This window comes from Crassostrea angulata, chromosome 2 (assembly GCF_025612915.1).
Source record: "Crassostrea angulata isolate pt1a10 chromosome 2, ASM2561291v2, whole genome shotgun sequence".
Taxonomy (NCBI): domain Eukaryota; kingdom Metazoa; phylum Mollusca; class Bivalvia; order Ostreida; family Ostreidae; genus Magallana; species Magallana angulata.
In genome coordinates this window covers 13,622,002-13,694,090 of record NC_069112.1, presented here as the reverse complement: position 1 = coordinate 13,694,090, position 72,089 = coordinate 13,622,002, and the positions used below count along the sequence as shown (strand labels likewise).

Sequence of the window (72,089 nt, the reverse complement as noted above, 5' to 3'; positions counted from 1 at the left end):
CTTTAGTTTCCTAATTTTAGGGGCCATCCCCTTTTTTGATATTAAATAAAAGGTCAATTGAATCTCAACACCTTTGTTAAACAACTGTTTAGAAATTCGTTACCGTTCTTGAGATATATGGGAAAAAACGTTTAAGGGGCTGATCCCTTAACTCCTTATAGGGGCAATTTAACGAAATTTTGAAAATTGCATCTTATTAAGTACATCTTTTTGAGTATCTTTTCTTCTTTACTGCATTTCAAAATATATTTCCTTTCTGAGGTATTTGTGATCAACATTCTATAATTTTGGCCCCTAAAAAACCCTTTGATGTAACACATGATAAAATCATTACATTGCTTGGATACATAACTGTAAGATAAACATATTTGCTTCTATAACCGTTCACAAAATATCCCTCAGTAAAGGGCTACAGATTAAAGACTTTAGAGGCCTTTGGTCCCCTAATTTAAGGGGCCAGCCCCTTTTTCTTGGTATCAAATAAAAGGTCATTTTATTCTACACAAATTTTGTTCAACAAGTGTTTAAAATATCGTTACCGTTTTGGAGATATATGAGAAAGAAGGTTTTAGGGGCCGGTCCCTTAACTCCTTTTAGGGGCCGTTTAACGAAATTTTGACGGTTGCATTTTGTTGAGAACATCATTTTGAACAACTTTCTTTCTGTACTGCATTACAAAATATTTTTCCTTTCTGAGAAATGGGTGATCAAAACTTTTGACTTTTGGCCCCTAAAACCCCTTATTTACGTAACACATGATAAAATCATTACATTACTTGAATACATAACTTTAAAATAAACACATTTGCTTCTACATCATTTCACAAAATATCTCTCAGGAAAGGGCTACAGATTAAAGACTTTAGAGGCCTTTGGTCCCCTAATTTAAGGGGCCAGCCCCTTTTTCTTGGTATCAAATAAAATTTCATTTAATTCTACACATATTTTGTTCAACAAGTGTTTCAAATATCGTTACCGTTTTGGAGATATATGAGAAAGAAGGTTTTAGGGGCCGGTCCCTTAACTCCTTTTAGGGGCCGTTTAACGAAATTTTGAAGGTTGCATTTTGTTGAGAACATCATTTGAAACAACTTTTCTTCTGTATTGCATTACAAAATATTTTTCCTTTCTGAGATATGGGTGATCAAAATTTTGGACTTTTGGCCCTTCAAAACCCTTAATTACGTAACATATGATAAAATCAATACATTACTTGGATACATAACCGTAAGATAAACATATTTGCTTCTATAACATTTCACAAAAAATTTCTCAATAAAGGGCTACAGATAAAAGACTTTAGAGGCCTTTGGTCCCCTAATTTGAGGGGCCAGCCCCTTTTTCTTGATATCAAATGAAAGGTCCTGTAAATAGTAACCTTTCTTACATTACATGTCTTAACAAAATATTTTTCAGAAAAGAGATAAACAAAGAAAACAAGAAAAAAATACGACATTTTTTTTAAACTCAATTTTCGGGTCCAGGCGAGCTTCGGCGCCTTTCAATCCAGTTCAAAATGAAAATAAAATTGCAAATCTACAATCTTTTGTCTACCATTCCATGAAAGTTTGAACTCAATATCTGTTATAGTTTAGGAGAAGTTAGAGTAACAAGCAACCCCTCTAAAAATCGCTAAAACTTCAATATCTCAAAAACGGAAGTGACGTCATCAATATAATTAAAGAGCTATAAGATTTCGATCACTATCTATCTTATCTGAAAGTTTCATGACAATCGGTTGAGCCGTTTCTGAGAAATCGCGTGCACAAAATTTGTAAGAAAAAAAAAAAAAATAATAATAATAATAATAGGGAAAAAGAAACCGAACGAAAACAATAAGGTCTTCCGTTGGAAACGGAAGACCTTAATAAGAAACAGTACGAAAACAATAAGGTCTTCCGCTGGAAACGGAAGACCTTAATAATAATAGGGAAAAAGAAACCGAACGAAAACAATAAGGTCTTCCGCTGGAAACGGAAGACCTTAATAAAAAACAGTACGAAAACTATAAGGTTTTCCGTTATACAAAAATTACTTTACAATGGCTACTGTAATTGCAAACATTTCCACCAAGAAATGTGTGAATACTTATTAGTTGGGGTGCTATCTGATTAACATTAATATGGCCCACTCATCCTAATTTTATGCGACCTTCTAAATGTAAATCAAAGTACCGAAGTACTGACGGGAGTTGATTTTATCGATGTTTATTCGTTTTAAAATCAACGATATGTAACTTTGCTTGGCAAGTAGTTTATAATCTGTCTTTGAATCACGCACATTTTTATATTATGAATTCTCGGACTTTTCCGACAAGAGTTTTGAGAAAACCCCGGTATGAATCGTGTTGTGTAATGATTAAAGATATAATTGATTCCATTAAACTATGTATAAGTAATCGAAATATTCAAAAAATTGTATGGATCCAAGCAATAATGAACTCTAGTCTCGTTCAACCAAATTAGTCTAGTTCAACCAGATGCTCTGTCTCCGTTAATCTCCAACAAGAAAGATAATGTGTACACCAGGTCACGTGATAGCTTGACGACGCGACCTCTAAATACAGAATAACTCTCTGCTTGTCGGAGAATTACGGAGACAGCCGATGGTTGAACGATACTTTATTGAAATCTGGCGTAGGAATACATACGACTGCCAAAAATATCTAAATTGTTCGTACTATTTAACATCTGAGTATTTTCAAGGTATTCATTAATAAATTTCTTAAAAACCAATGCTTCAAGATACATTACATCGAATTTATCGATTATTTTCAAGAACTAAATCTTGTCAGCGGTGATGATTTTTGATTAGCGCCAAACACTGTGCCAGAGTAACTGCATAGGAGAGTTCATTAAAACCAACTCCCAAATATATAACGTATTTGTGTGAAATATGAAATATCTAAACCCATATTTTTAAATTCAGCACGAGTAGTTTAAGTCCCTAACCTTTGTTTTTAGTCCCTTGCAGGGTAATTCCATGATGTTTTTAGATAAATTGTACATTTTTAAGGGAAATAAATAAATTTCGGTTCTTTAGTGTTCTGGAAACCATTTCTGCAGCAAAAACAATACTTAAAAGAATTTAAAAACAAAATAATCAGCAAATTGAATTCCTGAAACTTAATCATTTTTTCTGATCATTGCCATCATAAGTTGATGCTTTTAAAAAAAAACCACGTCCAAATTGATTCTTGAAATACAAAAAGATTGTGAAAATTTAATTTGGAGTACACTTGATGTTTGGCTGATATATGTATAGCCTTGATCAGAATATAATTGTAGTACAAATATACTTCAGGCATACCTGACTTAAACTTTTTATTTCCCTCACTAAAACAAGTATAACTATTGTACTTGAAGTTTAAGTAAAATATACTTTATGAATAAGTTGTAAAAGTCACTTCCGTAAGGGTTGTACTGTTCATCCCTACCAGGCATGGGGTAATCGTAATCGAGTAATCGTAATCGATTGTAATGATTACTCTTTTTCAAGTAATCGACAGTAATCTGTAATCGAAGAGATTTTCGATTACTTGTAATCGTAATTTAATCGATTACAGCTAAAAAGTTCAGTGTAATTATAATTACTTTTTCGATTACTTTCGATTACTCTTTACATAAACATATTGTGAAGCACTTATTGTATGAAAAAATACTCTTCAAGTGTTTTTTATAATACAATTCATTGAATAAAATTGTTTATATTCATTTTTATGATTTTCCAGTTTGGTTCGCATGTCATTGAGTACATAATCAGATAATCACTTTACTATGTGTTTCATACTTCTTTGCAGAACTTTATTATTATCAACATAGTGTGGCTCCGAAAAACCACTAAGCTACTGACAATTATCAGAGAGAGAGAGAGTTACATTTTGTGTCTATTTTGCCAGAGAAAGAAACAAAAGGGTGTGTAAGTGTCACTAAGTGTGTTTGTCCTTGTCAGGTGAGGAATCCACAAAGCAGTTAATGAGGTGTGACCACCCTTATCATGTTTAGATAACAATTAAAATAGCCCCAACAAGGATCAATTTTAAAAATCAAAACAATTTCAAGCTCCGAACACAATTCGTTCAAATCATGAAGCAAGGCTGCCTAAAAGTTCTTTGCATATTTCCGATGATATTTTTAAAAATTGTAAAATTTCAATCAATTAAATTCAATTCTCATATTTCCAATAACAATAACCGAATAATTATGATGGCTAAAGGTGCAAGATCAAGATTTCATCTAAACTTGTTAACCCCCCAAGAATAAAAAAAACATGTTTACATGACAGAGCTCTATAAAATTGCTTATAATCTGACATTTGAATAAGCAGTGGAAATTATAAAATGTTATTTTATGAAGATTGAAATATGAAGTCTCAAATTTTCAAATCGTTCATAATGAAAATACCCCTTTAACTCTATAACCAAATTAACTTGAAGAGTTTTTATATGATATATTCAGAACAGGTACCATGCACATTTTAATGAATTTTTTTCTAAAGTATTCGATTAATAATCGATTACATGTTATAAAGTAATCGATTACAATCGATTACTGGACAAAAATGAGTGTAATCGATTAATAATCAATTACACAAAATTCCCCTATGTAATCAATTATTAATCGATTACTTTTTTGAGTAATTGTGCCCATGCCTGATCCCTACATATTCCCAATACTGCCCAGTTAGGTAATTTTGGCAGGTAGGGAGATTATACCTAAGAAATTTGGCATGCAGCATGATGGTTTGCTTAAAATGGGATTGATGATCGCACAGTTTAAAGATGTGGGTTCCTACAAAAACTTAATGATTATTTTTTTTTTTAGGTAAAAATGGGCTGATGATGTGTTTTTATCTAATGACCTTGATATCAGACTCTGATAAACCTAGTTTAGAAAAACCATGTTGCCATTTCGACTACCTTGCAGGCAAAGTTTATTAGCCCAAAAAGTGACTGCATTTCCTTGAATTCTCTTTTAATTGCTTGTACAACATATTTTAGTGTGAAATTAAACTCGTTTAATTTTTCAGTGGGGAGTAACATAGTCATGTTATCCGAGTCTTACTCCATGACACAAGTACATGAGCAGGATCTATGGTTTTCGCATGGGCAATTTTTTAAAAATCATCAGGCTATGAATATTAACATTGTTTTGAGAATATGCCTGAGTAAGCCAATGTAAATGCAAACTTTTCAAACAAAACACAGTTATGAACAACATTTGTTAAAATCTAAACCCAACCAGATAAAAATCACCTTGAAATACAAAAAGTAATCTAAAAGCCGACTAAATGTATGTTCTTTGCTGATACTGCCCCCTACTTGCTTGAGCTATTCTCTGCTTGGTCCACATTACTATGCTGTATTGGGCATGCTGTAGGATCATTAAGGTCAATAATAGACAACAGTTCTGAGTAAGAAGTTGGATCTCCCCATATTTTTGGAGTACAAGCCCTAGCAACTTGTAGGTTTGAAATTGGTGGGAAATCAAAAATCAGCCACTTATTACAGAGCTACTTCTTTACGATTTTCTTTTTGTATTAATACGTAAGCGAGGGGGGTTGTTGGACCGAATTAATCTATGACCAATACAATAAAACAATAAGAAAGCACGTGACAACGAAAACAGCTATTCATGTATCCAACATGTGTTTACATAACTTTTGTAAATTAATAAATATTGGTCCAAAGAACACAATGAACCGTTATTTCGTAAATCTAGCAAGCATCTCCCCATTTGCTACATGACTGTCTGTACCTGCATCTACGAGGTAGGTGAGGTTGGTCTCTATTAAAATGACAGTAGTTGCTTTAAATGCTAAGGACAAAACTAGTGGTTGTAAATCATCTGTTGTCGATATAGCAGTTTTTCCCTACAAGATATATTCAGCATCTAAACTGCTGATTAATATTGTTCTATGAAGCTTGTATTTGATATTTTACCAATTGTTTTAACTGGTTGCAGCAAGTCCTATACCCCACAGATATTTAAGTAATTTCTTGGCTTTTGTTGGAAATGTTTTCAACATAATATTTAAGAAAATATAAAACTTCGAAGGACATTTGTCATTATCTAAATTGGCAGAGAATCGTGACAACTGTTAGTTAGGATGATACACGAAATGCAACTCACCACCGTTACAACTGGACAGTTTTGTTAAAAGGTGTGGTGCGACGATCTCTGTTGTTACATTTTGTACCAGTGGGGTTGAAGGCATTTTAGACAGACTCTTGTCCAAATCCAGCAGTTTGCTTGGTCGTGGTGTATCAGGGTAGCTGTGGCTGCTTCGCTTCCTACTGCCTTTTCCTCTAATTGGTTGTTCCATACTCTCAATTCTTTTCCCAGAGGCACCAAGCTTATCCCTGGACTTTACAGGCAGCAATTTTGACAACGTTTAATCGCTGATGGCGATAGATGTTATAACCGTCTTCCAAGGAAGAGTTGAAATAATAATATCTCAGGGTTGTGCAATTCCTTTCATTTGTGATTGGTTGAAAATACATGATGTGAAAATTTACATTTATTTCATTGGTTGAAATACTATTCGGCGCAAGTGAGATAATTTTCTTGACTTGCTCACTTTATTTTTGTTTGTGAAGTTTATTAAAAGATTACATGTCCTTTTATCATTATTAAAATATTCTAACTATGTAATAGTTTTTAGCTTAGCAAAAGTTATACAACGTTTAAGGATTGTCAATTCATGGGAAAAACAATTACGATTTTCTATGACATTGAAGTGGCTAATTCTGGTCTATTGTATTGTCATTCATTTTCACAATTCACATTACATGATTTGTTACCATATGTGTTAAACAGAGGCTCTGGATTACTCCAGATCAAATAATAATATTGTTATAAAAATGTCTTTACCAGTTACCCTCGTTACGTCCCCCATACGAACTTTGAAGAGCATTTGTCTTCTTCTTTTTATTTGGGGTCGACCAAGTACATTTTAAAGGGAGGGGGATGCCATCAAAAGGGTGTTGGGTCTTACATAAAATTATATGGGGAAAATCCGATTCTTGAGAAATTTTAATCATTTCAGAATAAAACAAGAACAACTTTCATATAGCACTATATAGAAAAGCCAGGGACGGTCTCAAATTTTCTGAAAAATTGGCTTTTTTCACAGCTCCAGCACCACCCTCCAGTCCCGAGCAACTGCCATAAACTACCATATGATTGGTAGCCTAATGTATACCCATGCAAATTATCACCAATTGATGGGGGTCAATCACTTCTTTTCGACTAACATTTCGTGTTCTGAACTCACCCTACTTTTCAAGCACAAAACCAAAAGTGAAAATCTTGACCACAGTTTCGCATTTTCATTCCATATCTAATGAAAAGTGCTACCAGTATTAAAGTGTCATATATCAATGGAATTGACATGAGCTCCTCTATCAACAAAATGAATGTAATAAATATTCTAGCAATTTATACCCCTCAAATAACCAGCCAAACCTCAGATTCTCCCTTTATTTAAAAATTTCCGGGTCTTTCGTTCGAAACTATCCCCTACCACCACAGAAATGAAGTTGAAGTAGTTATTGTCAAGTCGTACATACATTTCTGTCTAAAATTGTTATTTTAACGATATAATAAAAAGTAATCATCTAAAAGACTTGAAAAGTACAGGGTTCGTTCTTTTACCATGCCAAATAAGTGTATGAAGTTTAACAAATATCCGTTCAAGGGTTTTCTTTCAAAATGCTTCCACGCTGAAGACACACACACATGCAAATCAGCGATGCTTTATCCCAATCCCTTCGCAACAAGTTGCGCGAGGAGATAAATATCCAGTAAATTTTTTGTCTAATTTCTTTGTAACAATATTTTTCTCTTTAAGATTCAACTGATGATAACCCGTTTGATGTCGACTTTGATCAAAACGATGAACGTTCCTTTTACCTAACGTTGCTACTGTTTATTTTGTTATGATATTAAAGTGTATTTAATAACTTAGCTTAACATGTAGTATATTACACAACAAATACACATTTCCCACACACATGTGGTGAATGTCCTATCCAACAAGCATTTCTCACACATGTGAATGAATGTCTTTGCCAATGCACATTTACTACAATCATGTAGTGAGTTACCTTGTCATTATACACTTACTTCACACGTAGTGAATTTCCTTGTCTATAAATTTATCTCACATATGTAGTAAGTTTCCTTTTCAATATACATTGATCACACACAGGTAAAAAAAACCACAGGTTATCAGTTATCAATCATTACCTTGCAATACAACTTCTATACGCATATTTACTTTCAGATATGGAGAGTAAATTACAATATCAATATGTTAAGTAAAGAGGTAGGTTATGTATAGTGGGATCGAGTTTAAGAAATCCAGATTATATTTACGTAGTAATTTAAGAACAAAAATGGTACACAAGATTCTTTTTGAGACATCATTAACTTGAGAAGATAGAAGTTCTAGCTACCAAGAGTAACTTTTTATATAAAAGGGAGATTTCTTGCGCATAACATGATTTGATTTTCATTGCAATACACAATTTAAAACATATTCAGTGAGTTTCATTGCAAATGTTTATTTATAAAACAATCATTTTGTTTTATGTGTTGACTACATATTACATGTAAGATAAAAAAAAAAAAGCTTTAAGTGATAATATTTCAAATGAGATTTTAAAAGATGTTTTTGTTATTAAATCTTTAACAAAATTATCTCAATTCAATTTTTTTTAAAAGAAAGCAGAAAAACCGAGACTGAGAACAAATTACAAGGAGCTAGAAACATTAGGACAGAGATCGAGAGCAAGGGATTACAAGTTAGAAACAGAGTTAGATATTGATGACAAGGGATCAAGAGTTAGGAACGAGATAGAGGTAAAATGCAAGGAAACACCAGGAGACAAAGATTAAGAGCAGGTGATCGGTAGTTAGAAACCAAGAGGTAGACAATCTGGTAGAACATTAACCTTGCATCAATTACAATTGTTACAGACATAAATTAAAGTACAAAACAGCTTTAGATGTTTATATACTTAGTTATAATGTAGTCAGTCATTGTTATAAAGTAGAAAGCCATTGTTAATATCGTTAATTGATGCATGCTATGATACTCCTCACGCTTTATGGGAAGATAAGAAACCGATAAATGTTTTCATACATACAATGTGTGCCTAACTGTAAAACCTTGAATAAATCAAGATTATCTTTGTTTTCCTCTTTAGGAGAACAGCAATAAGAAAATTAGTACATGTATTAAGAGCACTAGGTAAGTAACTAAGTTTTGACATCTTATTAAATAGAACATCTGTACTTTTGCATTACAGTTACATTAATTCTAAATCTTTTAAGTTGTTATACAATTTTCAGTTAATGTTGTTATAATATGATCAGTTACGTACGAAATATCGGATGTTTGTGTTTCTAGTTTGTGGCAATAAATCATGGAAGTTAAACACATGGTTTTCCATTTATTTGTGTACCATAAATAATTACAGAAATGTTAGAACACCTGTCTCATGATGATCTTGCTTATATAGCTGAGAGCAATGATTATAATATTTGCATAACGATTATTTCCCATCTCAACTGAATCAAGTATATTCCTTGATCATAATCTATTGCTGTATTTTCTTACACAAATTTTACTTAATTTTGTATAATGTAGAACACAAACACTTACATGTTTTCTTCTTTTTCACAAAAAACGCTGAACTTAAAACAAACACAAAACAAAAACAGATATACACGAGGTTTAGATTGTATTTAAATCAACTTATCTGTTGTACCCTTTAAAGCTCATGCTTAATACAGTTATTTACATGATGCATGTATATCAGGTTAATTTCAATGTTATGTATGTTTTACTGTGGTTTCATCGATGTTCGTTGAATACCAATTTTCGTGGATTTCGTTTTAAGTCGATCCATGAAATTATGAGTTCACTGAAATGCAATTTCTATTAATAAGTTGTATTGATGGGGTCATTGGCCACGAATTTACATATCCTTTGACTTTAGCCACGAAATGGATACCCTTGAATATTAATGAAACCACAGTATATAGTTTTTGTAAATGATTCTAATGAAGTCACTAAAAGTACACATATCAATGACAGTGAAGATTAGCAATCAAGAGTCAAGAGTTTCCAATGTTACAGGGGACAGAGAAGGAAATACATTTTATGAATCGACAAAGACTTTACAATAACAAAAGCGACATGTCTTATTTTTCTATGAAAAGATTAGGGCAAGATATTTGTCACTAAAGCACCATGAGGAACCTAAGGTAGCCAAAGTTCTTATATTGTCCCAAAATAAAGTAAAGAACGAAAACCCTTTTGGAGAGAAAATTGCCAACTTTCCATCGCAATTACTCTGTTATTGATAAATGAAAAGGTATAATCATTCCAAAATACAGGAAAATGACATTTCTACATCCGAAACCAAAGCCTATGTGCCGTATTTAATACTCTATAAGATTTTTCAAACGAACAAAACTTAAATGATAAAAAAATACAATTAGCAGCTTATAAATCTACTGGTTTAGAATGTAGCACACGAGCAGGAAAATAAGATTTTTATCCAGAACTCGCATAGGTGTGTTTCGCACAAGTCATTCTATTTAATCGTCGACGCAGTGGAGAAGGGGTAGAATGACCGTGTCATTGTATTGGTGGATTCCCTGAAAAGGTTTGTTTATATATCATAGTGTTATTATCTGTGTATTACACCCCCCACCCCCTCCCGAGTTTCGCAGGCTGTTTATTGATGTGTCTTTTGTTTAATATAGAAACACTATGAGAGGTACTTTTTATTTAATTGCATATTTTTATTTCAAGATCTTGTCAAAATTCCAGAGTTGTTTTCCCAATTAAAGTGGAAAGTAATATATTTTTTTTGCATCAAATATTTCAAATATATGTCGGGTGCTCACTGTCCAACCTGTCAACGTTGAAATCCAATACACCTAGACATTCTGGCCTCAAACTTGCATTTTATTACCAAATTTTTTTTATAATGTGTTTAAAATAAGACACTGTATATTATATACACTGCAAGTTTCATAATCTGACGGTTTTTTTGTTAAAGTTCTTTGAGTAATGCGAGATATTACACATTGTACGTACACAGTAATTGCCTCTTGACTAAGTCACATAGATGTGCTGTAAGGACAAAGGTTACGGTCGTTTTAGAGAGTAGTTAATTACACTTTCTAGCTTGTAGATTAGTAACTAGTGGGTTAAAGGGACATAGTCACGATTTTGGTCAATCTTATTTTTCCGATTTTTAACCGGGTTTTTCAACAGAAAATCCGGTTATTAAAATGGTGAACATGACGGGCGGGTGGGAGGCCGGGCGGCTGCCAAAAGGGTACCCTCAATGTACAGATAACTCCTCCTACAGTTTTCAATATAAGAAGTTGTTCTTTTGCAGATCAATTGGACATATATCAGAGGTGTGCATATTGCTAGGATTTTGATTTCCGATAATTTATGAACAAAATACCAGCTTTTGAACTTAGTTATTTTTGGCAAAATATTGTATATAATGGTACCCTCATTGTACGGATAACTCCTCTTACAGTTTTCAACAAAGGAAATTGTTCTTTTGCAGATCAATTGTACATATCTCAGAGGTGTGCATATTGCTAGGATTTTGATTTCAGATTATTTATGAAAAAATAACAGCTTTTGAATTTAGTCATTTTTTGGCAAAATATTGCATATAAGGTACCCTCATTTTATAGATAACTCTTCCTACAGTTCTCCAGATAGGAAGTTGTTCTTTTGCAGATCAACTGTACATATATCAGAGGTGTGCATATTGCAAGGATTTTGATTTCAGATAATTTATGAAAAAAATACCACCTTTTGAACTTAGACATTTTTGGTGCAAAATATTGCATATAGGGTACCCTCATTGTACGGATAACTTTTCCTACAGTTCTCAAGATAGGAAGTTGTTCTTTTGCAGATCAACTGTACATATATAAGAGGTGTGCATATTGCAAGGATTTTGATTTCCAATTATTTGTGAAAAAGTAACAGCTTTTTAACTTAGACATTTTTGGCAAAACATTGCATATAGGGTACCCTCATTGTATGGATAACTCCTCTGACAGTTTTTAACATAGGAAGTTGTTCTTTTGCAGATCAATTGTACATATATCAGAGATGTGCATATTGCAAGGATTTTTATTTCAGATTATTTATGAAAAAATACTAGCTTTTGAACTTAGTTATTTTTGGCCAAATATTGCATATAAAGTACCCTCATTGCACGGATAACTCCTCTTACAGTTTTAAACAAAAGAAATTGTTCTTTTGCAGATCAATTTTACATATATGAGGGGTGTGCATATTGCTAGGATTTTGATTTCAGATTATTTATGAAAGATAATAACAGCTTTTGAACTTAGTCATTTTTTTGCAAAATATTGCATATAGGGTACCCTCATTGTACGGATAACTCCTCTTACAGTTTTCAACACAGGAAATTGTTCTTTTGCAGATCAATTATACATATATCAGAGGTGTGCATATTGCTAGGATTAGATTTCCGAATAATTATGAAAGAAAATAACAGCTTTTGAACTTAGTCATTTTTGGCAAAATATTGCATATAAGGTACCCTCGTGGTACGGATAACATCTCCTACAGTTCTCAAGATAGGAAGTTGTTTTTTTGCAGATCAACTGTACATATATCAGAGGTGTGTATATTTCAAGAATTTTGATTTCTGATAATTTATGAAAAAAATACCAACTTTTAAACTTAGTTATTTTTGGCAAAATATTGCATATAATGGTACCCTCATTGTACGGATAACTCCTCTTACAGTTTTCAACACAGCAAGTTGTTCTTTTGCAGATCAATTGTACATATATCAGAGGTGTGCATATTGCAAGGATTTTGATTTCCAATTATTTATAAAAGAAAATAACAGCTTTTGAACTTAGTTTTTTGGGGGCAAAATATTGCATATAATGGTACCCTCATTGTACGGATAAGTCCTCTTACAGTTTTCAACACAGAAAGTTGTTCTTTTGTAGATCAAGTGTACATATATCAGAGGTGTGCATATTGCAAGGATTTTTATTTCAGATTATTTATGAAAAAAAAAACAGCTTTTGAACTTAGTCATTTTTGGCAAAATATTGCATATAATGGTACCCTCATTGTACGGATAACATTTCTTACAGTTCTCAAGATAGAAAGTTGTTTTTTTTGCAGATCAATTGTACATATATCAGAGGTGTGCATATTGCTGGGATTTTGATTTCCGGTTATTTATGAAAAAAACCAAGCTTTTGAACTTAGTCATTTTTTGGCAAAATATTGCATATATGGTACCCTCATTGTACGGATAACTCCTCCTATATTTCTCAAGATAGGAAGTTGTTCTTTGAAGCATTATTTGGGTATAAGTATTGTAGAGGGGAAGGGGATAAACTAGCAAAAATAGCAAGCGACTTCGTTTTTCATTGGATATATATCTCCAGATTAACCAATCAAATGCTTTGAAAAACTAATCTAAACAAAAAAAGGGCTAATACCTAATACATGTAACAACAAGCATTCTGAGAGAATTGCATACGCAATACACGTCCCCTTCCGGTTTGTATGTTTCTAAGAAAGCTTCGAACCATCTATTTCAAAACTATTATAAACGAGATGTTATTCTTTTTTCAGAGATAAAAGAACAGAGGAAATTCAAACTACATAGTTGATATAGAAATTTGATTTTAAAAATTGGTAAAAAAATACTCTTTATTTTATCTCCAGTAATTTCGCCAAGTCCATGAAGTATTTGCTGGTAGAAATTTGTGAAAACAATGCACTGTTATGCAGAATATCATTTCTTACCGTCGTTTGTACCCTGAATCAACAGACCAACCCGAAAACGAACCCGATTGACATAATACAAAAAACCCTGTCGATTGAATTTACAACACAATGCTTGACTCTATTTTACAAAACTTATTTGTTTGTTAGAAACAATTAAATGAATGGTCCAAGTAATATTATTACTGACTACATACTTTCCTCGTATATTCAATACACCCGATAACGAACCCGAACATTAAAAAATGGAATATAACAAATTAACTTTCTCAAAAATATGTGAACCAGACGCTACAAAAGTGTAAACTTGATTTGTAGTTTGACATGTTGAAGCTGTTCAGCAAATTTCATATTGTTCCTTAAATGCATGAAGAAATAAAGAGTGGAAAACTGTGGTGCGAGAGGCAGACGTACTGACTGACGTAGAGGAAAGCTATAGTCCCTTCCGGTGAAACAGGTAGGGGACTAGTAAGGGACAGCTCTTTAACAATGATCAAGGACGATTTCAAAATAAAAATAATTATTTAAAACAAATAATATATAACACAAAAGCATTAATCACTGCTGTTTCTGTAAATTATATATAATTTTGAGAGTATATCATATGTGTATTGATAAAAAAATATGTCAACTACGCATACTGTACGCTTAACGCATTAGAATAAAATATCGAGTATATTTTGCTTATCTGCCAGCATTAGCATAATTTGTTCACCCTGCGCTTGAGACATTGCCGGTGTTGGGCTGTATCAGTCAACGTTTGCAGGGGTTCAGCACGTTCATGTGAACCGACAGTTCCTGTAAACCTTTTCATTAATGTCACCTCTACAAATCTCAACAAATATCAATTAAAGATTGCAACCAATGCATTGTTCCCAAATGAAAATAGCAGGTACACATTATTATTAAGAACTAACATATACTTGAATAAATAATAAGATTATTGTGTTGGTTCGTCCGTATATTGTCTGCATGTCCACCACGAAGGGTCCAACGTCCGATGTAGAAATTAATATATATAGAAAGACAACTAAATGTTTAAAAATCTTGTTCTCTTAAATCATACTACAATGCTTCACTTAGTAAAATTTATTACTATTCAAGCATCCTAAGATAGTGTAGATTTTAAATTAAATTTAAAAAAACCTTTGACATCGGACAAGTGTTGGATCCAAAAAAGCGAAATAAAAACACGATTAAGTAGTTCTGATCAAAGCCCTGTCGGGGCCTCAGACACCACAGGTAAGATAACAGGTGAAAATGACCTTCATTCAATTCTCGAAAGCCTTCAGGAAATAAAACAAGGAATGGTAAGAAAGACTGATATATGCGTTGTGGTCAAAAATATATTATCTGAGGAAAAAGGTGATTTCGTCAAAGCAATCAAAGATGAAATAAAAAAAGAATTAAAGACTGAACTGAAAACAGACCTAAAATGTGAGATAGAAAAATTTACACACAGTAATATCGACGAAAAACTGAAGCAAACCACTACTGATAAGAACGACAAATTTGATGCTCTCGATATGGACCTCACTGATATAAGGAAGAAAATCGCAAAAGAAAAAGAGAACTACAGAAAATGAGTGAAGAACGTAAAATAGCAACAAAAAATGCCAAACAAGCCATTTCAACGGCAAATTTTAACCAACAATACTCCCAAAAATGCCACATCAAAATACTGGGTTGGAAAGAAAAATCAAAGGAAGACCTCAAGCAGGAGTTCTGTGCAGTCCTAAAACAAAGGATGAGAGTCGATGTAAACCCGCACGACATTCTCGCAATCCACAGAGTCCCAGAAAATAGGAACGGTATACCCCGCCAGATCATCGTGAGGATGATAAGTCCGGAAAGTAAAACACTTATCATGAAACATCGCAAACAGATGAAATAGGAGTTCTTGATGGTGGACCACATTACTCAGCAGATCGCTATTCTCATACAGAAACTCAAAGAACATGAACTTGTGCATTTCGCCTGGTACTTTAACGGCAAAGTGTTTGCAATCGACAAGAACGATCGTCATTACACATTTGATATATTTGATGATATAAACACAAACATTCGAGCGTGATATCCACGGTAGTAGTGTCGCATAAACGCATCGGGATCGAATCTGTAGCAGCTGAAGCTCGGACTCGGGATCGATGTCCCGTTTATTCCAGAAGCTTGCTACTTTGACATTTTTTTTTTGCTTGGTATGTATGTGTGGAAGTCGTGTGAACCTTGCTGGTAAATTATATATATATATATATATATATATATATATATATATATATATATATATATATATATATATATATATATATATATATATATATATATATATATATATAAATTTCCTTTTGCTTATAAGCAAATTATTTCACTTAAAGTGTTTTGTCCTTTCTCACTCTCACTTAGAAAAAAAAATATTTTCACGATTTCTCATATTTATCTGTTTGAATGTATATAGTGTGAAACAAAAATGCAGCGATTCCAATAGAAATGTAGTAGGTTAAAAAGCTGTGAAGGTCATGAATTATAATATATATTAAAAACAATTAAAGACGTTTTTCTGACATAGCTTGAAAGGTGACCATTGTGTTAATTTCAATGTGTTGACATGTTCATGTCTCTATCATTTCTCGTACTTTGAGATTATTAGCTACAATAAAAGCCGGAGAAATACTGCTGAAAATGTTACAAACTTACAGTAATAATTAACTTAAAAGTAAGCAAACTTTTTTTGAAAAGATATACTTTTATACACTTGAAATGTGCGTTGCACTGTTTAACCTTCATACATAAGCAGCTTCATTTGGTTTATGATGATTGTAATTTCAAAAGCATTTTTTTTTGTTACGGCACGTTGTTTTTTTTTTAATTCATGCATCAATGTCTGAAAATGACTTCTTCTTTTCATAGTTCATATTTTTTTTTCCAAAGATCAATACTGTTATGTTATTACTGCTACTAATTTCTGATGCCAGTCACTGTCTATGGTAACCTCTACATGTGGGATGATGATTGATCTTGACTACGCCTGGCTTAATGGTGCATAGGTATAAAAGCTTGAGAAACTATCGAAATATTTTCTCTCAACTTAGAGGACCTCATCTTGCTGGGAGGGTGAACATCAATATGCATATGGCCAACATTCCCAAGTAATAAACACCTATGTGCCCAACATGCACAAATTTTACAGTTATTGCATCCTATGCATTTTTAAAATCTTATTTTTTTTTCATTCGTTTTATTGCCAAAAACATAATTTTTCAATTCCAATGCAAAAGACATTATTAATTATTTTGTATTTGTGATTATTTAACAAACTTTTAATTTATGCTTAGTGATTTTTATACAAAAGTGTTGTGTGTATTATTTACCACAAAATTGGATTTACAACGTACTGACTGAAAAAAAAGAAAAGAAATGTCAACCTATATAAAAGATAAAAATATCTCCTATGTCAATTAATGCATATTGTGCTGCGTTTTTTTTTTTCTAAATTTTGCTTTGCTTTAACTTGTTATGATTAGTATATATTTGCACATTTAATGTAAAAAAAATGAATAAACACACTTTTCTTATGAATGTATACTGGAGAAAACATTTTTTGTTATAAATATTGCTTTATGATGTGTTTCAGAAGGTGAACATTCATCCTTGAGTTGACAATTCTAATAAAGTACGAAAAAGTGTTGTTAATTGAAATAAAAAACCCTAAAATAAAATATTAAACTTGATCAAAACAATCTATATTATTCACAACATGAATATTTTATTGCAATAATCGTGTCAACAAAGAAACCTTCACTCTGACAAAAAGGAGACCAGAAATGGTTTTTGTTCTTTATTTAGTTCAAATAAGGATTTGAATTGCAAGTATAAATGATAAAAACAAAATTATGAACATACCGTAAGATAGCTATACTTCATTCATCATTTTAATTGTAACGGCATTAATTAAAGCTCATGATAAGGAATTAAATGTTATAACATTTGCTTGAATTACTGTAAACTACATAGAAAATCCACGGAACAATTAATGTTAATTTATCCTCCATATAAGCACTTGTTCCTCTTACTTAACATTAAAAACATGTTGATTTTCTTTTAATATTTACCTTTTCTTGGCAAATTGTACAATTTTTAATTGAAGTTCCTCTAAAACTTTATCGATTTTGCAAACAAATTTTATTTGACTTATCTCAAAACCACCAATGAGTATTCCTAGGGGTTTTAATGATTCATCCGCTCTAACCAAAAAAACCCCCGAACCAGAATCTCCCTTCTTGGAAAAAACACCTGATTCGTCTTGCGAAATACTGTAACAATCATACATTTCCCTTCCGTTTTTTTTAAATGAACCGCTTGTATTAGAAATGTAACCTGTTGTTTCGCCGGTTGCTCTTCCAGTTTTCTTTGCCATATATTTATTTGGTTTGAAATCGATAAGGTCTTCTTCTTCGTTGACAACCATCAGTTCTTTGATATCTAAAATTAGGGTAAATATATACTATTAAGTGGAACTTGTGAAGTTGCAGACAAAAACATTAGAATTCTTAGTGTTTGATTCATTAGCTAAATATATTGAAGTCATAAAATTGTATAAAGGTGTCTCATTTCTCAATTCTGATGAATCAAGAGTGTTTTGAGAAGTATATAATTGTAATCTGTACTCTATACTCTAAAAAAATTACAAAAAGTGGATAAGTATTCACTAATCTCGCGCATGGAATTTGACTTTGTTGTACCTTAAATGCAATTTTATCCCGATTAGTATTTATTGTCACTTTCAGCTTATAAAGCAAAACTATTTATTCAAACAATTTTGAAGTATGCACAATAATCACTTTGAAGTGTGAAATTGCGAAAAAAAAATAGCATGAGGCTGCATACTTTTTTATGACATTTTTGCACATTAAATGGACAAATTCTTTTCTAAATACAATTTGATTAAATAAAAAGCTTTTTAAACACTAAAAATTTTAAACATTTATTAGGTTCGCCGAGATTTGTTCTTAGCATGATTTTGACTTAATAAGACATAGGATCATTGATGTCAAATTAAAGATAGAGGGCATCAAAGGTTTTTTATTTATTTGTTTTATGGGGAGGGGGCAAACTTTGGCTAAATCATTTAGACTTTTCCTCTGTATTGGTTTTACTTTATAAAATGTAGCGATATGACGAACAATGTTCTAAATCAAAAAGAAAATAATACTAGTAGACTAATTGTTCTCGAACAATTAGAGGTCTTTCCACCTCATTGTGTTTTATGTTTAAAATAGGATTGCTTCAATAGAAAAAAAAGTATTTTTTAATCTGCTTTACTTCAGAAAAAAGTGTCAAAAGATTAAGCAATTTTTTATTGATTGACCTTGACCTTTGACCTTTATGTCATTTTGATCGGACAAAGTAGACGCTTCAATACCAAGTGGTCCGATGTATCTATGATTATTGATTCAAAAGTTATTTGTGTTTTTTCTATTGCTCGAAACTTTCAGGGGCAATAACTGCATGAAAGGGACTTTGGACCCTTTCGGTATGAATAGATTGAAGAAGCGTCTAAGTGTACTGAATACATTAGTAAAAGTTTCAAGTCTCTATCTCTAACGGTCAATGAGGAGTAGCGATAATAAGCATTTTGTACAATAGGGGCAATTACTCTAGAATTGTTTAACGATAAGGGTCAAAGGATAATATTTTGAAATGTCTTATGATGTCCTACTACATCCATGAAAAAGTTTTTCTCTACCACACTAAACAAAAGAGATATATAAACTCATTAATTAGGATATTTCCAAATGACCTTGACCTTTGAACTTTCTGTCATTTTGTTCGGCCAAGGTAGACGCTTCCATCCCAAGTGGTCCGAAGTCTCTATGACAAATAATAAAAAAGTTGGAAGTGATTTTATAGAAATTATAACACTTTCAGGGGCAATAACTACTAGAAGGGGGGCTCAGATCCTTTCAGTATGAATGGATTGAAGAACCCTCTAAGTGTACTGAAGACATTCGTAAAAGTTCCAAGTCTCTATCTCTTATGGTTTCAGAGGAGTAGCGATAACAAGCTTTTCGTACAAAAGGGCAATAACTTTGTAAGTTCTGGGAGTTATCAAGCAAAGGGTCATTTGGTACCATAACTTTTAATGGCCAAAAACTTAAAGAAAAAATTATTTCAATATCTCTTGAAATAAAAAAGCTGTCCCTGGAAAAAAAGAGAAGAAAAATAATAATAATAATAAAAAACATAAGAAATACAAAAGGTCTTTCACCTGAAAGGTGGAAAGACCTAATTAAACAGAATCAGAGCAAACATGAACATCTAGAAAAATTAGAGATAGGATCAGGTGTCATGGAGGAGTAATCATCATCTCCTGACCGGCCACACCCCCGTTTGCTTGCTGTCTTAATCAAGAAAATGTGAAAATCTGTAGACAATTCAGTGATTGATAATAGCCTACATGTAACAATAAGTATGAAAAACGGCAGTCAGCATACGTTCTAGCGGAAGATTATTTTTGCTGACAAGGTCGTTGTATCGACATAGAACTTACGAAACGATGACTTTAATTGAGACTGTTAATAATATTGTTTTATCACCTTTTTGGCAGTAGCTTACCTCGTTTTAGAAATTGTTAATATTTAGAGCATTCCCTTGCTTATCGAATCAACTGAGAGACAAAACTCCATATGCAGGTATATTGCTACATATGTTAAGAAGGTTGACAACAGAAAAATTAAAGTCATCATGTTTATAACTATTGGGTATTGTTTTTTTTTTTGTTGTTTTTTTTTTTTTGTTTTTGTTTTGTTTTTTACAAAAAAACACATGTCTTTCCTTCTCCCCAAGAATTGTAATATGGGGCAAATTTAAAAAGTTAAAAAGAATGATGTCAGCTATATGTTATATAGCATCCATATATGATAAAAGTCATTATTGTAAGGAATATTGTCATGATAATTGACCCAAAAATCTAAAAAGGTCAAAGTCAGAAAGTTGGGTTTGGTTCACTTTTTCGCTAGATCATCTAACTGTTTTGAGTTCAAAGTCTCTCTGTCAAAGAATTTTTAAGTTATGGTCTGGAAAACAAAAATGATTTTTTGTCTTAATTTTGGTAGGTTCCATTTAGGTAACTTACTATCTATATGTGATACAAGTTTACAATCTGTATGGTTAAGGAATCTAATGTTTTGATTCATACAATATTTTTAAGAAAATGAATCAACTTGAGACAAAAGATTGGTCAAGGTCAAAATTTATGGTGTTGTGCACTTTTACTCAATACCATCTACCTATGCTCCAAGTTTGAAGTCTTAATGTCAAATGGTATTCAAGTTACAACCCAGACAACATTGTATTATTTTTTTTAATTTGGGCTTCAGTAAAACAAGGTCAAAGTCAAATATTAATCAATAGAACACCTCAGTGTATTATTATTGTTCTTCTTTTAAAGTTTAAAGTCCTTCTGTCAAAGTATATTTAGGAGTTGAAATATGACTTTTTTTCCAATTTGACCTTGAAATAAAAAAATAGGGTTAAGGTCAAACATTTTGGTAATGTTCAACTTGGTTATATACCATCTATCTATGATACAAGTTAAAATTATGTATGTTGTAGGAGTCATATGTTATGGTCCGGACAATATTTTTTTTTAAACGCTTGACCTTGAAAAAAAATAAGTCAAGGTCAAAAATGTTGGTGGCGTACACTCCTTCTCAATACCATCTACCTTAATTCCAAGTCTTCATGTTAAAGGGTATTCAAGTTACAACCCAGACAAAATTTTATTATCTTTTCTTAATTTGACATAGAGTAAAACAATGTACAGGTCAAATATTAATTAATAGTACACCTCAGTGTATTATTAGTGTTCTTTTTTTTAAGTTTGAGGTTCAGCTTGGTTATATACCATCTATCTAGGATATAAGTTTTAAGTCTGTATGTTGCAGGGGTCTTGTGTTATGGTCTGGACAATATTTTTTATAACACACTTGACCTTGAAGAACAAAATAATTCAAGGTCAAAAATGTTGGTGGCGTGCACTCCTTCTCAATACCATCTACCTATATTCCAAGTTTGAAGTCTAAATGTCAAAGGGTATTTAAGTTACGGCCTGGACAAATTTGGATGAAGAAGAATAAGAAAGACAATATGTCTCCCCTTGGAAAGGGGAGACATAATAAAGTTTTGGTGACGGGTAACTATTAATATAAATGTATATTTCTAGTAAAATATCTAAATGTGGAACAGATGATGACTCGGATCATGTGGTATCTTTTATTTAATTTCACTGAGATATATCGGGTCGACGTAAGAATAGAACTAATACTTGTTAACAAATAATATCTTTCGATATCTTAATGTCGAGTTAAAGACCACAACGAGTCATTTATGCTAAACGTCTGTCACATACTCTCAAGATTTATTTATTTTTACATGTAACACAGCATATATTCCAATTTAAAATAAAATGTTGAAAATGTGTATAATAAATAAACTGTAATGAACGGAAAAGTTTATTGATTTTTCATTAAACTTGCTTCAGTTCCGTCATTTTTGTCGGAAAAAAACCTTCCACAGAAAAACAAGTTCCCTATAAACTTGGCTTTTTGATGAATTCAAATGATTTTATCTTTATTAATGACTTGTAATATTGAATTAAGAATCTCTGTGGTAATCAAATATTTGTTTATGCATTTTAATGACAATGAAACCAAAACGTGACGAGTGATATACCTCACACAAAGCACAATGTTTCTATTGTTATTCAAAACAACCCTACATCCACCTTCCCCTGGAGCAGACAGAAACTCTCCTTTTTAGCTTTTAAATTAAACAAGATATCTGTGAGCCAATGCTCACTAGTGATATCCCCGCTCTGACGTGAATATGCAAAATAAGCAAAGTCGACATTTAACAGAAAGCTGGCATCCGATTGGTACAGAAATATACCCAGCAATATGGCATGCCTAAACAAATAGTGTATTAAAATTTCAAGCATCTGCGAAAAATAGCTGCTGAGAAATCTGAGAGGAAAATTTGTTTGAAAATTTTGGCTAAAATAAACAAATTCGTCATTTAACAGGAAGTTGACGTCCGATTGGTACAAAAATAGATCCCACGACATGACATGCCTTGAAAAACACTGTGTACAAATTTCAAGCATCTGCGATAAATAGTTGCTGAGATAAATGCGACAGAAATTTTTGTTACAGACGGACAGACAGACAAGGGTAAAACAGTATATCCCCTCTCCTTCGGAGCGGGGGTATAAACAAACCTTTAAAAGCTATAATGTGTTACCCACTTTCCCTGTTCCAGTTTTTGAATATTTAACCTTCTTTGCATAATAAAAAGTTGTATGAGTAATTGTACAATTTTAAACAAAAGCAAGGTTGTAGTTAATCAGATAATTGTATACTTTTTCAAACATTACTTAATACAAAACCACAGTGCGATGATACATCTTTCTGTTTCGACCACTGTCTACATAACACAAGGATTATAAGTACACCGCGCCTGATCTTAGATTTTAAAGTAGTCCGAGTATCGCACTACGTCATAATACGGATTTTACAATATTGGATCGACTTTTACAAAGCGTTTTTGATACCCGGTATTGATTTTGCTCTACATCGCTGTTGTAAACAATGGCAATAATAAGCAATTAGAACGGTAATATATGTATTCAATGAGAGATAGAAATGATTAATGTTGAGAAACTCGATTCTGTTAAAGTAAAATGAAAAACGAAGTTTCTGATTAACCAGGATCTCAGGTATGCTTATATCTTCTTTGTTTTGACCCCCCCCCCCCGAATTTTTCTTTTTCTTTTACTAAAACCGGTTTAAATTAAGAGACAGAAGCAATTTCGAATTTAATCAATAGTCAATTAATTAATGTTTAAATGATATCTAACATTGTTGACAGATCTAGGCAGAAAACTGTAGCAAAATGTGATTTTTACGGATTTTTTCGTCAGGGTCTACTTGGTTTAGAGCTTATAGCGTGAAAAGCAATCCGTCAACATATAATTTTTTTTACCAAATCTTTTTTCTAAAATGTCAATCTATAGAATAAACACCATGAATTTAAGTTTGAGTCCATAAAATAGTAAAAAAATTACCAAACGCGATACTAGCATTGCATTTTTTGTATTTTATTTTGATACATCAGGTCCATTAAGCGTACTTACTTACAAAAATGTGCGCAAAATTATTGATGAAAATGGCTCAAATAAATATGTATACTCTATTTTGTATGTTCAGATCTAATTTTCCCAAAATTGGAAATTATTTTTAGGAAAAACGGAAGACCTTATAGTTTTCGTACGATTTCTTATTATTAAGGTCTTCCGTTTCCAGCGGAAGACCTTATTGTATTATTATTTATTATTAAGGTCTTCCGTTTCCAACGGAAGACCTTATTGTTTTCGTACTGTTTCTTATTATTTTTTATTAGGGTCTTCCGTTTTCAACGGAAGACCCTCTTGTTATTCTATTGATTCTTTCTATTATTATTAGGGTCTTCCGTTTTCAACGGAAGAGCCTCTTGTTATTCTTTGGTTTCTTTTTAGGGTCTTCCGTTTCCAACGGAAGACCCTCTTGTTATTCTATTGTTTCTTTTTATTATTAGGGTCTTCCGTTTCCAACTGAAGACCCTCTTGTTATTCTATTGTTTCTTTTTAGGGTCTTCCGTTTCCAACGGAAGACCCTCTTGTTATTCTATTGTTTCTTTTTATTATTAGGGTCTTCCGTCTTCAGCGGAAGACCCTTCTATTATTGTAATGTTTCTTTTTCAGGTTTTTTTTTTTCTTTTTCTTTTCTTTACAATTTTTGTGCAGAAGATTTCTCGGAGATGGGTGGTCCGATTTTTGTCAAATTTTCAGCATCGTTCTATTATTATATAAACTTGATACGCTTTTTTTTATTTTGTAAAAATCACTTCCGGTTCGGACTTATCCGCCATTTTGTCATTTTTTAAAAAGTTCTTGTCCACGTATCTCCTCAAAAACGAGCAAAGATAGAAAGCTGAATTTTTCAGGTATGATAGAGGACATGAACGTCTAGCCTCACGAGGAAAATCATTGTCCGGAAATTCCGAGTACGGAAGCTAGCTGGGGTCAAATTATAGGACACGTTTTTGACGAAAACGTCTTGTCCACGCATCTCCTCAAAAACGTCCAAAGATAAAAAGCTGAAATTTTCAGGAATGATAGAGGACATGAACGTCTAGCCTCACGAGGAAAATCATTGTCCGGAAATTCCGAGTACGGAAGCTAGCTGGGGTCAAAATATAGGACACGTTTTTGACGAAAACGTTTTGTCCACGCATCTCCTCAAAAACGTCCAAAGATAGAAAGCTGAAATTTTCAGGAATGATAGAGGACATGATCGTCTAGCCTCCCGAGGAAAATCATTGCCTGGAAATTCCGAGTACGGAACCTAGCCGGGGTCAAGATATAGAACACACTTTCGATGAGTTTTCATTGTCCACACATCTATTTTAAAGCGAGAAAAAGATAGAAAGCTAAAAATTTCAGGAATGATAGAGGACATGATAGTCTAGCATCACGAGAAAAATCATTGTCTGGAAATTCCGAGTAGGGAAGCTAAATTTTAAAACTCATATTAAATGTGTTATAATGACCTCAAACTAATTTTAAAACATAATATCTAAGTTGCACTTTAATTCTACGTCTAATAAAATCTTTTTCCAATTGATGGGATGAAATTTAAATTTTTTGAAAATTTTAAATTTAATTAAATCGTAATAAAATGACCTCAGACTAATTTTAAAACATAATATTTAAGTTGCACTTACAATTTTGTGTCCAATGAAATTTTTCTGGAATTAATTGGATGAAATTTAATTTTTTTTAAAAATTAAAATTTAATTAAATCGTGTTAAAATGATCTCAGCCTAATTTTAAAACATCGTATCTAAGTTGTGCTTACAATTCTGCGTCTAATGACGTTTTTGTCGAAATGATTGGATGATTTTTAAATTTTTCAAAAATTCTAATTTCATTTCAATCGCGTAAAAATGACCTCAGACTAATTTTTAAACATAATATCTAAGTTGCACTTACAATTCTGCGTCAAATGACATCTTTGTCGAACTGATTGGATGATTTTTAAATTTTTACAAAAATTTAAATTTAATTAAATTGTGTTTAAAAGACATCAGAATAATTTTCAAACATGATATCTAAGTTGCTCTTACAATTCTGCGTCTAATGACATCTTTGTCGAATTGATTGGATGATTTTTAAATTTTTTGAAAATTTTAAATTTAATTAAATCGTGTTTAAATGACATCAGACTAATTTTTTAACATAATATCTAAGTTGCGCTTTGAATTCTGCGTCCAATGACATCTTTTTCGAATTGATTGGATGAATTTAAAAATTTTTTAAAAATTTAAATTTAATTAAATTGTGTTTAAATGACATCAGAATAATTTTCAAACATGATATCTAAGTTGCGCTTACAATTCTACGTCTAATGACATTTTTGTCGAATTGATTGGATGATTTTTAATTTTTTTGAAAATTTTAAATTTAATTAAATCGTGTTAAAATGACCTTAGACTAATTTCAAAACATAATATTCAGGTGACGCTTACAATTCTGCGTCTGGTGACATCTTTTTCGAATTGATTGGATGAATTTAAAATTTTTCAAAATTTTTAAACTCATTTAAATCGCGTTAAAATTACCTCTGACTAATTTCAAAACATAATATCGAATTTGCGCTTAAAATTCTGCGTCTAATGACATCTTTTTCGAAATGATTGAATGATTTTAAAATTTTTAAAAGAAATTAAATTTAATTGAATCGTGTTTAAATGACATCAGAATAATTTTTAAACATGGTGTCTAAGTTGCACTTACAATTCTGCGTCAAATGACATCTTTGTCGAACTGATTGGATGATTTTTAAATTTTTTGAAAATTTTAAATTGAATTAAATCGTGTTTAAATGACATCAGACTAACTCTTAAACATAATATTAAGGTTGCGCTTTAAATTCTGCGTCTAAAGACATCTTTCTCGAATTGATGGGATGAATTTAAATTTTTTTTTTTAAATTAAAATTTAATTAAATTGTGTTTAAATGACATCAGAATAATTTTCAAACATGATATCTAAGTTGCGCTTACAATTCTACGTCTAATGACATCTTTGTCGAATTGATTGGATGATTTTTAATTTTTTTGAAAATTTCAGATTTAATTAAATCGTGTTTAAATGACATCAGACTAATTTCAATACATAATATCTAAGTTGCGCTTTGAATTCTGCGTCCAATGACATCTTTCTCGAATTGATTGGATGAAATAAGCGTCAAAGTTCTGAAGCGAGAGTCCGAGTAGCTCAGTCGATATAGTCGTGGACATGGCCAAGGCGACCCGGGTTCAAGCCTCGAGTGCCGCAATTTTTTTTTATACTATTTATCGCTTAAATGTACGTTTTTATCTTTGAATTGATAAGTTTGATCTAATCTATTCAAAAATCGGACGGGAGACCCACTCGTTGCTCGCAACGAGATCGAATCTAGTTAGGGTCTTCCGTTTTCAACGGAAGACCCTCTTGTTATTCTATTGTTTTTTTTTATTAAGGTCTTCCGTTTTCCAACGGAAGACCTTATTGTTTTCGTTCGGTTTCTTTTTCCCTATTATTTTTTTTCTTACGTATTTTGTGTACGCGATTTCTCACAAACTACTCGGCCGATTTACATGAAACTTTCCGATCTGATAGATATTGCTCTGAACCTTATTGCAAATTTTTTTTAATAATGACGTAACTTCCGTTTATGAGATATTAAAGATTTAACGATTTTTAGAGGGTCAACTTGTCCACGAAGGTTCTCATAAACTTAAAATGATATTGAGTTGAAAATTTCAGGAATGATAGATAAAAGATTGTAGATATGTAATAGGGCATTTATAATTTTTCAGCGCAAAAAGCGCCGGAGCTCGGTAGCGCTCAAAAAATGAGATAAAAAAGCGTTGTGATTTTGCATGGTTTTCTTAGTTTATCTTTTTTCCCGGAAATAATTTGTTAACACATGTAAAACAGAAAAGATTAATGTTTAAAAGGTCTTTAATTTGACATCAAGAAAAAGGAGCTGGTCCCTCCAGTCAGGGACCTAGAGTTCTTGAAAGATATCGCTTTATAACTCAAAAGTGGTTAAGATTTCGATATGGCTGTCGCTGCAAAAGTTGTTCATTATGATCTTATTAATGTCGTGGCAATAATATTTTGTTCGTACATTGCGTAATATGAGTGTAAAATGCCAGACTTGCTACCATGCATTTGTGTTTTTTTGGCAAATAAACTGGGTGTTTGTGCGTAAAACTGACATAAAGGGTACCAGTTTACATACTGAAAGTGTTTAAACATTTTAGTTTTTTCTAGTGAAACACATTATGGATAAAAGAACTAATTCTTTGCAATGCCTTTGAGTTGCTTTAAAAATCTAGATGGATTCGGAGCTGTGTATGTGAACACCCTTGCCCGCGGCCGAGGAAATAGGTCGCGGCTGGACTAGCGAGCGATCTGCCGTTATATAATACACAAGATCTGCGTCCAGCTGTAATGAACACATGCGTTTATTTATGTAGATTCAAACACAAAAATTCCGATTTTAGTAGTAAATAAAAACAGATTTTACTTTTACCTACTGCCATAGCAAGTGTACCAGGTTACATGCGGAAAGTGTTTAAACAGTTTAATTCTATTATAGGGAAACACATTATGGATAAAAGAATTGCTTCTATGCAATCCATTTGAATCGCATTTAAAATTTAGCTGGATTTCGAACTGCATGTATGTAAACAATTACACGTATCCGAACCCTTGCCCGCGGCCGAGGAAAAAGGTTGCGGCTGGACTTACAAGCGAGCGGTCTTCCGTTATACAATACACAAGATTTGCGCCTTGTTGTATTGCACACATGGGTTTATTCATGTAGCTGCAAACACAAAGAATTCCAAAGTTAACGATATTAAAGAGTAAAAGAAAAACGATTATACGATTAACTACGAAGTAATGCTGTTTTTGGTAACGTATGTGAAAAAAAATAGTATGGCTGTCATTGAAATAAGGCGTTCTTTGTGATCTTGTCTATGTCATGAAATAGTATTATTGTTGGAAAAAAAATTAAGTTATCAGCCTGCAAACATGTCAAACCTACACCCGTGGACAATCGGACAACCGATTCGCTGTAGTCTAGGACACATGCTTCTCGTGTGTATACGTTATCACACATTTGAATGTTCATTCATTCTCTGTTAAATTTTATTTTCAATCAATATATTGGTTAACGATGCAAATCATTGATTTAAATCAAAGTGCGTAAAATAAAAATAAAAACCTGCTAACAATGTTTTACAGTCGTACTAGTTGAAATGTAAATACATTCACCCGTGTCTATTTCTGACATTTTGCTGCTAAGAATTTAATGCATTACATTACCTACTTCAACAAAATATAGTCGATATTCACAACATGATTATTCCAACACACACATCTAAAGTATCTGTAATCTGTTATAATTCAGTTGGCTAACAAAATATTAGAATCTTTTTATGAGCTAAGAGAGAGAGAGAGAGAGAGAGAGTGGTAGACATTGAAAGTTGAAATATATTTAAAAAGCGTTCGAGATAAGGCAGCTTAAGTGGTACAATGTTACATGCTTGCGGTAGGTGCGGGCACGATAAAACTAACCATTTTTAAACAAGTTGAAGTTTTTTTTATATTTAGGGCGTAAAAGACTAAGAGTCACACTATTGTTTTAACCTTTTTCAATGGTAGTCTGATTCATATAAAAGAATATTCATTGCTGATTTTATTCTTTTATTGATTTGATTTTTTTTAATTGAAATTATATTCTGAAAGAATATGCAAGTTTTAAAAAAGTTTATGTACATTCGGTGAGTAAAAGTTTTGATTGGATTGGGACAGTTTAAGATCGAGTAGAGGACAGTCACATGATTAAAAATACTTCTTAGTAGATAAGGGAAATTTTCAAATCGAATGGGCTTTGCATATTCAGGCACACTCGAATATTTAATACATAAATTTTATATATTTTAATAAAACGTCTGTATGCTGTATTATGTATTTGCTGTCTGATTAGGACTGTTCTTTCCCAAAAGAAGCGCTCATCGATCGCGTAAAGAACGTTCTGTAAAGTACAACACCTGATTGGAGTACATGATCATATGTATTTTATAAAAGTGAAATTGTAGAGGTTATGGAGTCAATAAGCAAATCAAATTTGCCAATTAAGCAATAGCAGTTATCCAATGCCTATGGTTGATAATTTTACAAGGTAAGTTAAATACATGTTAATAGGAATTTTAAAGCACTTCCCGCCCCCTTGTCAAGAGCTTCCGTTTCCTGCATTCTTTTCCTTTATTAACGATTTTTGTGCACGCATTTTCTCGGAAATGGATCAAATTTTGTTACACGGCCCCGATAAGAAGACCCTTAAAATTTCTCTCTCAAATATATCTATCAAGAGCGGTCTAAAGTTTCAAACACTGGTGGCATGAATAACATTTAAATTATTTTGTGCAAATTATTAAAGGAATGAATTCAATATTCATTTGTTTTATACCATATAAAATGGTTTTGGACAGTTTACGCTTTACAAACCGCGAAGAATTACACATTGCGAAATTGTAAAATTTACAAATTGTGAAAGTTTCTAAATTTATCATTAAAATTTATAATTTTAGACGGCCCATGCAGTAAGTTTCTCTAGCCGAGTCCTTCTTTGAACAGCGCATCGATTGAACATTTCAGCTTGGTTTGCCACAAGAGGGTGAAACGACCATGATATTTGACAGATTTGGCTAAAAGGAGTAGTTTAAAAGTTATGGATACAAAACACAAGTCATAACATTAGATTATATCTTGTAGGAGAAAAAAAATAGTGAATATACGTTTGCCATAAATACAAAATTTTATCATGAGAATAGTTTAACATTTAGATCCGCCGAATATTTCTATTTCTCTTCATTGTTTGGTGCCTGATTTGAAATTATAACGTTTCGAGGTATAATGAGGGGATGACAAACGATATCGGCAGTCTTACTCCCACAGTTTCCTGAATCACGGCCTGAAAAAATGGGGTGAACTATAATCTAATTATGGCAAAAAATGAGTATTTATTTATAACAAGACTTAACGGTATAAACTGAAATAAATTGCTACTTTGCATCTATATTCACAGTTGTTTAAATCAAAAGCAACGACAGAAAAATTGGTCGATAATTGAGCATTAATTATCTCGCAGAAGGCCGATCAATCGATAAGTGGCCGGACTACGGGAGATAACTCTCACTAATTATAAGCAGTCGGGTCGTTTTTTTCATCGCGGCGGTTTACAGAATAGACAGGATCCGGATTGCACAACATCTTTTAAACAAAAATGTTAGGAAAAATGTAAAGGGGCTGAATAATGTCGCCGGATTGGACAGCTTGCCGGAATACACAACATCCGGATTCAATAAGTTTCAACATGTACATTATTGTTCATTGAAATATGGCTTAATTGACCGGGAAAACTACTGCAACGTATATTATATTGCATACATACTTAACATAACCATCGTTTAAAAGCGTATACTTGTTTTGAATGAAAATCGGACTAAGCAGTTTTAACATTAAGATTTAGATGTGTAAGAAACTTTATTAGTCATATGCATGATCCTGTGCATGACTTTTTTAAAATACCTGTTTATTCTCCAAAATGATCTCCAATTCCGTTCACAACTGTTGTCATTCAAAATCACGTTAAACAAAATTTCAAATTTTGAGTCGATCTCAACTGCTATATATCTAAGGAATCTATTGAGTTTTTCATGTGTTAAGTAAATAGGTTTTTAGGGGTCTAACGTCCCAAATTTTTATCACCCATATATCATTTGATATTTAATCTTTCATTCGATATCAAGAAAAGAGGGTTTGCCTCTCAAATTAGGGGACCAGAGAGCTCTAAAGTCTTTACTGAGAGATATTTTGTGAAAGATCATAAAAGCAAATTTGTTATCTTACAGTTATGTATCCAAGCAATGTAATGATTTTACCATGCAGTACATAATTAGAGGTTTTCAGAGGTCAAATGCCCGAAAAAAAATAATTACTCATATGTAAAAAAGGAAAAGTCTTTGAAAATGCAGTATAGAAGCAAAGAGGCTCAAAATGATGCACAAAACAATATTCAATCTTTAAAATGTCGTTAAACGGCCCTTACAAGGAGATAAGGGATCGGCCCCAAAAACTTTCTTTCACATGTATCTCGGGAACGGTAATGAATTTGTTGAGCAAAATGTGTTTAAAATTAATCGACCTTTCATTTGATATCAAGAAAAAAGGACTGTCTTCCAAAATTAGGGATCATGATGGGCCTAAAGTCTCTTATCAATATAGTCATTTACTGAGTGATGTTTTGTAATAGGTTATAAAAGCAAAGCTGGGTGTAATACGTTTATATACCCTAACGATATAATGATTTTCTCATGCGCTACCTAACAAGGGATTTTAGGGGCCAGATGTACAAAAAGTTTAATCTTTTCTATCACAATTGGATGAAATGCAAGTATTTAAAAATGCAACCTAAGAGAACTTATAAAAAGCATTACAGGAAAGCATTAGTACTCAGCTCCTATTTCCAGATCATGTTTTGTCGAAAATTAAAGTCGATGACGTCATATCACCTTCTAAAAATCGGACGGAAGACCTCCTCGTTGCTCGCAACGAGATCGTGTCTAGTTATTATTATTCTTCTTGTTTTTCCTTCTGACTTCTTTTTTGCTTTATATCTCAAAAACTATTCAACCGATTTGCAAGAAATTTTCAGAGATTATGTTAAATAGTTGTCCCTTGAAGATTTTTAACTTTCAGTCATTAAGTCACTTCCGTTTTCTAGTTACGTCATTTTTAAAAATTTCAAAAAGTGATTTTGTCCAGGACTTTTCTCGTAAACGGTTGTTTATAAAGACTTGAAATTCTCTGTGATTGTAAATCTGCGGATTTACTTATGGCAAATTTACAAAAAAAAATATTTTGTAACTTCCGGTCGAAACCGGAAGTGATTCTAATTTTTCGGAATTTTCATTTTTTTGAGCGAATAATAAAATTATATGCATGTTGTAGAGTTTGCAAAGCTAAATGCAAAACTAAAATTCGTTTTCAAATCGGATGATGCATTTCAGAGATATCGGGGTTTAAAAATTGATCTTTCCGGAAATTTTGATTCCGTGTTTTTGGTTTTAAAAATAGTGCATATTTCACACTGAAAGTAATTTCTACTGAAAACAATTCGTACTGATAATTAAACTATATATAAAACACAAAATTATATGCATATTGTAGAGTTTGCAAAGCTTAATACAAAACTGAAATTCTTTTTCAAATCGGATGATGCATTGCAGAGATATCGGGGTTTAAATATTGATTTTTCCGGAAATTTTGATTCCGTGTTCTTGGTTTAAAAAATAGTGTAAAATTCACACTGAAAGTAACTCCTGCTGAAAACAATTCGTGCAGGTCATAAAACCGGACTCTGTTTTTTAATAGTTAATTAAAGTGTTTATCGATACAATTTAGTTATTTCGATCGATAATTACGTTGTTAGTTTTTATTAGTCTTATTAGTTTTAATCGAAATAATCATCGTACGATTCCCCATTTCAACTCGCCATGTTTTGACTGCGAACAAAAGCTGATAGCGGTGTGTCTACATTTTAAAAAAAAGCAAGGCCTGCAAGACGTCGATAGTGGAAATTTCAGCTCAACTAACGTATGACAGATTATAAAGGTATGTTTCAATACAGGATATGTCGTATTTACTTTTTCTTTTCAGAGTATTTGCACTTAGTCTTTTCAATCTAATCCGAGATTCCTCTGACTCTAACCTCCGCTTTTGAAGTACGTCACAATATAAAAGCGGGCGTTAGAGTCAGCGGAATCTCGGAATATTATCTGTCCAGTGTATTTTCACGGTAGCTGCAGAACTGTAGCTCTCCGGGAAAAAATAATGACAAACCGGAGAGCTACAGGGCCACCCATTGAAAAAATTGTACATGTATATTTATTGCGCAGAAAAACGTGCGCTAGTTTTGGACTGATTTACCTTATTTATACGCAAATTCTGTGAAAACAATTAGTACCATTAAATTCTTCATGCAATTTACTACTGATATCGCCTCTTTATTTGCCTCAGACTTTCTCCGAAACACGCTACCGACCTCGGGAAATCAAGTATGTTGAATTTACATCGAGATCGAGAGTCGCCATTTTTACATGTAAACAAAGTGGACCACATGAATTTACGGGACTGGTGATGGTGTTTAAAAGACTATCCGAGGCAAGTGAAGAAAGGATATCAGTAGTAAATTGCATGAAGAATTTAAAATTAAAAGCGGTGGGAGTCCTAAGGTACACAAGAATAGAATGTTGTAATTAGAGTGCATGTATGCATGATGATAACTTTACCCAAATATTTAAATATAGCAGATCTTTACAATATCGCCTTCACTGAATTTATAAATTAAAAAACTCAGGCTTGTGTTTAATTAAATAAATATATTTGACAAAGTAAATATTCAATCTAATTAAAATTAGACCTTTTGTCTCGCTCTCTATATGGTTATTGCTTGTGTAACAGGCATGTAAAACAGAGTGCGAGATGAAAAGTCTCAAATTTCATATTATATCAAGCTCAGAATTTAGGTCAATGTTCCATGATATCTATTAAACAGTCTTCTCAAGATATAAGTATTTCACAGAATCATTGTAATTTGAGAGATTAGATTATCTTTTATACATATTGATTCATTTTAGGTAAGCTTTACATGCATATCACATCTACATAGTATGTAAATAATTTTTACTGCATGTGCCTCAGATCTCTCTCTGTCTCTCTCTCTCTCTCTCTCTCTCTCTCTCTCTCTCTCTCTCTCTCTCTCTCTCTCTCTCTTTTAATCATGGCAAAGACTCATGAAACTGTCAGAGGGCATCTTAATTTTATGACAAAAATATCTCGATCTTGTAAAAGAAATCCAAAGTGCATTGAATTTTAAAATGAGCATGTATTATTAATCCCTCATTTTTATGCGCATTATACATAGTATTGTTTTTAAAACATGTAATTCGTAAGAAAAAAAAACCCTCGCTAAATTTATTCGCAATAAACCCCAGTAGAATTGACAAAACATGGTATACACGTAGCAGAAGCTTATACTTTGACACTGTTTGGATTGGTAATATTCCTTTGTAGTTTATGAATTGAAATATTGCTGTCGCTTTTCAAGTAAAACAAACTCTCTCGCTCACTCCTGCTCTCACTCTCTCTCAATCTGATATGTCTATATCCAAGAAATTATTTTAATGTTATGATATTATGACTTGATATGCACATTTTTGTTTTTGTACTGGCTAAATGTTAATGTCATATATTTGATATGTCATACTTATAACACTGCATGGTCAGTGTATTTTTTCCAAAAATATTATGTATATGTTAATGTAAACACAGCTATTACAAGTACATGTATGTTAACACAGCTAATTTATTTTTTTTTTATTTCAGCTTAAAGCAGACTCTTGTTACCACATGGCTTTTACCTGTTGATTCTTGTGGTTTCAGCTCTTGAGGTTAACCTGTCACCTCTACCCACATGCATATTCCTTGTGTTCTACAGACTATCTACCGGTAATTCAAATTAAATCGGATAATGCATGAACAATAATGGAACTTTAAGAAAGCATCATGTCCTATTGTGGTTTGTTCATGTTTGATAAGAAATTATGAAAAACAAAATTAAGGCTGTTTAAAGAAATATAATTGTTGTGAAAATTTGTTTTTCAATAAAAGTATGCAATTATGTTTCCTTCATTTTTTATTTTATAAAGATATTTAGATGTGTTTACATAGTTGAAAAATCACCCAAACTCTTTCCAATTTTCTCCATAAGATTACATGTAGGATATGTAAATGTACATTTGACTTTTGAATAACACCAGCAATGATAATTACTTTTGAAATGAGCAAGAAACAATCTATTTTCATCCCTTTAAGGTATATATGCATAAAAAAAGTAGAAAAAAACATGTCAAATTTGAACATTTTTAATGGAATTCTCCGCCGCCTCCAGCTACCCGGGTGTGTTTGAATTTAATTTTATATAAGGCAGATGTTGAACTTGTTGATCTTACTGTTTTATCATGGTTAAAAAGAGACTAGAAACCAGAATAGATTAGATATTTAATAAATATGATTGTTAACTTACTTTTTTTCATGGAAAAAAGAAATCACATGCAGGAATACTTGTCTATTTAATTATTAAAATGCTACAAATCATTCAAGAAACATAAAAAGATCAAATTTTAGTATCATTGATGATTGTTTTCAAATATGTGTGAGAAATGACTCATAGAAATTGCCACAAGTTTCAGAAAATTAGGTAAAAGATTTCAAACCATGACTTTTTATGAAAATCAAAAGATAGGGGGTGGGTATACATGTAAGGGCATTTCTAAGTTATGTGATGCTTTTATCAAGATTATATCATGTAGATGTATGTTGTATTGAATAAGGTTTCTTATTAAAGGTGGTTGAACAACAATTGACCTCTAAAAGGTCAGGTAAAGATGTTTTACTAAGGAGAACCCTGTAAATCTGTGTTGAGTAAAAGAAATTGGAAATGGTGGGTTCACTTAAATGGCCATATGTTTATTAAACCTCAATGGAATTGTCAATATGTGGTATACTTTTTTCTCAGAATTGCATTAGCTTTCTTATTCTAAGACAAAGACATCTGTTCATAAAATGTACTAAGTTAAAGGTAGCAAGGGACCATTCGGATAAAGTACCCGTTAATATTTTTGTAAAATTAAGGTACATCACTACACCTAGACTTATACTTTTTAAGACACTACTTCACAAGATGGCGATTTAAATGTTTTGTTGAACTCTTAATATCGTTTGATTGGGTTGTATACCGTCATAGCTTAATGGTTAAAGTATTGGGTTTCTAAAGCGTTTGAGTTTTAGTCCGCCTGGAGCTTTTGTTACTGTTTATTGAATTAAATTTTTGAAAATGTAATTGTTCATCCAAATTTGCATATTTTTTGCCTATTTGACTTAAACACTTCTTATCAATTATGATATCTATCATAATCAAGTAATTTTCTGCTGATTTGAGAAAATATTTCAAGGTGTTTTGAGCCACCTTAAGAGATGCTGCACAATTGAAGGCTTATGAGTGTTGCTAAGATTCATAAAATGAATTTTAATGATCATCATTAGAGGGATCTCCCTTGTTGGAATTGGTATGCAATATGAAAACCCCTAATGTTTAATACGTACATGCGAATTGAATGGTGAAACTTGCGGCTAAGACTGTTGTGTTGACTTTACACTGTGAAATTGCAGGTTACAAATGGGAGGTTATATAACTCGAAATTTATGTGGATGGGACATTATATACCTATTCACTGGGTATGAGGATGATAGCAAGTTTATTGTCCTCCAAGACAGCCACTATTTCATGGGGCGAAGCCAAGTGAAATAGTTGCTGTTGAGGGGGACAATAAACTGTCTGTCATCCTCACACAACACAACAGTCTTAGTCTGTCTTTCTGTCAGTAAATAGCTATAGATATCTTAATTATTATCCTGAAGAAAACTTTATTTGTTGGCGATGCAGAATTTCTTGATGATAAACAAATTAGAATTATCGGACTTTGAATTTAATGCTGTGATCGGATTATACCAGAGGCGTTCCGAGTTTAAAAAAGGGAAATTGTATGCTGCTGGTGAATACTTTCGTTGACTATTCACTATGGACAGATAGCATAGAAACTATTTCACAGTTAGATGGAATAGCATGTTTATTCATTGTAATTTTACATAGGAAATATTCACAGAAATATAATAAACTTTACATTGCTAAGTTTCTGACATTTGATGGTGCAACAAGCACAGTTTGGAAGGTCAAAGGTGAAATCTTTTGTATCTGACTCCTTTTCGGCTTTATAACTCAAAAAGTTTATAACCGATTGAGATGAAACTTTGAGAGATTATGTGCAACTATTATGCCTCTAAGATCCTAAAGTTTCTTTGAAAACGACCTTTCCGTTTTTACGTTACGTCATTTAAACAAAAAATTTTAGAAAGTCATTTTGTCCGCAGCGTTTCTAAAAACGCTTTAAGATAGAGGCTTGAAATTTTCAATGGTTATGATTTTGTCGTTTTACCTCTGTAATAAGGCTCAAAATGAAAATCTGTCACTTCCGGTCAAAACCGGAAGTGAATCAAATTTTTCGAAAAATTGAATTTTTTGATCAAGTCAAAAATGAATATCTGTTTTGTAAAGCTTATTCAGCTTAATCTAACACTGAAAGCCGTTTTAAAATCGGACGATGCATTAGAGATATTGGGGTTTAAAAATTGATATTTCCAGAAATTTTGATTCCGCGTCCTTGATTTAAAAAATAGCGTAATGTTCAAAGTAAAATTAACTTGTACAAAAAAAACTTGTTAAGTCGTACTTGAAATTAGTAAGGTTTTTGTTAAGTCGTACTTAAAATCATTCGGATTTTGTTAAGTCGTACCAGGAATAATTCGATTTTTTTCATCTTTTTATTTTAGTTACTCTTGTTATTGGTTTAAGAGCTCTGCTTCTTACATGAACTTCCAGCTTTACTTCCGACATTAACGGAAGACCCACTCGTTGCTTTGCAACGAGCTTTGCTCTAGTTATTATTATTATTCTTTTTCTTTATTTTTCTGACTTTTTTAAAGCTTAATATCTCAAAAAGTTTTCAACGGATTTACATGAAACTTTCAGGGATTATGAAGCATCATCGTCCCTAAAAGATTTTTAATTTTCAACTACAACGTCACTTCCGTTTTTACGTTACGTCAATTTTTAAATTTTAAAAAAGTGATTTTGTCCAGGGCGTTATTCAAAAACGCTTCAAGATAGAGACTTGGAATTTTCTGTGTTGAAGCATTGATCATTTTTATTTGGACATAAGGCTGGAATTTAGTTTCCGTCACTTCCGGTCCAAACCGGAAGTGTTTTAAAATTTTCGATTTTTCGAATTTTTCGTTTTTATTTCAAATGATTACACGAGGTTTGTAGAGTTGGTCATGCTGAATACGAAACTGAAATCCGTTTGAAAATCGGACGATGCATTACAGAGATATCGGGGTTTAAAAATTGATTTTTCCGGAAATTTTGTTTCCGCGTCCTTGGTTTAAAAAATAGCGTAATGTTAATAGTAAAATTAACTCGTACCAAAAATAATTGTTAAGTCGTACTTAAACACATTCGGATTTTTTTGTTAAGTTGTTCTTAAAATCAAGAAGGTTTTTGTTAAGTCGTACTAAAAATCATTCGGATTTTGTTAAGTCGTACCAGGATTAATTCGATTTTTTCATCTTTTTATTTTATTTTCTCTTGTTATTGGTTTAAGAGCTCTGCTTCTTACAGGAACTTCCAGCTTTACTTCCGACATTAACGGGAGACCCACTCGTTGCTTTGCAACGAGCTTTGCTCTAGTTATTATTAGGGTTTTCCGTTTTTCAACGGAAAACCCTTCTGTTATTCTACTGTTTCTTATTATTATTTTTTTTTTTTCCCGCAAATTTTGTGCACGAGATTTCTCGAACATTTTTTGTCTGATTGCTATGAAACTTTCAGGGTATGTAGATGATATTAATATCTCTAGACGTTTTTTTCAAATTTTTAAAATTCACTTCCGGTTATGAGTTATTGCCCTTTAATTGAAAATTGGGGGGTCTTTTGTCCAGAGTTGATCTCGGGAACTACAGATGATAGATGCATGAAATTTGGCGAAATTGTCGGTAACATTTTATAATTTTGCTGGCATGAAAATTTTGGTAATTTCTTTGTTAGTTTTTTAGCTATTTGTCGCCAAAGTTTAAGATTTTTTCGGGGCTGAAATTTTGTTGCTTTTTGTATCATAACCTTTAAACTAAAAATATTTTGTTAATACATATAGAACAAAAGTTGTTTAGAATAACGAGAGCTTTCATTTAAAATTAAGAAAAAAGGGCTGGCCCCTATAATTAGGGGTCAGCAGCTCATACACGTATTTTTCTGATAGCAAAAATCGTTATCATTTTATGAAAAAAAATTAATTTAGTTATTGTTGATATATTAAATAATGTCATTTGGTATCAAATTAAACAAGTTCTGTCCTATATTTTTTTTTCAAATTTCATAAAACAAATATGTGAGAATCGTACATGAACGAGTTAATATGTCTACATAGACACACAAGCGAACAAATGCCACATTAAGGCCCAGGCATTTACTGCATTACGTGTTGCGTCTTAGATAAATTGTTGTGATTCAATTTCATTTTTTTCATCTATATCATTTATGAATTCAATGAACACACATTATTTTTAAACGTTCTATGTGCAACTATTTGTCGGGGCGCCCCTGTTTGTGACCCCCGCGCGCGCGCGCCGAATGTAAACAGTAACGAACGGCATTGTAGAAAAGAGAGAGCCGTAATGCAGAAGAGAAGTTGTGTATTCTTTCGGTGTACACATGCATTTTCAATTTGCTGTGAAACATATGAACATGCACAGGGAACAATACTACATATTTGTTTAAGGAGGATATTTTTCTCGTGTGAATCGTTTACGAGGAAATTCTGACAGCCACACTTCTGTCGACGATCAGCCGTTGATAAGCTACGAGTAATAAAGGAGAAAAGATGGACATTAAAGTGTGTGATTTATGTGGATGTTACTGAAGAAGGTGAGGCTTTTACTCCTTTTAAAGTTTCTTGTTAACTGGTTAAAATTTAGTATATATAGTATAGATTAGATGTACATGTAAGTACGTGCACACTGTTAGATGTTTTTGTTATGGTGTGGGTGTTTGTTTACTAACGTGTAATTTTTACATGTTTCATGGGTGTTTAGACTCGCTCGAGGTTCATGGGGGACTGGAAAGGGTAACTGAATTTATCTATTTAAAAAAATAACAGATTGTGAATTTTCAACTCAAAATTCAAAGCAGGGTCTAATTAGAAACATATCATATATTCTTGTGCAGAGGACTCCAAATGTAGTCATGAATACCCTGTAGACATAACTTCAAGTAAATAAAATTGTATACTTCAGACTTCAGAGTTAAAACATTACTTTAATATCTTTATGATGCCGATCATTGTATCATTAAAGAGGTATAGCAGAGCAACGGGTACCCGGTACATGTACTTGTACATGTAGGTTACAAGTTAGAACTATGCCTACCATTCTACCAGTTCACATAATTTTTCTTGTTTAGCAGTCATGATGTGTACTTAAATTGTCCTTGTTAATGTTTTAAATGTAATTTTTTATTCTCTTTTTTTAATCTGACTACTGGCAGTACTGGCGTGCGAGCAGTTCTCGCCGAGGACCATTTCTCGCTGGTGCACTGTTACATCATATTTTCGTATATAATTTTATGTGTTGATAAAATGACGTAACAATGCACTGGTGAGAAATGGTACTCGGCGAGAACTGGTCGCACGCCAATATTGATTAATTACAGACAAAAACTGAAGGTTGCGAGTGTTATTTTTAATTGAACAACATTGTTTAAAATAATTCTTTATATATGTGACGATCAGACCGGTTTGAATACCAGTGCCAGATAGCTCAGTTGGTAGAGCACCTGACTAGAGATTCAGGGGGCCCAGGTTCAAATCCCTTCATTATTTCTCCCATCCTGTTACAATATTGGTGTTGTGACCAACCCCTGGAACTAACAGGTTAACTCGATCCTGCCAGGGATGATCTTCGAGGGTGAAGATCATTTAAGGGGGAGGAATGTGACGGTCAGACTGGTTTGAATACCGGTGCCAGATACATGTAGCTCAGTTGGTAGAGCACTTGACTAGAGATTCAGAGGGCCAGGTTCGAATCCCACTTTGTTCCGTCGTTATTTCTCCCATCTTTTACATATACATGTATATCAGATATATGACAGATGATTAAGGTCATCACATGTTTTGCAAGATGCAATAAGTTAAAAATCTTTACTTTACAACAGAATACATTTAAGTGAATATTTATGTTTCTTGTTATTATTTGGTGTGGTTTTCTTGACAGTGTCGCATAAACAATTTACCCGCTCCTTAAACACAAACTTTCTTTTTGTGGATTCAGCTTACCGCTGATTGGCTGCTGTTGCAGCAGACAAATAAGATATGCACGCACAATACACAATGAACTTATCAGAGAATGAGTTGAGTTTATTTAAACTGTTGGAATTTGGGTATTTTTTTTTAAAATGTATATGTGGTACATACAGCTGTAGCTTTATGAAGAAAATTTTGGTTAGACCATATATACCTATCATGCAAGTAAATGATATTTGCAAAAACTTGCAATTTATGGCGCACGAAATATACGCTAGTTTTATAAAGATTGACATACATGTAATGTACCACATTCTTTGAAAAATAATCTATTAAAAATTCTTCATTAAGTTTACTCATACATGTTTTATGCTTATTACACGTAGTATTGTTTTTAAAACATGTAATTTATAAGAAAATAAACAAAAACCCTCGCTAAATTTATTTGCAAACAAAAAATACACAGTAGAATTGATAAAAAATGGTATACCAGAAGCTAATACCAGTACATGTACTTTGACGCTGTTCGGTGGGTAATATTCGTTTGTAATTTACGAATTGAAATATTGACTGTTGCACTACAAGTATGGTAATAAACTCTCTCTCTCTCAAACTCTCTCTCTTTCTCAATATGATAAGTGTTTATACCTATGAAAATTTTTTAATATTATATTATGACTTGATATGCAAATTTTTGATCTTGTACTGCCTAAATGTTATTTCATGTATTGGGATATGTCATACTTATTACACTGCATGGTCAGTGTATTTTTTACAGAAATACTATGCATATGTTAATGTAAACACAGCTATTAGGCCAGCATTTTTTGAAATTTCGATTTACAAACCCGCCGACCCTATTTTTTTAAAAGTTCAAATAAAAATAAAAGGACCTAAACTAGCTATTAATTTTATTTTTTCCTCCGACCCGAAATTTCCTTTCTGGTAAAAATAAAAATAATGTTGATGCAATCACGTAGCCTATGTGTAGTCTGAATTATTGTTGTTCATGCATTGATTAAAAAGACCAAGTTCTTTCCGATCAAGTCACAGGCACTAGAAGTCACACAAATAAAAACACCATTGGGCCTACTCCTGTTTGCTTTCGTCCAACCCTACAATTTACGACCCTTTTAAGTTTTGTGATCGGCAACTTAGCCAGAATTTCCTCAAGATAGAGAAGTTGAAGTCTTTTTCTATCACAATTCCGTAAATTAAAAATAAAAAATCTCCTTGGCAAGAAAATGATAAGATACTTATTTAAAAAACATTTTTGCAAAATACATTCTAAAATAATCATAATTTAACAGTTTGGAAATAGATCCTCTACATAACGGTTGTAAGTGGGTCATAGGGTTGGACTAATTACCCTAAACACACTGAACACAGGAGTCTTATGACTGAAGGAAAGAGAATGATTTTATTTGTCATTAAGCTAACAAAATAACGAAACATTTCCTTTATTAAAGGTATAATTACATAAATAAATAAAATTTTAAAAATTAGTTTGTCTTTTTTAAATATAAAAACTTGTTTGATTTTTTACTGACATTTATGGACATGCTTCTAATCCAATTTATTTTCAGTAACAATATTTGTGAATAGCATTGTTAACTTGATCAAATAAATGATTTCTCAAACTTCTTCCTATTTTTCTGCAAGGAAGAAGTGAAAACTCCCTTAATTTTTTTGGTTTTAATGTATATGTACCATATGTACTTGTATATATAAAAAAAAAACCTTCGTTTTTATACATGCATATACAATATATTAACACAAATTTTCAGTGCCCATGGATAAAATATGTTATGATAAGAACATCATCAACAACCAAAATTACTTATATATTTAAAAAATGGCAGCTCCTGGACATGTGTTCTTATTTTAAAAATAAAAAAAATATTGTTGAAAAATTGTTTTATTTTTATTTTTTTTCTCGACGGACAAATTTTTCAATTTTATTTTTATTTTTTTTCCCTCCTCCTACCCAAATAATTTGAAAAATATTTCGTAAATCTAAAAATAAAAAAATGCTGGCCTTACTAGTACATGTATGTAAACACAGCTAATTGTTTTTTTTATTTATTTCAGCTCAAAACAGACTCTTGTTACCACATGGCTTTTACCGGTACCTGTTGATTCTTGTGGGTCAGCTCCTGAGATTAACCTGTCACCTCTATCCACATGCATATTCCTTGTGTTCTACAGACTATTTACTGGTAATTCAAATTAAATCCGATAATGCATGAACAATAATGGAACTTGAAGAAAGCATCATGCCATGTTGTGGTTTGTGTTTGATAAGAAATTATGAAAACAAAATTAAGGCTGTTTAAAGAAATTCATAATTGCTGTGAAAATTTGTTTTTCAATAAAAGTATACAATTATGTTTCCTTTATTTTTTATTTCATAAAGATATTTAGATGTGTTTACATAATTGAAACCCCCCCCCCTCTATTTAATTGTCTGCATTAAGATTACATGTAGGATATGTAAATGTACATTTGACTTTGAAATAACATCTGCTATGATAATTACTTTTGAAATGAACAAGAAACAACCTATTTCTACCTTTCTAAGGTATATATGCATAAAAAAGTAGAAAAACATGTCAAATTTGAACATTTTTCATTGAAATCAACTCTGTCTCCAGCTACCTGGGTGTGTTTGAATTTAATTCTAATTTAAGGCAGATGCCTAACTTGTAGGTTGTAACTTACTGTTTTAGCATGGTTAGAAGAAGACTAGAAATCAGAATAGATTAGATATTCACTAAATATGATTGTTAGCTTACTTTTTTCATGAAAACAAGAAATCACAAGCAGGACAGCTGTCTATTTGTTAATTAAAATGGTACAAATCATACAATGAATAAACAAATAAAGATCACATTTTAGAATCATTGATGATTGTTTTCAAATATGTGTGAGAAATGACTCAAGGAAATTGCCACATGTTTCATAAAATTAGGTAAAACATTTCAAACCATGACTTTTTATGAAAATCAAAAGATTGGGGGGTGGGGGGTATACATGTAAGGGTATTTCTAAGTGATGTGAAGCTTTTTTCTTATTATTATATCATGTAGGCATATGTTGTATTGAATAAGGTTTCTTTTTAAAGGTGGTTGAACAAAAGTTGACCTCTAAAAGGTCAGATAAAGATGTTTTACTGTGGAGAACCCTGTAAATCTGTGTTTACTAAAGGAAATTGGAAATGGTGGGTTCACTTAAATGGCCATATTTTTATTAAACCTCAATGGAATTGGCAATATGTGGTATTCTTTTTCTCAGAATTGCATTAGCTTTCTTATTCTAAGACAAACCGTCTTTTCATAAAAATGTTAGTGTACTAAGTTAAAGATACAAGGAACAGTTTCGGATAAAGTACCGTCAATATTTTTGTAAAATTGAGAGTGACTGTACTTGAAGGTTTATCATTGTTGCGTAGATTCATGAAATGAATTTTAATGATTACCAATAGTTAGAGGGATGTCTCTTGTTGGAATTGGTAAGCAATATTAAGGCCCCTAATTTTAAGTACATGAGAAGCAGAAATAAATTGTGAAACTTGCGGCTATGACAGATATGTTGACTTTACAGTGAAATTGAAGGTTACAAACAGGAGGTTATATAACATGAAATGTAGGTGGATGGGATATTATATGCCTATTTAGTATTTACTGGGTATGAGGACAATAGCAAGTTTATTGTCCCCCAAGACAGCAAATATTTAATGAGGCAAAGCCAAGGGAAATAGTAGCTGTTGAATGGGACAATAAACTTGCTATTGTCCGAATAGTCAGTTAATTGGTATTTCATTATACAGAAGAAAACTTTATTTGTCAGCGATGCAGAATTTCTTGATGATAAACAAATTAGAGTTAAATCAAACTTTGTATTTAATGCGGCGATCTTATTAGGTCAGAGGTGTTCCGAGTTTAAGGTGATATGGGACACTTCCATGTTGTGACGTATTGTTTATCGAAATAAACAATAAAATAAAGTGTAATTATATAAGTACATGTAGTTTCTTCTCAAAAATGGTCACCTAACTCCTTAGCACAGTGGGTTAGAGGGTTTACTAGGAACCTGTAAGTTTTCAATTATATAGTACTTTAATCCACATTAATACCGACAGATGTCCCATACCACCTTAAAAAGGAGGGAAATCAAATTCTGCTGATGAATGGTTTTGATGACTATTCACCATGGGCAGATAGCATGGATACTATTTTAGATAAAAAGGCATGTTTATGCGGGTGCCTTCTAGTGATCAATTTGTCGGTCTGTCCATCCGAGATGGCTTGACAGGAGCATAGCTTCTCTCCCCTTGGCCCAATCTGGCTCATACCTCATCCACAGGGTTCCTTTGGTTGAAGGATGTGCAGTGACCTTGAACCATGTTTTTAGGTATAAGGTTAAGGTCATAGCAGAATTATATATATAAAATCCTTGTCTGGGGCATATCTTTTTTCCCTTTGGTCCAATCTGGCTAAAACTCACAGAGTGTCTCTATGGTTAAACGATGTGCAGTGACCTTGCATGAAATTTCTAGGTAACGGGTGAAGATCATATCGGATCATGCAAAAATCCTTTTTCGAGAGCATATATAATTTCTACTAACCCCTATTTGGCTCAGACTTCACATAAGCAGAGCTTTTGAGTAAAGGGTGAAAGGGTGTGTAGTGACCTTGAACCTATTTTCAGTGAAAAGAAACTGTGAAGGTCATATCAGAATTATATTTTTAAAAATCCTTGTCCGGAGTATATCTTCTCTCCCTTTGCTCCATTCAGCCTCATACTTTACCCACATGATGCCTTTGTTCAAAATATATGCAATGACCTCGAATGATATTTGTAGATGAAGAGTCAAGGTCATATCAGATCACACAAAAATCCATATTTTAAGAGCATAGATATACTCTCCTTTTAGCCCCTATTTGGCTAATATTTTACCTTTACAGAGTTTATTGGTTAATGGCGTGCAGTGACCTTGAACCAAGTCTGTCAATGTGAAGGTCATAGCAGATCTTTTTAAAATTAGTTTTAAATAGTAGATTATTTTCCAAATATGCTTAATCTTGGTCAGATTGAACAAAAATGCATGTATGTTAGGGGGAATGAAATTGAATTAAAAGTTCTATGCCAGCTGGAAAAATTTCAAGTTATAGGTCAAGGTCAAAGCAGAATTCTCTGAAATAACATAGCGGGGCCCTTTGAAATGTTCACCATTTCAATGTTGTCTGGTTCATAGCAATTTTACATAGAAAATATTCACAGAAGTACAGTAAACTTAACATCGATAAGTTTCTGACAATTAATGACGCAACGAGCACACAGTACGAAAGGTCAACCTTTTGAAAAGCAGTGAAGAGGAAAGGTTGCTCAAAATTATGTTTTAAACAAAATTGATTTTTTACATAAATTTTAATTTTGCATTCTGGGTTAAGAAAAAAGATGTTAGTTCAAGGTAAAGTAAACTTGTACCTAAAATGAAGTCAAATTTGTTAAGTCGTACTTAAACACATTGTTTTTTTTTGTTAAGTCATTCTTGAAATGGTTAAGGGTTTTTGGTTAAGTCGTACTTAAAAACATTCGGATCATGTTAAGTTGTACCAAGAATCATTCGATTTTTAGGGTCTTCCGTTTTCAACGGAAGACCCTCTTGTTATTCTTCGGTTTCTTTTTATTATTATACTTTTTATTTTTTTTTCTGACTCCTTCTCGGCTTTATAACTCAAAAAGTTTACAACCGATTTTGACGAAACTTTCAGAGATTATGTGCATTTATTATACCTCAAAGTTTGTGAATTTTTTTTGACAACGTCACTTCCGTTTTTACGTTAGGTCATTTTTAAAATTTTCAAAAAGTCATTTTGTCCGCAGCGTTTCTCAAAAACGCTTTAAGATAGAGGCTTGAAATTTTCAATGCTTATAATTTAATCTATTTACCTCTGTAATAAGGCTGGAAATAAAAATCTGTCACTTCCGGTCGAAACCGGAAGTGAAACAAATTTTTCGAAAAAATGAATTTTCTGATCAAATCAAAAATGAATATGTGTTTTGTAGAGCTTATTAAGCTGAATCTAACACTGAAAACCGTTTTAAAATCGGACGATACATTACAGAGATATCGGGGTTTAAAAATTGATTTTTCCGGAAATTTTGATTCCGCGTCCTTGGTTTAAAAAATAGCGTAATGTTCAAAGTAAAATTAACTCGTACATAAAATAATTGTTAAGTCGTACTGTATCACATTCTGATTTTTTTATTGATAAGTCGTTCTTGAATTCAGAAAGGTTTTTGTTAAGTCGTACTTAAAATCATTCGGATTTTGTTAAGTCGTACCAGGAATAATTCGATTTTTTAAAATCTTTTTATTTTAGTTATCTTGTTATTAGTTTAAGAGCTCTGCTTCTTACAGGAACTTCCAGCTTTACTTCCGACATTAACGGAAGACCCACTCGTTGCTTTGCAACGAGCTTTGCTCTAGTTATTATACTTTTTCTTTTTTTTTCTGACTCCTTCTCGGCTTTATAACTCAAAAAGTTTCCAACCGATTTTGATGAAATTCTCAGAGATAATGTGAAACTATTATCCCTCAAAGATTTTAAAGTTTTCTTGACAACGTCACTACCGTTTTTACGTTACGTCATTTTTAAAATATTCAAAAAGTCATTTTGTCCGCGGCGTTTCTCAAAAACGCTTTAAGATAGAGGCTTGAAATTTTCAATGGTTATGATTTGGTCGATTTACCTCTGTAATAAGGCTCGAAATGAAAATCTGTCACTTCTGGTCGAAACTGGAAGTGAAACAAATTTTTCGAAAAAATGAATTTTCTGATCAAATCAAAAACGAATACGCGTTTTGTAGAGCTTATTAAGCTGAATCTAACACTGAAATCCGTTTTAAAATCGGACAATGCATAACAGAGATATCGGGGTTTAAAAATTGATTTTTCCGGAAATTTTGATTCCGCTTCCTTGGTTTAAAAAATAGCGTAATGTTCAAAGTAAAATTAACTCGTACCAAAAATAATTGTTAAGTCGTACTTGAACACATTCGGATTTTTTTGTTAAGTCGTTCTTGAAATCGGAAATGTTTTTGTTAAGTCGTACTTAAAATCATTCGTATTTTGTTAAGTCGTACCAGGAATTTTCAAAAAGTCATTTTGTCCGCGGCGTTTCTCAAAAACGCTTTAAGATAGAGGCTTGAAATTTTCAATGGTTATGATTTATTCGATTTACCTCTGTAATAAGGCTGGAAATGAAAATCTGTCACTTCTGGTCGAAACCGGAAGGGAATCAAATTTTTCGAAAAAATGAATTTTCTGATCAAATAAAAAATGAATATGTGTTTTATAGAGCTTATTAAGCTTAATCTAACACTGAAAACCGTTTTAAAATCGGACGATGCATTACAGAGATATACGAGTTCAAAAAATGATTTTTCCGGAAAATTTGATTCCGCGTTTTTGGTTAAGAAATTAGTATCAAGTTCTTGGTTAAATTAACTTGTACCTAAAAATTAATTGTTAAGTCGTACTGTAACACATTCGGATTTTTTTTGTTAAGTCGTTCTTGAAATCGGAAAGGTTTTTGTTAAGTCGTACGTAAAATTATTCGGTTTTTTTTAAGTCGTACCAGGAATAATTCGATTTTTTCATCTTTTTATTTAAGGTACTCTTGTTATTGGTTTAAGAGCTCTGCTTCTTACAGGAACTTCCAGCTTTACTTCCAACATTAACGGAAGACCCACTCGTTGCTTTGCAACGAGCTTTGCTCTAGTTAGTATTATTATTTTTTTCCAAATATTGTGCACGCGATTTCTCGGAATCTATTCGACCGATCTCAACCATTTTTTCACAGGTGCTAGGGCGTGATCTAATCTTAATACATTTTTCTTAATTTTTTCGTAGTCACTTCCGGTACCGAATTGTCGGCCATTTTGTAATTTTTGACGACCCATTTTGTGCAGCTATAAACTCGGAAACCATAAGAGATATGAATATGAAATTTTCAGGATAGGTAGACGATAGTTTGAAGTTGTGCAGCATGTAGTTGTTTAATGCCTGTTGCGCCATTTCTTGGAGCTCGCCTGGGCACGAAAATTGGGTACGAATTTTCATTCAAAATTTTCACACGTTTTGATTTATATCTTTTTATCAGTTGATATTTTGTTAAAACATATATTACAAAAGAGGTAAAGAATCAAAAGTTCTTTCCAACAAAATCAAAAATAAGGGGCTGGCCCCTTTATTTAGGGGCCAAAACACTCGTAAACTCTATTACAAATAACTTAAAAACGATAAAGATTTTGTAATGTATTATAGAAGCAAAGTTGTTGATCGTACCAATATCTATTAGAAAAAATTATTACCACGCCCATTTATTACGTAATTAGGGAATTTTAGGGGCCAATATACTTAAACTTTGACGCAAAATAACTAGAGAAGTAGAACTATTTTGTTAGGCATCATAGAATAAAAAATGTTTGAATTAATAATTTAAATTGATTCCACTTATCAAAACACGAATTTCTGTCCCCATTAAGGATCTAGAGGGCTGGCCCCTAAAATATTCATACATTTGTATCTCAAAAATGATCAACAATTTTAGATGGGTGTAAGAACAAAAATTGTTAGAGTATTTTTAAGACCTTTTCAAAGAAATCAAGAAAAAGGGGCTGGCCCCCTTTTTTTTGGGGGGGGGAGGGGGCAAGAAACTCGTAAAGTCTATTACAAATTACATAAAAACGATTAAGATTTCGTAATGCATTATAAAAGCAAAGTTGTTAATTGTAGCAATATCTACAGTGCTGCTATCGTGAAAGTTGACAAAACTATCCTATCCTATCCTATATCCTGTATCCTGCATCCTATCCTGCAAATAAGCTCTATCCTATCCTATCCTATCCCATACTTTCAAAATATAGGAATGAAAGTTAAATGAAACGAAATTCTAAAATAAAATAATTTTATCAATTAATGTAGTACTCAAAATGAATAATTAAATCTTAAAACCGAATATTCATCGAGCGGGATAACTTACTTACCTGTGCAACGGTAAAATTAAATCGTACGCGGGATGGACACAATAACGTAAACAAACAGGTAAGCGATTAGATTTTTGATTTAATTATATTTATGCATAAAAAACAGATAAATAACTTCGATGGACTTATTGGGGAACTGTTTAGTCACATATCTTTATCAAATTATTTTCTTATCACATATAACTGAGCGTAATTCTCATTATTCGAGCGATTCGTTCGGCGATAAATGTAAACACGATCTGAAAATAAATAATTCCTTTAGGAAGTTTATATCGTTTATAGTTAAACCACTCAGAGTTATTTTTAAAGTATAAATTCTTAAGCATTTATAGCTAGCTAACATTTATTAATTCGATATGTTCAGGTTAATATCGGACAGAAATATGCGCCCCTGTTATTGGGCATCGAAGAAATTGTATTAAACGTGAATCAATGTCTGATTCTTGTATACATGTTTATCTTTTAGAATGCCAAATTAGTCGTTTATAAATTCAAGCTTTTATTAATTTGCAGACTTTAAATGAAGTAAATACAGAAATCTATTTCTAACGTTGTCAAATGTTGCAACGAATTCTCGCAGTAACTCCGTACTTGCGTACGAATTGACAAAGATGTAGCGCCGACATTTTAGCGCGCAATAATGTTATGCACCGCCTTCTTGATATAATAATTATTCTTAAATGGTTTAACTTGTAAAACGTATTAAATTTACATTGAAAATTCATTGTTTAGCCAATTTTCGTTTCGCAAAATAACTCTGAAATTTATACTCGAATCTGATTGGCTACAGGATGCAGGATAGGATAGGATAGGATAGGATAGAACTTAACTTTTATATTTCTATCATGTATCGTGCATCCTGCATCCTATCCTATCCTATCCTTGTCAACTTTCAGGATAGCAGCACTGTATCTGGAAAACTCATTGCAACACCCATTTATTACGTAATTAGGGATTTGTATACATTATCTGAAAGTGTGTGTGTGTGTGGGGGGGGGGTAATTCTAAAATTATATCGATTATTCATGGTATGATTAAAAACAGAAATCGCAAGGAAGACCTACTCGTTACTCGTAACGAGATCGTATCTAGTTATTATTATTTTTTTCCAAATTTTGTGCACGAGATTTCTCGGAATCTATTCGACCGATCTTAACCATTTTTTCACAGATGTTAGGGCGTGATCTAAACTTCATACATTTTTCTGAATTTTTTCGTAGTCACTTCCGGTACCGAATTGTCGGCCATTTTGTATTTTTTGACGACCCATTTTGTGCAGCTATAAACTCGGAAACCATAAGAGATATGAATATGAAATTTTCAGGATAGGTAGACGATAGTTTGAAGTTGTGCAGCATGTAGTTGTTTAATGCCTGTTGCGCCATTTCTTGGAGCTCGCCTGGGCACGAAAATTGGGTACGAATTTTCATTCAAAATTTTCACACGTTTTGATTTATATCTTTCTATCAGTTGATATTTTGTTAAGATATATATAACAAAAGTGGTAGATAATTAAAAGTTCTTTTCAACAAAATCAAGAAATAGGGGCTGGCCCCTTAAATTAGGGGCCAAGACAGTCATAAACTCTATTACGAATAACTTAAAAACGATAAAGATTTTGTAATGCATTATAGAAGCAAAGTTGTTGATCGTACCAATATCTATTAGAAAAAAATATTGCCACACCCATTTATTACGTAATTAGGGATTTTTAAGGGCCAAAGATCTTTAACTTTGACGCAATATAACTAGAGAAGTAGAAATATTTTGTTAGACATCATAGAATAGAAAATTTTTGAATTAATGATTTAAATCGATTCCAGTTATCAAAACACGAATTTCTGTCCCCATTAAGGACATAGAGGGCTGGCCCCTAAAATATTCAAACATTTGTATCTCAAAAATGATCAACAATTTTAAATAGGTGTAAGCACAAAAATTGTTAGTATTCTTAAGACCTTTTCAAAGAAATCAAGAAAAAGGGACTGGCCCCTTAAATTAGGGGCCAGGGCACTCTTAAACTCTATTACAAATACCTTAAAAACGATAAAGGTTTTGTAATGCATTATAGAAGCAAAGTTGTTGATCGTACCAATATCTATTAGAAAAAAAATAGCCACGTCCATTTATTACGTAATTAGGGATTTTTAAGGGCCAAAGAACTTAAACGTTGACGCAATATAACTATAGAAGTAGAAATATTTTGTAAGACATCATAGAAGAGAAAATGTTTATATTAATTATTTAAATCGATTCCAAATATCAAAACACGAATGTCTGTCCCCATTAAGGATCTATAGGGCTGGCCCCTAAAATATTCAAACATTTGTGTCTCAAAATGATCAACAATTTTAGATGGGTGTAAGAACAATAAATGTTAGTATTCTTAAGACCTTTTCAAAGAAATCAAGAAAAAGGGGCTGACCCCTAAATAAGGGGCCAAGACACTCGTAAACTCTATTACAAATAACTTAAAAACAATAAAGATTTTGTAATGCATTATAGAAGCAAAGTTGTTGATCGTAACAATATAAGTTTGTTAAACTCATAGCCACACCCATTGATGACGTAATTAGGAATTTTTAGGGGATTAAAACATTAAATCTTTAATGTGCTGTATGTGAAATGTGAGTGGAAATTCTGAAATTTCATTGATATTTTAATGGTATCGTTTGAAAAATTGAACGGAAGACCTCCTCGTTACTCGTAACGAGATCGTATCTAGTTATTATTATTATTTTTTTCCACAAATTTTGTGCACGAGATTTCTCGAAAACTATTCGACCGATTTCGACCATTTTTACACAGAAGATGAGACTTGATGTAAACTTCAAACGTTTTTGAGATTTTTCCTGTCGGCACTTCCGGTACCGATTTATCGGCCATTTTGTCTATTTTCACGACCTATTTTGTGCAGAGCTGATCTCAGAAACTCTCAGAGATATGACTATGAAATTTTCATGATAGGTAGTCTATAGTTTGAAGTTGTGCACTATTATATTGTTTTACGCCAGTGGCGCCATTTCTTGGAGCTCGCCTGGGCTCGAAAATTGAGTACGAATTTTCATTCAAAATTTTCATACGTTTTCATCTGTATCTTTTTATCAGTTAATATTTTGTTAAGACATATATTACAAAAGTAGTAGATAATTAAACGTTCTTTCCAACAAAATAAAATTAAATTAGGGGCCAAGACACTCGTAAACTCTATTACAAATAACTTAAAAACGATCAAAATTTTGTAATACAATATAGAAGCAAAGTTGTTGATTGTAGCAATATTTATCAGGTAAAATCATTTTCACACCCATTTATGACGTAATTAGGGATTTTAAGGGGCCAAAGTACTTAAACTTTGATGCAATATATCTAGAGAAGGAGACAAATTTTGTTAGGCAATGTAGAAAAGAAAATGTTTGCATTGATGATTCTAATCGATTCCACTAATCAAAACTCTAAGGTCTGTCCCCATTAAGGATCTAGAGGGCTGGCCCCTAAAATATTCAATCATTTGTATCTCAAAAATGAACAACAATTTTAGATGGGTGTAAGAACAAAAAATGTTAGTATTCGTGAGACGTTTCGATTGAACTCAAGAAAAAGGGGCTGGCCCCTTAAATGAGGGGCGAAGACACTCGTTAACTATATTACAGATAACTTGAAAACAATCAAGATTTCAAATATCTTTGGTACCTAGCCTTTTTACAAAATTGATACCAGCGAGATTTTAGTCACTGTAAGTGATTGAGACACAGTTTTATAAATGATAGACAATCGATTGAAAATATATTTAACGGGCTTTCTTTTGTCAACCGTCACTTCCGGTACTCACCAGAAGAGTTCAAACAAACCTCTTTTGTTCGTCCGTTTTCGGTCTCGAGACAAAAAACCTAGATTCACAAAGATCGCAGATTTGGCAGAGAATATCGATATTTCATCGTATCATATGAAAACAAAATCGGACGGAAGACCTACTCGTTACTCGTAACGAGATCTAGTTGTCAATAATTTTCGCAAGGGGGTACACCCGTCTGAGAGGTGATAACAAACAAACTAGCATGTAAACATACATATTTTCTTTTGTATATGTATTGCTAGAATGTATATTTACCATTTAAAGATAAGCTTTTAATGATTGAGCCCATTTAGTGCCGAGTATAGGACTACCTTAAATACAGAAAAGGTTCCACGGCTTATTTAATATTATTCCTGACGACCACAAATTGGACAAAATTCAATCTGCACTACTTACAGCTGCTTGCAGATTTATGTAGCTGCATGATCAAAACTCTGCTGCTTTTGAACAGAAAATTGTAATGACCTTATCTTGAATATTCCCGTGTAAAAATAAAAAAGATCCCTCATTTAGGTCCAAACCTACTCCAAGGACACATGATTTGAACAATATTGAACTGACATGACGCCAGTAAGCTTTTTATTGAGTTTCATCATGTGTTTATGTGATTATTATAATGTGTACTTCAATTTGAGCTGTATATTTTTTAGAATTTTTATTTCGCTATAAAAACCTACTAATGTGATAAATCTGAAAAATTAATTTTTGTCAGAGGAAAGATATCTCTTTTAAATCTGACATGAGGTTATAAATACACCAAAGGTTCGAATCCACGCATGCCCGCTGCATCCTTAATAGTACTCTATTGTAATTTTATCGATAGTGAAGTTTGACAAACTGCTTAGACCTGAAACCGTATATAGGTGTTCAGTGCGGTCCCGGTTGATTGCATTTCGCTGTCTCAAATTTACCTGGAAGGACGCATAAACATTAGATCGATCGCCCAATATACAATGTGTACATTGTTTCAAAAAGACGGAGTTTTTGCCGATACTGGCCCTACGCAATCCAAAAAATACAATAAAAATGCAGTCCTTGCTCACTCACAAAGTGAGTTTTACAGATAAATGCCGCGAATATGCAATGTAATCCACGGAGTATCATACAATGTCACTGTGCACATACACATTTCGATACCACCATTCGACTACGTGGATGACAAGAGCATGCGCAATCTTTGTCGGCAATGGGTTTCAGAGAGTATATGAACTAGGGAGCAGTTATTATTTCAGAAAAAAAGGAAATCTGAAATAAAGTAAATTCTCTTCAAAGAAGGCATTATTTCTCATTGAGTCGTTTCCCATTATACACCACTATATTTCCAGTAGCAAATAAATGGATGATCTTGAAAATGTTTATTATTTGAATCTAATGTTTTATAATACATCCTTGGTGGTAATGCATGTCAGAAGTATTATCCTTCAACGAAACTTTGAAATTATAATTTGATTTTTTTTTGATTTTGCCATTTTTATTTATAATTTATATATCTATTTATATTCCTGCCTCTTTTCCTATCATGAAAAATACATAACTTATAACAACAAAAAAGGTTTTCTCCAATATACAGTCATTTGAATAGTGTGTTTATTCATTTTAATTATTTTTTTTTAAAATAAAGTGATCAAATATATACTACTCATAAATATTTAAAGCACAAATTTTTAGAGAAATGCAGGTCTAAGACACAATGAAATATAAAGCAATATGCATTAGTTCATTAACACACAGACATGGGAGATAATTTCTGTCTTTTATATGCAATGTTGCCATTTCTTTTAATTTTTTGCCATATGCATATTATTCAGCAAGTTCATGATCCAATTTGGTGATAACTGATACACACAACATTTTGGTATAAAACCACTCAACATAAATGTACAGTTTGTTTAATGGTTACAGATACAAAAGAATATCAATAATTGTTTTGCTTCAGAATTGGAAAACTATTCATGACAATAAAATGAATGGAAAAACAAGATTTGAGCTTTGCAAATGCATATGATGCATTTACTGTAAAACTGTTGTGCAAGTTGGGTACATAGATGTTTATAACTATTCCTAGGAGTGTTGGCCATCTGCATATTGATGTTCACCCTCCCACCACGATGAGGTCCTCCTAGATCGAGAGGGAATATTTCAATGGTTTCTTATGCTTTTTTTTACCCCTGCATCACTAAGCCAGGCATAGTCAAGGTCAATCAGAATTTCACATGTATAGGTAGCCGTTATCACTGACTAGCATCTGTCCCTGAAAATATAAAGCAGTGATAAGTTTACTGTATTCATTTTTGTAAAATGTTTAATTTACAATGTAAAAAGAAGTCATTTTCACACATTGATGCATGAATTTTCCATATTGGTGCATGAATTTTCAAGAACAACTTCAAGTAGCAAACAATTCGCTTTTGATATTACAGTCATCATAAACCAACTGAAGCCGCTTATGTATCATTGAAAGTTAAACAGTGCAACACAGATTTCAAGAGTATAGAAGTAAACACTCTTTATATGCTTTATAAAACAAGGTTTTTATAGTTGAAAAGTTAATTATCAAGTCCTTAAAATTATCACCAGTGTTTTTCCTGCTTTTAGTTTAAGCCAATAAAAGTCTAGAGCCTGGGTTTTTGTCTCCTGATAAGTTTTTGGCAACCTTATCCAGTTCCAAATACTTTCTGCTCTTCGAAAACGCTTTTTCCCGCACTCCATATGTCTTATGCAAGCAGGCAGCCATTAAATCTGATAGTAAGAAAAAACCTGCTTTATCAATAGTAGAAGATAGAACATGTAAATAATATACACAATGGTCACCTACCAAGATACTTCTGAAAAATTTCTTTAATTTTTACCTGGTATATACTTGAAGTCTTTTGGGGTTTTCCTCTCATATGCTACCCACTGCTTCGTGCGCCTCGATACTTGCGCCTGAGCATACGAGTCACCATCATCTCCCTAGATGGTTGTTATGATCCATGACAGCCAAGATGTTCCTAATTCTGTATGAATCATAAATGTAGGAGTTGGCTTTGGGACAGTAATGTAACAATGTGTGGCTGAAATTTTTTTCTATGGCCCAGGTTTGCCTACAGTGGGTATCAAACTTCATGGTGCCACACCATTCCCTATTTGTGACCACTTTTCTTAAAGGAAGCAAAATACATTTAGTACTTTAAAAGACAAAAAATTATTGATATTTATGAGCATATTTGCATGTATACCCCAAAATAAACATCATCTTTAAAAGCAATGCAGAAACCAGTAATACATATTAATTAGTAACAGTTGGAGAAAAGTATTTACTATACTAGGATTTGAACCTAGATCCAGCCCTCTAAGGGTGGAGCTACTGAGACCTTATATGTTGAGGGCTATACACACAACCAGTCATAATTTGATACTAACCTGAGCTGCTTGAAAGCTTCTGAATCTCTTTCTAACCACTTCTTGTTTTCAATCTCTGTTACACCCTCAGGGTGACGGAATCTAAAGCGTAATAAGAAATAAGGTGTGTCAAATCTTGAAAAGGTTCCTAACATGGCATATATACCCTAATTTTTTATTTCTCTCAACATATTATAGTAAGATTTAACAGCAAAATACATGTAAACAAATATATTTAAAGGAAAATTTACATTTACTGACAAATTATATACTGTAAAGCAATCAGAAACATACAAGCATGATTGACTAAAATAGTTTTACCTTCCACCTGGCCAGATATGTTTGTTGTTTATGTGATGCAGAATTGCCATCCACCGTTTCAACAAAGTGTCAACACTGCCCTTTCATGTACAGCAACTCAACCAAAAATGGTTTATGATTGGTCTAATCCATGGCAAGAGCTGTCGACAGGCTGATTTCTTTGTGATATCTGCCAGAGTTACTGCCAGCTTCTTTGCCTTATGCCACATATCAAGGCTATGGTAGAGATGTTTAAATGGTTCTGTTTCTGTGAGTTATATAAAGAAACACAAACCTATCAATACACAAACCCTATTAATGCCATAATTTTTTTGGACTTATGAATGTTTTTAAATTGTTATATATATATATATATATATATATATATATATATATATATATATATATATATATATATATATATATATATATATATATATATGGATATATATATCCATTAAATAACATATTTATCTTACTTAGGAGGGAAGTTATGTTCCTGCTAGCATCAGATATAATTTCCCAGACTATCAGGGGAGACTGGTGCACTAAATACAGCAGCCCTCTCTCAATAAGAAGTCTCTCCATTTTGGTCTATGGCGTCCAACTTCTCTTGAATCCCCAACCTCTAATTGCAAAATGGCTCGTGTGTTGTTGTCCATAAATACTCCACTTGATCGGTTGGCAGAAAACCCTTTGAAATAAAGTAATAAAATGTCCATCAATATCTTACATTATTACTTTTGCAAATATCTTTCTGTACTAGATTCAATCTACCTGAAAAATATTTTTTCCTTTGTTTATTACAGTAATATGTATATGTACATGTATATATACACTTATCATGCATATAAAATGTGTATTATTTTATGTTATTCATCTTTTTCAATCAGAAATATAACAAATATTAAACTTGATTGTATCAGAATAAATCCATTGATAAACCATAAAACTTCACAGGCTTTTTGTCAAACGATAAACTGATTTCATATCTTTTAATATTGCAATTTATCTATTTAAATTGAGTGTTTATTTCATTTATACCTGGTGTATCGTAACGAACATCAACAGCGATACTAAGTGGCACTCCAGCTACGGCTTTTCTTACTGTCTCCATGTGGTGAGCAAAACTTTCTTCTATGGCAACCTATTTCAAACAGAGGATCATAAGTATGTTTAAACTTTAAATACAAGTGCTGAAAACACTACACACATTATAATCAATTTATCAATCAATTTGGTGCCATTTTATGTAATTAATTAGATTATTATAACATATCTTCTTTATCAATCAGTTCATACCCTGTACTGGAGCTGCATCTTATAAAATTGTCGTGTTGATCTACGGCAAGATTGATGAACTTTGCTCCCAGAGAAAATTTCTCCCATGAGGCACCTGAAACAATAAAGCTATAACTAATTAATAATCTATTATGATAATTACAGTCATCTTTTATCTGACAATTAGTATAAGAAGGTAAAATGTCTGGATGAATAGCAATATGCATCTGCTATAATTTAAGTTAACAGCTATGCAGAATCATGAATCCCCCCCCCCCAAAAAAAAAGAAAAAAAAAGTCATATATATTAACTCACCTGTCATGAGAACCATAATTTGCAACAACAGATGGACAAAACTACGTCCACCTTAGAATTGGGTAGAAATCCATTTCCCTTGGTGCTTACCCAAGCATATTTATATATACAATGTACATGAACAATTAACTTGCTTTTTATTCAGTTGTCTTACATCTCTGTAATTCAATGTCTTTTTCATTGAATTTGCATTCATTTATCTCTGCTTGCAGTTGTAACTTATGTTTATTGTACAAAATGAATTCACCCAACTTACTTTACTATAATTAATTTACATGGATAAAATCCCAATGGTAAATTGAAGCTTTAAAAAGTTATACATGTATTACAGTCATTTCATGCATATCTTTTACAATTTAATGCTATGGTAAGGTATGCGATTTTAATTATATGCTATGAGATTTGTATGGTATGCTATGAGATTTGTATGCTATGCAATGAGAAATAGAAATGAAGGGCTTAATGCTATGCTATGCTATGCTATGGTATGCTATGAGATTTGAACAAAAGGCCTCCATACACAGAAGAGTCCCACACATTTCGAAGTAAAATAATAAGAAGCGAAAGTTTACCACTAATCTATCATGCAAACAATTATTTTTTTTCAAATAAAACCGAGTTAAAATAATGTTGTATGCTATGCTTTGGTATGCTATGGTATGATATGACGAATGCGATTCTATGAGATTGTATGCTATGGTACGGGATTCCAATGCTATGCTCTGAGATTTCAATGCTATGCTATGATTTGATGTATGTTGTAAAAGATATGCTTGAACTGACTGTATCATATGATATGTAACTTCTACAACAACATAGCTCTGCAACAACATAGCTTTGCACATACATCGCTTTCAGGGATGGGGTCGATTACTTTCAAAAGTAATCGATTAAATTACAATTACTTTGGGTTTTAAAAGTAATCGATTACAGGCTAATTACATCCATTTTTAAAAGTAATCGATTACATTAGATTACTTTTCCTCATTGTAATCATGATTACTTGTGATTACTTTAGATTACATTATTTGTTTTTCATTTTTTTCATAGTTTTAATGTTTCATTTAAAAAAAACAGTGCATTTTTTGACAGGACTCTTTATTCTGGTATCAATGTAATTTGTTGCATTATTGACTATTTGATTCAGAAGTAGTTTTTGCATTCCCCGATATGTATGCAGAACAGTACCTACATTTGGCTTTCACAATACGCGATGACGGTTGTTCATCAGAAAACTCAAAATGTTGTACAGCAGACATCTTTCTCTAAACAAAGTCAAACTAAAAGTGACCCTTTAAATGATTTTCCCAATTTAATAAATGAGCACAGTATGTGAACTGTTTTCTAATACGCCTAAAAGCAAGGACTGTTGAATAACAAACTCTTTGTATCGTGACTGGACATGAATTTAAACATACCCGAGGGCAATAAAGGAATACTGGCCAACTTTAAGACTGAACCTTATTCACTAAATATAAGATCCAATGAATAATGATTTCAACCTATTGAATTTTGCCATTGTAATCATAAAAGTAATCAAAAATGAATCATGATTACAGGACTTTTTCACAGGGTAATCGATTAAATCACGATTACTTGTAATCAGAAAAATGGATGATTACTGATTACTCATGATTATTCAGCAACCTGTAATCGATTACAGCTGATTACGATTACTGATTATGATTACCCCATCCCTGATCGCTTTACACATTATCTTTACCAATGTTTACCAAATATCGTGAAAGGGGCATTAGAGTCAAGTATGTTTGCATTTTATATAAATACAGATAGATTTAAATCTACTAGTACGATTTGCAACAAGAATCTACTTGTACTCACATTGCAAACAAACTTGTACTTAATTCCAGTAGAAATCTTTTCTCCTTCAACCACACTATCTGGGTTGACTGCTTGCCCACACTCTACACCTGTTGACCTTTTGATAAGATCAAGGAGGGCAATCTCGCAGACAAGGAATCTTCTTTCTCTTAGAAGCTTCTGCTCATCACTGATGTCCTCACTAAAATTAAATAGAATTCTTTGAAAGCATCATATCATTTATATTTTGTTATATTTACATTTGCAAATATGCGTCCTTACATGACCCTATAGAATAGCAAAACTTTCAATTCTGTATGAACTTTTTCATGATATCACAATTAATGCTTATATAACGATTTGCCGATCTCAAATATATATAAAGTAATAAACAACAATGATATGATATTCAGATATGATAAGATATGAACTTCGTTGGTACGTGATCAAATCTTCTGACAACTTTGCTAAGCTCTATATAAAAAAATGAAGTTGATATACACATAAATGCTTTTTTGATCATAATTATTGTAGATTAAAAATAACCAATACAAGATTACTACTAGTAAACATATTACTTGATTTTCTATTTTGTGTGAATAGGGATGCCGACATGCTGTAATGTTGCATCTATTAGTCTTTGAATCAAATGTAGGTCTATTTGTTGACAAATCTAATTCTATTACTTTATTGATAAAGCTTTAATTGTCAGATTAATACAAATTTAAGGTCTACATGTTGAACCTGATGTAAATTATATGCTACATGTATTACAATTACATATCATACAAGTATATGTTACCTTGTGGCATTCCACATATTATTTACTTCTGATGAGTCGTCCTCAGGCTCCAAATAAACATCATCTGCTTCTTCGCTCCAAAAATTTCATTGATGAGGTCTTCAACTTCATAATCATTCTAATTTGAAGAAAGATAGATGCAATATGCTGGAACAATGTTAGGTAGGAAAACAATGAATAAAGTGTATGAGGTATTTTAAAATTATTTCCCGATTTTACAATTCATAATAATACTATAAATAGAACATTTGTCTATGCATGTACTTGTTTTCATTGCTTTGTCATCGTGTACTTATTTTTTAAGACAATCATACAACATTTTAATTACAAACAGTGAATAACAAGTTTAGCATGATTCATATAGCTGTCAATGTAAAACATTGTACCTCTGAGCTGAATCCGTCATCAAAATCCATATCTTCCTCGTGAGAGTTCTCTATTTATATCTGATACAGTAAAATATATAACAATTAGTGAAACCCAAATTACAAAAAAGATAATTACACTCTAAATAGAAAGATAATAAGAATTTCAAGAAAAGTATATTTTTGAATAAGCCTATCATCAGCTGTTTCGAAACAAAACGTGAATGGTGTGCAGCACAGAAAATCAAACCTTTCATAACACATTCCCATGGAAAACGTTATGTAAACCACACCAAACAAAACAATTTTTAATTCATATGACCATGTAAACACACGAAACTTATATTTCTTGGACCCAAACAAGCGGTAATGACTTCTCCCTCAGCTGATTATACTTGTACAAGTTTTACTTTCGATTTCTTTATTCCGGGCATGCGCACTTCATACATTGAGTATTTCGTGCGGAAGAAAGAGGCCATGCGTTTTAGCAGCATGTACTGTCGCGCTATACTACTGCCTTAGCATCATTTTCAATGGAGTAAATGTGTTCTGAAAGTAAAAAAGTTTACTTACATGTACTCCTTATATGCAAATTCCGAAAGGCTTAATGTATTCTCAGGATGGGAAAATACCGACCTCTCTGTATATCTCGTGGCGTGACACTATATGACTGACGACTCGAACGCGAACGTGGTGCAAGTAAAGGAATGTTATATCTAAAATACTGCTTTTTATACCAGAATTTTTCTTGTCAGCATAAAATGCGTGTAATTTCATTTGATGTCTCAGGGGACTTGATTTTGTTCGTTTCGGAATTACTCGGTAATTTTTGGCCGTTTACATGTATATATACGTGACACTTCCCGATGTTTACACCTGTACGGACAGAACTGTAAATCATTCGTTCGTATCGAACCCGTTGGGTATACCCCGTTGTTTAACTTTATCGATAGCTAAACTAAAACGGCTAACTCGGATAACAATAAACTTGTTTAAATCGCCTCATGTCAGCTTTAAGAAACATATAGCAAATCAATTTTTATATAGGACGACATATTTCAATTTCGCTCCAATTACGGCTTCTTGTGTCCTTGATAAAATCTTTTTTTTTAGCAGTTTTAGACTGGAGAAATACACCAAGTGAGACCAATGGACTTTCGGGTGTAGAAAGATTGTTTGGAAGAAAAACCAGGACAAGACTTACTTTAACAGCAAAACCCCTGCAAAACCAAGATTCAGGAAAAGTGACCAGAAAACTAGTTGACAGGAATATCAAGGAAAGCAGTTATTACAATCGAGGAGCCAGAGAAATGTCGAAGCTACATAAAGGTGACACAGGGGTGTTGCTAAAACGCGGAACGGAAAGCGGAACGGAAGGGAAAACGGAAAATCTCAGTTCACGTTTATCGCTTTAAAAGGGCATAGACGGGCAAAAACGATTTACTTTGTATTATCTATTCATATCTTATGAGTGATTATGAACATGTGACTGTCTTATTGATATTCTTCAAATGCAACATTGCATTCAATTGGCTTTAGCTGAATACAACGCGGAAAAAATCAAATGTATACGAATTGTGAATTTAATTGTGAATTTAACGAGTAAATTAGCGATAACTTTTTACTTATTTTTCCCATATGGTATTACTTGTATAGCAGCGTGACGTACGCAATTAATTAGTAAAGCGGTTCATGTGTTTTATGAGTATTTTTATATTTCAAAAATGATGTATACACTCACATTAACATTGAATTTTCGGTGTTCTATATAAGGAATAAGGAATCATTCTTTGAGTATTATGAGGTGATAATTTCGGTCGGGGTGTGATCAAATCCAATAAAGCCCGAATGATTCCTTATTACTTATATTTATATAATTTTAAGCCATCGGACGATTATATATTTAATCATTAATAAGCAAACCCCGCTGGCGCCTCGATTTGGCGTCATTTGTATTATGGGTTATATAGTACAAAATCGATACGTAGTACTTCACAGGCAAAGACACTGGAAAATGTAAATATATGATCTTAAATCATACAGACGATACAGTATCATCGAGATTAAAAAAAATTAAATATCGAGTTATTGAGGAAAATGTGAATCGAGGATATTTTGGGACAGAATATAGTGGTCAATGCATGAACAGGTAATTTTGAGAATATAATTATTCTGGAATAAATAGTATATTATTGCAAATCTTTCAAAGCATGATTAACTAATCTATGATGTAAATAACATTAGATAAGGTTTTCCGTTCCGTTCCGCTTTCCGTTCCGTTTCGCGTTTTAGCAACACCCGGAGACACAGTGAGGATCACACCATTTGGAAGAGAAAAGACATGGACAAAAGCGCAGGTAGAAGATCAAGTTTCGCTCTTATGAAGTACGAACAGAGGACGGGCGTGTCTACAGGAGGAACCGCAAACATCTTAGACAAAGCAGGGAACCATTTTTGGCAGAAAATCGACCCAAAAGTTCCATTTTTCCAGATTTCAACAGGGATCGTATAAAGACAAACACACAAAACAGCAGAGACACTGACAGACCGCAGTCAACAAACACAGAGCTCACCTGCAGTTGAAAAAACCCCCAGAAAACACCAGAAGTGTGCATTGAACAGACTATAACATCAGATATACCTGGTAAACGACAGTCGAGAAGTGGACGTGAAATCAGGACGCCAAAGAAATACAAGGATTTTGTGTGCGATATCGAGTGTTATGTGTAACAGAGGTAGAGAGTGATCAGGTGATAATAATACCTTGTCTACCTCAGGTTTTCCAAAGGAAATCTCTAGTCATTTAGTGTTTATTATTAATTTTTTTCTCTGTAGTTGCATGATCATATGGTTTTGTTCTTTAGAGTTTATATGTGTCAAGTGTGAACCAAATAATAGACAGTAAAGTAGTTAATTCTTGAAAGTTCATAAATTTGGATACGGTACTCTGAGACTTCAATAAATAATCTGTTTATTACATACAGGAAATGTTTTGTACAATGTAAGTCTAATTTTGAGAAAATTTTTTTTAGAAGGGAGATGTGACAATATATATATATATATATATATATATATATATATATATATATATATATATATATATATATATATATATATATATATATGTGTGTGTGTATATATATGTATGTGTGTATATATATATATATATATATATATATATATATATATATATATATATATATATATATATATATATATATATATAATTTACTATACTGTACACTATATTATAGTTGGGTTTGATGTTCAATATGTGTTGTTCAATAAACGTTACAGGGGGGCAATATATAGTGTTAATGCATATAATGTTTAAAATTCTTCACTGTATGAAATGACCCCTAGGTTCAGGCTCTAGGGTGGGGCCAATATGGTCATATAGTAAAATGTTTTTAAGTCTTAGAAAATCTTCTTCTCTACTCCCATATATATTTGCCTGGTTATAATGTCCATGAAGTCCTCTACCAAAATTCTGAAATTCATGAATGACCCCTTTGTCAGGGGGGTTCAGTCTTTAGGATGGGGCCAATATGGCCATATAGTAAAATGTTTAAAATCTTAAAAAATCTTCTTCTCTACCCCAACACATATGGGCAAACAACTGAATACATGGTTATGATGTCCACTACTCTACCTAAATTGTGAAAATCATGGACCCTAGGTCAGGGGTTCAAGACATGAGGGGAGAGGGGCAACATGGCAATATAGTGTTAATGCATATAATGTTTAAAGATTTTCTTCTCTATTCTCACACATCTGTATAAAAAAATGACTTATAATTATGTTAACCAGGAAGTCTTTTACTAACATCTTAAATTTTATGTTTCCTGGAGTATGGGTTTTGACACTAGGGCAGGGCCAAAATGGATATATAAGTGTTAATGCATATAATGTTTAAAGATTTTCTTCTTTACTCCCAGACACCTTAAATCACTGGTGTTAAGCCGATATGCGTACCAATGGTACGCATATCATAAGATGGCGACGACCTCTGTTGGTTCGTAAGTTTACACAACTCTTTTTATTTATTCAGATCGTATTTCAGCGGGTAAAACATAAGTGTTTGAAGGGCTAGCGAGTCTTCACATGTAGCAACCTATAATTAATAATCTAGGCATCAATCTGTTTAAAATCACTTCCTCCAACTCGCCGGTTAGGTAAAAGTGGAATGGTCATCAATTACGAAGACTGGCTAGGCGGTGACAACAACAAAATTAAGAGCGGTTCAATGATTCCGTCATTATACAGTTGTCATTAAATAGATGCAAGTTCGGTTGGGGTAAAGTCGTACACAGATCATATCGTTAGCTTATATACTAATTGTGCTAGAAAAAAAGGAACTAGCGATGGTGTATCATATGGTTTTTGATTGCAAATTTGTGTTTTACTTTCAAAATTTCGAAATAATTAATGATAAACTCTGTACATTATATAAATTCAAAAATGAGAGGAGTTCCGAGTGACCACCTTCACATATAAAAAGCACAATCATAAAAAAAAACACCATCTTTATATCTAAAAGCACCACCTTCACATGAAAAACACCTTTACATTAAAAAGCACAATCACATAAGCACCATCTTCACATAAAAAAGCACAATCTTCATATAAAAAAGCACAATCTTCATATAATAAAGCATCATCTTCATATAATAAAGCACTATCTTCACATTAAAAAAACCCCACCATATTCATGATATAGAGCACTATCTTCCTATGATAAAGCACCATCTTTATATAATAAAGCACCATCTTCACATGAAATAACCACAGCATAATATAATAAAGCACCATCTTCACATGAAATGGCCACATAAGGCGGCTATGGCGTTTCATATGCCAAGGTGTACGCCAGGGTTCCTAAAGGTGTTGTAGTCATAGTATGGACGTGTATTCGATAAATTCATTATGTGAATGTGTTATATACATTTGTTATTTGGTCTCAAATATTATTTCTTCACCTTGGGTTTTAAAAACATTACGTCTAAAAATCAAAGATACATGTATGTAAGAGTAAAATCTAGAGGTCAATTAATAACAGTACCGGTAATCATAAATGGGGGTAAATTATTAAAATATAATTATAAGGGGTAATATAATATGTAACATATCAGGCATCATAATGTAATTTACATAATGTATGTACATCTCATTTGCAATTGCAACATGCAGTTAATACATCACTGTTAGTTGGTGGTATTTTTTGTCAAAGAACTTATAGTTTAAAAATGATGTATATAATTAAATATTTAATAATGAATTATGTGTTATTCTAGATCTATTGTAAGTATATAATAATCAATATTAATAAAATTAGTACATGCAGGAACGGCGCCGTGATCATGAAAACTGGTTAATTGCTGAGAACTATTACCCTAATAGTTTCATTGCATTACAAGAATAGTTTCATCTTCTTCCTTGCATTAGATACATGTAGTTATGAATCAGGTGAACGTATATCTAACCGGTATACGTTCAAGTACTATTAGCCTTACAGTTTCCAATCAGGTATGATATATTTTTTTTTCACTGAAGGCAAAGTACCGAAATTAATTCTAAATACACCCATGCATGTAATTAGATATAATTGTTCAATGCAAAATTAAATGTAAATCAAAATATGTTCAAGTAAAAAATTACACACGCATTACATTGATTCAATAGCCAATGATATATAGGATATAAGAACCCCTATCATATATTAGTTCCCGTGATGTTAAGGAAGTGCCCTGATGCTAGTATTCGAAAGTCCCAGGGTTCAATACCCGTCTTGGTCATTTTAAATTTATTTTAATTTTATTTTTTTAGAGCAAAGACCGCTTTTCATAGTTTTTCTGTCTTGAATTCATTGAAACATTATATACTTTAAAACCGTGCATGTTTATGTATAATTTTCTTGTTAAAGAAGCTGCGTTACTCGTCTAGACATGCTTTCACATCTTTGTGTATATCTGACTAAAATATATTTGTTGTTAAACCTCCGAAAAACCCTGAAACTAACACAGAACACTGACGATATACACAACAGGACTGATTTTTGTCTAGACGCACGGCTATGCTTTAAAAAAATAAATACTTCACACATAGGTAAAATATATTTGTCAATCGGTCACAATTGATAAAATTGTCATGAATTTACTACACATTTTGTTGGTAAATTAACCACAATATTTTATAAAAACTGTAATGATTTTTTTAAATGGGTTAAAGAAGTTTGGACATTAAAGATCAATAAGTTATTTTAAGGTGGCTTAAAATCGCTTAAAGATAGTCTTTTAGCTGCCTTTAAGCACCTTTATGCCATCTTTACCTTTCCTATAGCCTCCTTTAAGCAGCACATATAGCGTAAAGCCAAAGGTGGCTTAAAGATTGTCTTTAAGCTACCTTTAAGCACAAATAACCTATCTTTTAGGAGAACTTTAAGATGGTCATTCATCCTATTGTATTACTGCTAATTTTGTTAACATAAAATGAAATTATATGAAAAATTAAAAATGTACTAATGAAATGTGTACATGTTTTTAAAATGTGGTTGGTTGATTTTCTTATAACCAAGAAAAAATATTTGATAAAGAATTTTTATATAGCTATCATATATTTGATTCTTTTTTACCCTCTTTTTTATCCTCTCCATTTTTTTCATTTTCTATATCTTTCGGTGTTTGTTATTCCTCTCTTTTATATTTGAGTTTCAAAAGAATGACCGGTCCGTTTGCTGAAATACATGACATGAAGATATTGAAAAATCACGTATCTAAACCAAAGACTTACCTGGATTTTCTCTCGTATAGTAACTCTCTACGTAGGCCAAATCAAGACCCCTTTCCTCATGGTTTCCATAGAATGCTTCTACAACAAACCCAACCTCACTGATGTTTGTTTTCTCCTTATCAAAAGAAAACTCTCCATTTGTTTGTCCTTGATTAAAATGTTCAACTCTCTTGCGTATCTCCCCGTCGTCTATATATGATGGGTGTATAATGACGTTCTCTGTTTTTAGATCCTGCTTTGTCAAATGAGTTTTATTTCTCTTCGATTCTACAACTGCAACATGTGCTGATGTAAGGAAACCAAATGAATCTGACTCATTTAGCGATTGCACCATAAATCCAGCAGAACCTGTAGTACCCTCTTTATTTGAATCTATTCCAATGCTACAGCCAAGATCGGGAAAGTCATTGTCTAAGGATGGACATAAACAAGGACAGGTCTCCAACGTTGCAAAATCTTCTCTAAAATCGTGAGACCACTTTCCAGTAGAAAATGGCATTGGATTTTCACCAAATGGTACAATAGTCTTGTCTAAGCAATACAAAACAATGCAAGCTTCATTCAGAAATGTTTTGCCATCATATCTAACATTGCTTATTCCAATGCCAATGATATTTGAATATTTTTTGTAGAGATTTTTTTGGTTTAGCCTAATAGCTTCCTCCAATTCTTTTCTAGTTGATTCGTCCAAAGCATTATATTGTTCCTCTTTCAATTGAATTTCTTTTGCTCTTTTCAACATGCTTTCGGGTAACTTCTCAATGTTTAAAATATCAATCTGTATGTCTTTTAAATGCCGGAACCATGCTTTTTTCAAATCATCTTTAACTGTTTTCTCCACATTGTCATCACCGGATAGAAAAACTTTTATGGCTGTCTTGCCATCCTTGACGCCAGTTATATATTGCAGAATAGATGGATTATTGTCCAATAATTCTGTGTCTGGCATGTCTTTTCTCTTCCAACTTTTAACTACAAAACTATGATCTGATAAAAGCGTGTCGAAAAGAAAGAAATGTTTCCGTAAAGCAATATTTTCTCTATGATCACAAGGCCATTCTTCTATATAATTTGGTAATGGCTCTTCTCCAAGTGGTACAATATGCTTGTCTAGGCAGTACAAAACAATGCAGGGCTCAATCAAAACTGTTTCTCCACCACATCTGACATTGCTTATTCCAATGCCAATGATATTTGAATGTCTGCTGTGTAGACTTTCTTTTTTTTTTGAAATAACTTCCTCCAGTTCTTTTTTTGTTGATTCGTCCAAAACAGTAGAATTTTTCTCTTCATGTTGCATTTTTTTAGCTTCATTCAAAATCATTTCGGATTTTTTATCAATGTTAAAAAATTCAATATGTATGTCTTTACAACGCCTAAAGACTCTTTTATTAAAATCATCTTCGATTTTTTTCTCCTCTTTCTCATCACCACGGTAAAAAACTTTCATGACTCTCTTATCTTCTTTGTCACCAAATATAAAATGCAAAATATGTCGATTTTTTCCCAGTATCTCTTCATTGGTCCGTTTTTCAACTGAAAATAGTATTGGTAAATACTGATATTCATATTTAATAATTGTTTATCTTCTTATAGCTTATGTGTAAATTTAAAAGAAACACTGCTCTATTTATTACTGAAGATTAATTATTTAGAAGTAAACTCGTTATTGGCCATCATTTAAGGAGGACGATGATTTTTGGGTTTTTTGCGTAAAAACTACAATACAATTTTTCAAAAAACTCTGAATTTTTCAACCGTATTTGATTTCCACCTATCTAGTATATTTTCGAAGTTTCAAGAAAAAAACCTTCTGGATCTTTTATGGGCCATCTCAAAATACAAGTTCATTATCTCAATGAATTAAGTGCGACGTCCAAGCGAGACACGCTCTGTGTAAACCGTTTAGCGTTTCCTGTGAAACTCTCAGCATTTCGTATTAAATATTAAGCGTTTCGGGGGAAAGCGTTCAACGTTACTGGCAAAGCGTGCGTAAACCGTGTGGTCGCTCTCTGAACTTTTCTAATTTATTAATTGTTTCAAAATGTCGCCCGAGCTTTCCAATTTTTGAAATGGCTTGTGATTGAAAAAACACTTACAAAA

General features: G+C 32.4%; 2 long non-coding RNA genes and 1 pseudogene across 2 annotated transcripts; 2 read left to right on the top strand and 1 right to left on the bottom strand.

Annotated features, from left to right (window-relative positions):
- Positions 1 to 33,563: 33,563 nt before the first annotated feature.
- Positions 33,564 to 35,731, top strand: LOC128171342 (uncharacterized). The gene is made up of 2 exons (XR_008242064.1): positions 33,564 to 33,661; positions 35,435 to 35,731. It is a non-coding gene; the product is annotated as an uncharacterized LOC128171342 (long non-coding RNA).
- Positions 35,732 to 40,187: 4,456 nt separating this feature from the next.
- LOC128171344 (uncharacterized) lies at positions 40,188 to 44,410 on the top strand. The gene is made up of 2 exons (XR_008242066.1): positions 40,188 to 40,646; positions 44,110 to 44,410. It is a non-coding gene; the product is annotated as an uncharacterized LOC128171344 (long non-coding RNA).
- A 12,752-nt stretch (positions 44,411 to 57,162) lies between these two features.
- On the bottom strand, positions 57,163 to 59,932 carry LOC128171335 (uncharacterized; annotated as a pseudogene).
- Between the last annotated feature and the right edge of the window lie 12,157 nt (positions 59,933 to 72,089).